This window comes from Triticum aestivum, chromosome 3A (assembly GCF_018294505.1).
Source record: "Triticum aestivum cultivar Chinese Spring chromosome 3A, IWGSC CS RefSeq v2.1, whole genome shotgun sequence".
NCBI lineage: Eukaryota > Viridiplantae > Streptophyta > Magnoliopsida > Poales > Poaceae > Triticum > Triticum aestivum.
In genome coordinates this window covers 693,313,819-693,385,907 of record NC_057800.1, presented here as the reverse complement: position 1 = coordinate 693,385,907, position 72,089 = coordinate 693,313,819, and the positions used below count along the sequence as shown (strand labels likewise).

The window sequence follows — 72,089 nt, the reverse complement described above, 5'->3', positions numbered from 1 at the left end:
TATTGGGTGTCGAGTAGTTTTCCAAAACCCTAACGTTTAATATGGTATCAGTTTAGGATTGATCGATCGCTTCCGCCTGTCTCGATCGCTGTCCCGATCGCCCTCCGCCGTCCCCGATGGCATCTGCCCCGGCTGCCTCAACTTCCGTCGCTCCGGCCGCAAGCCCCTGCGTCGCTGCTCCAATCGCGCCGGCCTCCCCATTCTCTGCGTCTCGGCCGCTGATCCCCCTGGTCGCCGTCTCCATGGCTGCTGCCGCCCCGGCCGGTGCCGTCCTGCGGTCCCCGTGTCTCAGCGACGTCACCGCCCAGCCGGCGTCTGGCTCCTACAACGCCGCCGCGCCGCCACTGCCCTATGGCGCCGTCGCACCTCCTGGCCTTCTCCATCTCCCGCATGCATACGGCGGACCAGCTACGTATTGTACGGCACCCACGGCAGCTACAGCCGCTCTTGTCCCATGAGGGCACATGCATCAGCCAACAACGCATCATCATATGCACCAGATGCATCAGGCGGCCGCGTCCTATGGCACTCAACACCAGCCGCTCTTGTCCCGTGATGGCCAGCCTCAGCAGCAACAGCCGGCGCCTGGCTTCTACGCCGTCCAGCAATAGCAGCAAAACCCGCAGGCAGCTGCGTCCTACGGCGCCCAGCACCAGCTGCCCTCGTCCCATGACGTCCAACAACAGCCAGCGACCGGCTTCTACGGCGCCGCCGCTGCCATTTCATGGCCGCCTTCATCTGTGCTACAGCCATCCTATGGTCCCTCTGCTCCGTTGGCTTACGCCTACCCGACAGCGTCAGTGACCGCGTCTTCTTCATACGGGGCGTCCTACGGTGGTCCATCGACGGAGCTGGTGGCCTCCTTCGTGCTACCGAGTGGTCCTTCACCTGGCTTTTATGCGCCGTCGCCGTCTTCGGATCATGGTGTACCTAATGCACCGTTCTATTTTGTGCATCTCATCCCGGTGAAGCTGACGACGGATAACTATCTATCGTGGCGTGCTCAGGTGTTGCCACTTCTTCGCAGTCGCTACTTGGAGGGCTTTGTTGATGGCACTCTGCCGTGCCCCCCGCCATACCACCCGGGGCATCATGCGTGGGTGGCTCAGGATCAAGCCATCCTATCTGCCATCCAGTCCTCTCTTACGGAGGGGGTCTCGTCACTGGTCATCTTCGCCGCTACGTCTCGGGACGCATGGACGACCCTTCATACCAGCTTTGCTTCGCAGTCTCAGGCGCAGACTCATGCCATCCGCACTGCGCTTGGGGAGGTGAAACTTCATGATCTCACCGTCACCGACTACTTCAACAAGGTGACGGGTATGGCTGACATACTTGCCTCCATTGGGAAGGCTCTTGGTCCGGAGGAGTTCACCTCTTATGTGCTCAATGGACTGAGTGAAGATTATGATAATTTGGTGGAGAATATCAATGGTCGTGACACTCCTATCCAGCCGCGTGAGTTGTACGCGCGTCTCCTCGCTACGGAACAACGCATCCAGGCTCGCCGCTCTACGCCGATCTTTCCTTCCGCCAACGCTGCAACGCGTGGCAAGGGCAAGCCCCACAAGCCGCCAACTAGCGAAAAACCTCCGCCGCCCGCGCCCAACCCACGGAACTCCACGACATCCGTAGGTGGCCGTGTTCGTGCCTGTTGTCCCTCATGTGGTGCTCAGGTCCCTTGCCAGCTATGTGGTCTTGATGGTCACCTTGCTTCCCGTTGTCATCGCCGCTTCAAGCAGGATTTCTTGGGGATCGGGAACAATGGCAAGGGTAATGAGAAGCAGACTGCCCTGACGAGTCATGAGCAGGGCCATACTCCTTCCTATCCAGTTGACGCATCTTGGTACATGGATACGGGAGCTACCAATCACCTGACGAGTGAGATGGGCTAGCTCTCTACACAGGAACCATACCGTGGACATGATCAGGTTCGCACCGCTAATGGGGAAGGTATGCACATCTCACATATTGGTCAGGCCTCACTTCTTACACGTCGATCCACACAATTACGTCTTCTTAATGTCCTTCGTGTTCCCTCTGTTTCACGTAGTTTACTTTCAGTTCCTAAACTTACTCGTGATAACAATGTTCTTGCTGAATTTCGTCCTTTTCATTTTTTTGTTAAGGACCGGGACACGAGGGACGTACTCCTTAGAGGTCGACTGCGCCATAATGGTCTCTATGCACTTGATGTGCCACCAGCTCCTAGTGCTTTCAGCGGTGTTCATGTGTCTCCATCACATTGGCATGCGCGTCTTGGTCATCCTGCCACTCCCATCATTCGCCATGTACTTCATCGTCATGAGCTTCCAGTCGTGTTTAATAAACATGTTGATGCAGTTTGTGATGCCTGTCAGCAAGGCAAGAGTCATCAGCTTCCTTTTTCTGAGTCGAGTCGTGTAGTCAATAAACCGCTTGAACTTGTGTTTTTAGATGTATGGGGCCATGCCCAAACCTCTGTTAGTGGTCATAATTACTATGTGAGTTTCATTGATGCTTACAGTCGATTCACTTGGCTTTATCTTCTTAAACGCAAGTCTGATGTGTTTAATGTTTTCTTGCAATTCCAAGCGCATGTTGAGCGTCTGCTCAGTCATAAAATCATTCATGTGCAATCCGATTTGGGGGTGAGTATCACAACCTCAATGCATTCTTTAATAAGTTTGGAATTACACATCATGTGTCTTGTCCTCATACACATCAGCAAAATGGTGTAGCTGAGCGTAAGCATTGCCATATAGTTGAGACTGGTCTTGCTTTGCTTGCTCATACATCTGTTCCTTTCCGGTTTTGGAGTGATGCATTTTCCACCGCATGCTTTCTCATTAACAGACTCCCTACACGACTCCGTCAGATGAAAACACCACTTGAGCTCTTGCTGAATGAAGTTCCTGATTATACGTTTCTCAAGGTCTTTGGGTGTGCATGTTGGCCACATCTTTGTCCATACAACCAACGCAAGTTGGAGTTTCGATCTAAACAGTGTGTGTTTCTTGGTTATAGTTCTCTTCATAAAGGGTACAAGTGTCTTCATGTCCCTTCTAACCGCGTCTACATCTCACGTGATGTGGTGTTTAATGAGAATGTTTTTCCTTTTTACGCACTTCAGTCACCTCCACCAGTCCCACTGCACCTGAGAAATTTGTTTTACCTTTGCCTGGTCAATTTGTTGATGCTGCATATACCCCCTTGTTGCTACCTAACCATGGTGCAGGGACTGGGCGCGGAGCACGCCTCGAGCTTCTGGATGAGCAGCCGCCCGCGTCCCCTCAGACGTCCGCTAAGCCCGCTCGCGACGCCGCTCCGTCACCTGGCTTGCTGACGGGGTTGGCCGAGTCGGGCCCTGCTACCTCGGTCCAGCTTGGGGCTGGCCACATGCCGGCCGAGCCGGTCGAGTTGGCCGACCCAGTTTCGCCCGAGCCGGCGTCCCCGCCCGCGTTGGCTGAGCCGGCGTCCACGCCTTCCTCGCCATGCTGGTCGCCTGGCGCGACTGGCTCTGCGTCGTCATTGCCATCTTCATCGACCCCGTCTCCGCCGTCACCTCCGCCGCCTCCTGCTATTGTGCGTCCTAGTACGCGTAGCCAGAGCGGTATTGTTCGGCCAAAGGAGCGCACTGACGGCACAGTTGCGTGGATTGCGACATGTATGGCACAGGCAGATGCTGACCCCACTGCTGAGCCTCGGCATTTTCAGGCGGCTCTTCGGATTCCTCATTGGCGCAGTGCCATGGAGCAGGAGTTTCAGGCGCTACAGAGGAACGATACTTGGTGCTTGGTTCCCCCTGTGTCTGGCGTCAACACCATTGACTCAAAGTGGGTATTTAAGGTAAAGAAGCATGCTGATGGTTCTATTGAGCGTTACAAGGCACGGTTGGTGGACAAAGGGTTTAAACAACGGTATGGTCTTGATTATGAGGATACCTTCAGTCTAGTTGTCAAACCTACTACCATTCGTCTGCTTCTGTCCTTGGCTGTTGCCAAAGGGTGGTCTCTGCATCAGCTTGATGTTCAGAATGCTTTTCTCCATGGGGTCTTAGAGGAAGAGGTTTACATGCGGCAACCTCCAGGTTTTGTTGATCCTGCTCGTCCACATCATTTGTGTCGCCTTGTTAAGGCGCTTTATGGACTTAAGCAGGCTCCTCGTGCATGGCATGCCCGACTTGGCTCGGTTCTTCGACGTCTTGGATTTGCTCCGTCCACTGCTGACACGTCTCTATTCATGTTCCATCGTCCTAAGGTTACTAGCTACCTACTGGTTTATGTTGATGACATTATTCTTATCAGCTCCTCAGTGACTGCCGCTGATCGTCTGCTGTCTGCTTTGAGTGGTCATTTCGCTGTTAAGGATCTGGGTGCTCTCCAGTACTTCCTTGGTCTGGAGGTTTCATGGTCCCCTGCTGGCCTGGCTCTCACTCAGCATAAGTATTCATTGGACTTGCTGCGACGTGCTGGTATGTTGCAGTGCAAGCATGCTACCACTCCTATGTCTGCGACTGATCGGTTATCGGCCTTGGATGGTGCTTTGCTTCCTTCAGATGATGCTACTGAGTACCGCAATATTGTTCGTGGCCTGCAGTACTTGACTATCACATGGCCGGACATCTCCTATGCGGTAAATCGCATGTGCCAGTATCTTCATGCTCCTCGGACTTCACACTGGTCAGCTGTGAAGCGTATCCTGCGCTATATCTCTCATACTGTCTCGTATGACTTGCATCTTCGCTCTACCTCTTCGAGTGCTCTCTCGGCATTCTCTGATGCAGATTGGGCTGGGAGTCCGGATGACCGGCGATTCACGGGAGGCTATGCTGTCTTCTTTGGTCGCAACTTGATCGCCTGGATTGCGCGCAAGCAGGCCACAGTATCTCGGAGTAGAGTATAAGGCGGTTGCCAATGCCACAGTGAACTCATTTGGGTACAGTCTCTATTGAGAGAGTTGGGAGTCTCTCAAGAGTAGCCACCGGTTCTTTGGTATGATAATATTGGTGCGACGTATGTTTCGTCTAATCCAGTTTTCCATGCTCGTACCAAGCACATCGAAGTTGACTATCACTTTGTGAGGGAACGTGTTGCACAGAAGCTTCTTCATATCAAGTTTATCTCCTCCAAAGATCAACTTGCTGACATCTTCACGAAGCCACTTCCACAACCTCAGTTTGAAGGTTGTAGGCGCAATCTTAACTTGTTTTGTACTTCAGGCCACAGTTAAGATTGAAGGAGGGTGTTAGACAATATTACGTAGCTTCTGTATATAGTATGTAATCTTGTATTTGTACGCTTGAATATGTCTATATATATGAGATAGCCACACCCGTATTGGGTGTCGAACAGTTTTCCAAACCCTAAAGTTTAATACCAAGAGGATGAAGCTAAGGCTGAACCATCTCAAGGACATTGCCATCCGCAGCGAGCCCAGGCGGGTCGACCTCCTGCCGGAGCCGTTCTGCCGCCTCAAGCACCTCGAGCTGCAAGGAGTGCATAAGCCGAAAGGCCAGATGGCCACGGTGGCGATCGCCAACCTGCTCCGTTGCTGCCCCGTGCTCCATGACCTCCGGATCAACCTCACCACACAGGAACACAATGCCTACAAAAGACATGCGCACAATCGAGATGAGAGCACTCGCCAATTCTTGGAAAGGAAATTTTGGTACGACCGCGATAAGTCCATGGCTCATCTCAAGTTCTCAACCACTTGGGCGATTCCAAGACGGCCACAGTTTTACCAGAATTAGGCGTTGCATATGATGAAATTTCTGAAATTCCTGGTTTGAGTCGACACTCGTTCAAGTGCTTGCGAAGCTCACTCAAGAGAGTCGGCCTGCAATTCCGGCGGGAGAAGTCCAACTGTTTTGGTCTCAAGTTGATCAATTCTTCACCGAAAATGCGATGGTTCTTGAAGAAATGCAAATTGATGGCGGAAACGGAAAGTTGTTCGACCACATGAATCGCAAGGTTGAAATATGGATCGCCAATTCATCATCTAAAAAGCCAAAGCTAGAAGTGCCTACCTTTGTGGTCTTGCCCCTTAAGAGACATACCTATAGAGAATGAGATTTTTCATATGTATATGCTTTATTTACGAGAGGGTTGTGCTTTCTAAAGAGGAAATCGTTATTTTCTAGTCTTTGTATGTGAGCCAAGCTCTCCTTTTCAATAAATATCTTATCACCTAAGGGCATGTAGTTCTTACGATCGACATTCTTTTCTTATGCACTGCTCTAAGAAGTAAAAAATGTTCTCTGGAAAAGACAAATACATTTAGAATGGTTGTTTAGACAGTACTACTTATTTCCTTATACAATGCATGTTTACCTAAAGAGAGAAAAAAAGTCTGTCTTCAGCTTTTTTAGAAGGGAAAAGCTGGTGTTCAACCGACCGATCTTTTCTTTTGTGTCCGCCGCGTCCTATGCTTGCCATGCGTCTTGATTAGGCCCGCACACTGCATCTCTCCTTTGTCCTTATCTACGTGGAACTGCTACTCTCATTCCTGCAACTGCTCACTTGTTTCAGAAAGTAAACCGCAACAAATGCTATGTTGTAGACCATCTGTCGGTCCCTTTGCTTGACATGTGGCCACCCACGTCTTATCTCTTTGTCTCTCTCCATCATCTTATTTCTTTTTCAATCTCTCTCCCCCGTATACAAGTGCATATCAATGGCGTACATCTAGCCGGTGAGAAGGATGGTGACGAAGCAAGCAGTCGAAGGTCTGTCGCTCGTCGAGGGGGCGCGATGGGGGGACGAGCGGCGCCTCTCCTCCCTCACCACCGTCCGGTGGGTGCACGTCAGTGGCGACGAGATGGCAGGGATGGGCGGCGCCACTCCCCCTCACCACCGTCCGGCGGGAGCTCATGGCGAACAACAATGGTGTTTTTTGCAACATTCAATTTGTTGCAAGGAAGATTTCTGCAACATTAGTCATGTTGCAAAACTTTCTTTCGTACCACCATATAAAGGTGAAGACAAATAAAAAAATCAACAACATCACCTCAGTTCCAAAGTTTTTCTGTAACAATACCTTTGTTGGAAAAAATGGAGACAAAAAATAAATTACGCAACACGAGCTATGTTGCAAAAAAATTCCCACAACATAACCTATGTTGCAAAAAAAATCCACAAGCCAATCTGTGTTACAAGTGTTTCTGGAATAAGGTCTCTGTTGTGAAGTAGAGAAAAATGTGCCTCCATTGATTTATCATATCAGACGGCTCACAAGGCGGCGGATCTTTTTAAAAGATCCGCCGGCCGACGCGTAGGAGTCCCTTTTTTAGAAACACCTATAACTTTATTCATAATTACAAATATTACAGTTCTTATAAAATGCATAGTCTCTACAGAAAAAAAGAAGAAAGGAGGATCAAAGTAGGATCTATCTTCAACTCATCTTCCAACCAGTGCAAGAGGGGATTATGCCTCTGTACCAAAGGAGGCGGGTTATTCATTAGCATACCTATAAGTGCAGTAAGAGCATCAACAATCGGATTACCCATAACTGCCCCAAACACCCGGGCGGGCTGCCCGGTCAGTGTCTGGACGAGCTTTGACCACCCAAACCAGGCTTCCCCATATCTAGGGTGGGGGAGGCCGGGACGCGCCCGGGCATGCCCGCCACGTAGGACTGATGGATATGGCCCACATGGGGACGCCGAGAGATCCATGGTCTGGCGGGCGCCTTCTCTGCTCCATGCCGCGTGGCACTGCTCCGGCATGCCGCCCAAGGGAGGAGGTCGCCTACTTAAGCCGGACAGCGGCAGCCGAAACCCTATCTGCTCAATTTTCCCCTTTCTCCTATTCGCAGCCTCGACTTCCAATGCACCCGCCGCACCATGCCGAGGTGCCGGATCACCACCTATGCCATACTCACTTCGGAGCAGAGGCTGCAACTGCTGGAAGCCTGGAACAAATTCACACGAGGTGGGCTATGATAACCCACAAGTATAGGGGATCAATTGCAGCCTCTTTCGATAAGTAAGTGTCGAACCCAACGAGGAGCTAAAGGTAGAACAAATATTCCCTCAAGTTCTATCGACCACCGATACAACTCTACGCACGCTTGACGTTCGCTTTACCGGAAACAAGTATGAAACTAGAAGTACTTTGTAGGTGTATTTGGATAAGCTTGTAAGAAAGTAAAGAACACGAAAATAAAATCTAGGGGTTGTTTAGATAAAGACACAATTAAATTAGTTTTAGTAGAGAGCTTTTGTCAACAAGAAGGTTATTTGTCCCTAGGCAATCGATAACTAGACCGGTAATCATTATTGCAATTTTATTTGAGGGAGAGGCATAAGCTAACATACTTTCTCTACTTGGATCATATGCACTTATGATTGGAACTCTAGCAAGCATCCGCAACTACTAAAGATTCATTAAGGTAAAACCCAACCATAGCATTAAAGTATCAAGTCCCCTTTATCCCATACGCAAACAACCTACTTACTCGGGTCTGTGCTTCTGTCACTCACGCCACCCACCATAAGCAAATCATAAGCATATTGCATACCCTACAACGGGAATACCTCACGCTTGCGCGACATGGAGAGCACCATAGGACATCATCAATAATAAAACATACAACTCAAACCAATCACGATCATCAAATAGCCATTAGGACAAAACAGATCTACTCAAACATCATAGGATAGCCATACATCATTGGGAAATAATATATAGCTTTGAGCACCATGTTTAAATAGAGATTACATCGGGTAAGAGAGAGGTTACACCGCTGCATAGAGGGGGGAAGAGTTGGTGATGATGGCGGTGAAGTTGTTGGTGAAGATGGCAGTGATGATGATGGCCACGGCGGCACTCCGGCGCCACCGGAAGCAAGGGGGGGGAGGGCCCCCCTTCTTCTTCTTCCTTGACCTCCTTCCTAGATGGGAGAAGGGTTTCCCCTCTGGTCCTTGGCTCCCATGGCGTGGGAGGGGGGAGAGCCCCTCCGAGATTGGATCTATCTCTCTGTTTCTCTCTGGTTCTGCTTTTCTTTCCTGGCTCTGTTTCACCGTTTCGTATATATATGGAGATCTGTAATTCCGATTGGCCTGAAACCTTCGTCGTGATTTTTGTCTGAATATTAGCTTTCTTGCAGCAAAAGAAGAGCGTCAACCGCCTTACGGTGGGCTCACGAGGGTAGGGGCGCGCCCTAAGGGGGGGGGGCCTGCCTCGTGACCACCTCGGGCACTGGTTCGCATTGATTTTCCTTCCGAATTTTCCATATTTTCCAAAAATAAGCTCCATCCGTTTTTATCCCGTTTGGACTCCGTTTGATATGGATATTCTACGAAACCAAAAACATGCAACAGACAGGAACTGACACCGGGCACTGGATCAACTAGATGATGCCCCGCGCGTTGCTGCGGGAATTGGTTGCAATATATTTCAATAAGATTAGATTGTGTGAAATATAAATTTTTAGATTAACAACACATGAACCAAAATTAAACATGCATATGACTTATTATATGTGATAAAATATTTATTGAATTTAAGTTGAACAATAGAATGATAATTATTTTCCCATGCATGGTTGCATGTGGTGGTGGGTCTTTATCATGCATAGTTGTATGTTATGGTGGGCCTTATCCCATCTATAATTGTATGGTGATGTGGCATGCTTGCATGTTAAGATAAATAGGTTAGTGGGGATCAATCTCTTAGGTATATAAGATATGTTAGTCCCAAAAATAATATAAAAAATTGCCAAAAAGTATATGAAAGTTGAATAATATTGGCATGGAACAATCAAAAATTATAGATAGGACGGAGACGTATCAGGCTACTCGTTTCGCTGCAGGCCTTCCTCCATATTCGCCGGAGCTGTCGGGTTATGAGGAGGAAGAGGAGGAAATCTTTCTAGTCTTTGTATGTGAGCCAAGCTCCAATTTTCATTAAAGATCGTATCACGAAAGGGCACGTAGTTCATACGATTGACATTTTTTCTTACGCACTGCATTAAGAAGAAGAAAATGTTCTCTAGAGAAGACAAAAGACATTTAGCATGTTGTTTAGACAGTCTTTTCATGTACAATGCATGTTCTCAGGAGAGAGAGAGAGAGAGAACAAAAGAGATTAAAGTTGGATCTGTCCTGAGCTTTTTTCAGAAACACATGCTGTAACCTTATTCATAATTGTAAGCATTGCAGTTTTTCTTATGCAATGCATGTTCTGTACAAAGAAAAAAAAACAAGAAGATTAAAATTCGATCTATCTCCAGCTCATCTTCCAACAAGTGCATCATGGGGTTAGGCCTCTGTACGAAAGGAGGCGGGCTATTCATTAGCATGCCTATAAGTGCAGCAAGAGCCTCTGGGTCAAATCAATATGGGGTCCATACAAAGATTTCAGGCCCTGTTTGGTTCATAAGTCCTAGGACTTTTTCTAGTCCCAACTAAAAAATCCCTAGTCCCTAAAAAGTCCCTCCCTATTTGTTTTCGGGACTAAAAGGTCCCTAGTCCCTCCCTGGAGGTTATTAAATGATATGTAAAAGACCATGTTACCCCTAGTCAACTCCATGAGGCGGCGGGGCAATGGGTGCAGGGAGGGGCATTGTTGAAAAAGTCCCAAAAAGTCCCAAAAAGGACTCTCCTTGAGAGTCTTCTTCATTTAGTCCCAAAAAGCAACTTTTAGTCCCTAGTAGTCCCTCCTGTTTGGTTAAAAAGTATTTAAGAGAGATTTTTTCTAGTCTCTACACCAAAAAGTCCATGAAAACAAACACCCCCTCAAAGTCTCGTGAAAAAGGCAATACTACACCTACGTAAGGGATTTTACGTGATCTATGTAATGGGTTAAGGGACAACTTTTCATTGGATGAACCAGAAAAGGGGGGATTGATTAGGGCTGGAAAGTCACGTAACCTTACGTACGCCTTTACATAGGTTTAGCATTTTCGCATGAACAGAAGGTTGGCAAATTAAAGTTGATACTCCAAAAGGTTGGCAAATTGGTTAGAGGATTTTTTTTCCAATCTACTCCTCTCACCGGAAACTAGCCGAAGTCCTAAACTTTTAGTGAAGTAAACAATTTACTCCTCTAGCCGAAAAGTTGGCCCAAGTCTCCTAAATATACTCGACCTCGGCGCGGCCGAGTAAAAGATTTTTACACCCCCTTAGCCCCCGCGCACGGCCACCCCTTCCCGCCACCCCCATGGAACTCATCACCGTCGCCACCGATGACCACAGATGCGGTTGGAATGGATCGGCACAACCCTTCCGGCACCCTGCCGGCCACCGCCGCTAGCACGTCGCTGCCGCAAGGGACCCCCGCACCCAAAAAAAAGATTGGGGACAAAAATCTTATCCAGTGTCTACCGTTGGTACCAAGCTTGGCGGGGTGGCCAACACGTCTCCGGTGACGATAGGCCACCCTCCCACTACTCTTGCTGCTGGCAAAAGGGAAAGGAAGCCGACACCACCTCATCAGCCCTCGTCGTGGAAGCGTCGAAGAAGTAGATTACGAAAGCAGCTTCGTTGCCTCGACCTGGCACCTCGGGCACCGTCCGCGGCCATTGCTCTGGCGTGTCCGACCGCGCTGCCGGCAACAAGGGCCGTGTTTGCCAAGTGGTCGATGAAATGCCATCAAGGTAAAAAAATATTGTATTTTGCATTTTGGCCTATACATTGTGCGGTGATCGCTTGCGGCCGATGAATGTTTATTATTGTTGTTGTTGTGCCCTAGAGGCAATAATAAAGTTATTATTTATTTCCTTATATCATGATAAATGTTTATTATTCATGCTAGAATTGTATTAACCAGAAACATGATACATGTGTGAATACATAGACAAACAGAGTGTCACTAGTATGCCTCTACTTGACTAGCTCGTTGATCAAAGATGGTTATGTTTCCTAGCCATAGACATGAGTTGTCATTTGATTAACGGGATCACATCATTAGGAGAATTATGTGATTGACTTGACCCATTCCGTTAGCTTAGCACTTGATCGTTTAGTATGTTGCTATTGCTTTCTTCATGACTTATACATGTTCCTATGACTATGAGATTATGCAACTCCCGTTTACCGGAGGAACACTTTGTGTGCTACCAAACGTCACAACGTAACTAGTTGATTATAAAGGTGCTCTGCATGTGTCTCCGAAGGTACTTGTTGAGTTGGCGTATTTCGAGATTAGGATTTGTCACTCCGATTGTCGGAGAGGTATCTCTGGGCCCACTCAGTAATCCACATCACTATAAAGCCTTGCAAGCATTGTAACTCATGAGTTAGTTGCGGGATGATGTATTACGGAACGAGTAAAGAGACTTGCCGGTAATGAGATTGAACTAGGTATTAATATACCGACGATCGAATCTCGGGCAAGTAACATACCGATGACAAAGGGAACAACGTATGTTGTTATGCGGTTTGACCGATAAAGATCTTGGTAGAATATGTGGGAGCCAATATGAGCATCCATGTTCCTCTATTGGTTATTGACCGGAGATGTGTCTCAGTCATGTCTACATAGTTCACAAACCCGTAGGGTCCGCACGCTTAAAGTTCGGTGACGATCGTTATTATGAGTTTTTGTGTTTTGATGTACCGAAGGTAGTTTGGAGTCCCGGATATGATCACGGACATGACGAGGAGTCTCGAAATGCTCGAGACATAAAGATCGATATATTGGACGACTATGTTCGGACACCGAAAAGGTTTCGGATATATACCGGAGTACCGGGGGGTTACTGCCCCCCCCCCCGAGGGGGGGCTTAATGGGCCTACATGGGCCTTAGTGGAAATAGAGGGCAGCAAGGAGGGTGTGGGGCGCCCCCCCAAGGCCCAAACCGAATTGGTTTAGGGCAAGCGGGGCCGGCCCCCTCTTTCCTTCTCCTCCTCTCCCTTTCCTTCCCCCTCTCCTACTCCTACTAGGAAAAGGAGGAGTCCTACTCCTAGTGGGAGTAGGACTCCCCCTCTTGGCGCGCCTATCCCTGGCCGGCCGCCTCCTCCTCTTGCTCCTTTATATACGGGGCAGGAGGGCACCCCATAGACACAACAATTGATCATTGATCTCTTAGCCGTGAGCGGTGCCCCCCTCCACCATAATCCACCTCGATCATATCGTAGCGGTGCTTAGGCGAAGCCCCGCATCAGTAGCATCATCATCACCGTCACCACGCCGTCGTGCTGACGAAACTCTCCTATGAAGCTTTGTTGGATCGGAGCTCGTGGGACGTCATCGAGTTGAACATGTGCAGAACTCGGAGGTGCCATGCGTTCGGTACTTGGATCGGTCGGATCGTGAAGACGTACGACTACATCAACCGCGTTGTGCTAACGCTTCCACATTCGGTCTGCGAGGGTACGTGAACACACTCTTCCCTCCCGTTGCTGTGCGTCACCATGATCTTGTGTGTGCGTAGGAATTTTTTTGAAATTACTACGTTCCCCAACAGTTGTGGTGGTGGTGGTGGTTGTCGTCGTCGTCGTCGCTGTCGCCGCCGCCGTCCGCGCCGTCGTCGTCGTCGCTGTTGCCGCCGCCGCCGCCTCGTTGTCGTTGTTGTTATTGTTGTTGTTGTTGTTGTTGTTGTTGCTGTTGTTGTTAAGACGAAACTCTATCACGATCTCGTGATGAATTCGAGATCACGGCAGAATCCTGTTTTGGATTGCTTAGCAAGGTAGCATACAAATACATACAACCGAAGAATAGACAGAACACGAGATCAAGGCATACACTTTCCCCAAAATAGCATAAATATGATGATCATCATACAAATCATCCATAACATATATATAGAATCCGACTACGGACAAGATAAACGAGAAAACACCACCCTGCTACAATCCCCGGATAACCCGACTAGGGCAACTACTGATCGTCCGAAAACGAGACGTAGAAACGCCCATGATCCTCGCCAAACTCCCACTGAAGCTCAGTGCCGTCCCCTATGTTTGTCTCATTGGTTCCCACTAATCTATAACTAATTTCAACATGATTAGTAAACTTGTTTTGCCATGCTTTACCAGTACTATCATTCCATGTCATTTGTTCCCTTGTTTGAGTTCCGCATCATATTTAAATGTTGCATCCAAATTTCCATGTTGCTGTTATGGACAGGTTTGCGTAGCATATTGTTTTGCTCACCGTTTGAGCTTCGTGCATCCGTTTTCGATGATCTTTATATCGATTTCAACCGAAATCTCCCAATCTTTCCAGTGGCATGCTTGGTTTATCAAGATTTTTCCCATACCCATCTTGTCTCCACCGATTCCTTCCCATTGGCGTGTCCCTCATTCCGGTAGAACCGTAGCTCCTTTCCTAACATTCTTCATATGCATTCATGATAGAATTGTATGTAGAATATGTTCATTGCCATGCCTTGTTTGTTTATTGTATGATTGCTCTTTCTTGTGGGTAGTACCGGGGGACGAGTTCGAGTCCGAGGACCCTATCGAGTACGTTCATGAGGAGCAAGGTTTCGATACCACTGAAGTCAGAATGCAAATAAAGCCGAGGACCGTTCTATCATGTTCATGAACCCAACCACAATGGATGATGCCGTAAAGAAATTTTGGGAGCTCACCCATAGGGAAATCTTAACCCAAACGGAGGTGTTTCTTCGGAATGGTCGTGGTGGCGGTGGCCGTGTGTACAGTGGTGGTGGTGATGGTGGTAGTCGTATGGATGGTGGTGGTGGTGGTGATGATGATGGCCGTGCCAGTGTGTACGGGGGTGGTGATGTTGGCGGTAATTTCTTTGGCAAGGATGGTCGTGCATGTCTTTGGTTGGGATCGATCGGCGACATAAAATATGCTATGTTGTGCTGATTTTAGATCAACCTTTTTCGATGTGGTTCCTTTTCGATGAACTATGCATGTTTAAATTTGAATATCTTAATCCGTGAAACCATATGCTTATTAACAGTTTATATGTTATGCATGTTTATTTCAAAATATTCGAATGATTTGATCATATAATCTGCAATTGTTTGAAGTTCAAGTCGGCTATGCTAAAAAAGTTGACATAAAAATTACTACTCCAAATGTAGGGGATCGGCAAGGGTCACCCACCTTTACAGGAGTAATTTCACTCCTCTAAAGATACTCAGCCATTTACTCCTCTAATGGATAAGGGGTCGTCCAGAGATGCCCCTAGTTACCTGAATTCTTTGTTGCGACTATCTTCTAGGCATGAACTTGACATTGGTGCAAAGAAGTGTATGACGGGAGAAGCCGTGGACCACACCCTATTCTTTGTTGCGACTATCTTCTAGGCATGAACTTAAGTCTAGGTGAAGGAGAATGAAGGCCATGAGTGCTCCTAATTGGCACCCTTCTCGTGGGTCGGCCCCATAAACAGGGTGAGAGATTGCTCGGCTTCCCTGGTTCACTCATTCCCTTTTTTGCTCGGTTTCTAGTTGACCGGCCAAACGTTCACTAGTGGCATGGTTAAACATTGACTTGAAAAAACACCAAAAAAAATTGTGAGTTTGTAAAAAGTTTAGGAATTTGAGAAAAAATGTACAAAAATGAAAAAGTTCATGAATTTGAAAAATCTTCATAAAATTGTAAAAAAAACCATGAAACTGAAAAATGTTCATAACTAAGAGCTTGCGGATTTGATTTCTTCATGAAATTCAAAAAATAGGTCACAAAATTTGTAAAAAGTTTGATAATTTTTAAAAAAAAACCACAAAATTGAGAAAGAGTTGATGAATTTGAAAAAGGATGTGCATTTGAGCATGAAAAGAAAAAAATGAAAAAAAATAACGGTCCAGGAAACCAAGACGACAAAAAGAAAAAGAAACCATCTAGAAGCTTCCCAAAACCAGGTTGAGCTTCTGCGCTGAACTTTCTTAGATGAGCCTTCCTATTGCGATCGGTGCCAGTTATTGAAGGAGCGCTCGCCCGCCGCCCGCTCATAGGTCGGCCCAATAGACAGGCGCGCAGCTCTCTTGGTTCACTTGTTCCCTTGTTCGCTCGGTTCCTAGTTGACCGTTCGGCTGTTCACTAATGGCACCGTTGAACATTGACTTTTTAAAAAAAGTTAAAAAAGAATAAAAAAGAGTCCATGAGTTTGAATAAGTTCATGAATTTGAAAAAATCTATGAAAATGATAAACTTTATGAATTTGAAAAGCCTTCATATAACTATAGAAAATCATGAAATTGATAACTTCATAAAAAATAGTTTATGGTTTAGAAAAAAGATCGCTAAAAATTCACAAAATTTGAGAAAAGGCTCCTGAATTCGAAAAGAAGTCTGCCTTTAAGAAAAATAAAAAAACAAAGAAATTGAAAACTAAAAACCTGTCAAGGAGACCAAAATAAAAAATCGACTAGAAGCTCCGCTGCAACTGCCTTGCATGGGCCTACCTATTGTGGTAGGCGCTACTTATTGAAGGAGCGGCCGCGCGCCACCCACTGATGGGCCAGACCAATAACCAGGGTGAGTAGCTCACTCGATTTCCTGGTTCTCTAGGTTCACTCGTTCCGGGTTCACGCGGTTCCTAGTTGACGGCCTCAAAGCATCTCCGGTCGCCACCCTCGCCGCCGGTCGCCCTTGCCGTCTTCGTCTCCTGCGTTTATTGCCGGCTCCACGCATGCAGTAGCTTTTGCCTGCGAATGCAGCTTCGGTGGCAACGCTTATCTCCGGTGGTGGCACTTGCATCCCAGCAAAAAAAAAAAAGACACTTGCAGCTCCGGTGTGCGACGGCCGCAACTCCGGTGGTGACCGCCGCCAGTCGCAGGATGTAGCAATTTGTGTCACTGGATGCAGCTCCGGCGGTCGGTCCCTGCACATAGTCTCATCGATTTGTATCACTTTTGCCGCCGGTTACAGCACACACTAGATAGCCACCGGTCCCAGCATGGGGCATTGTCGGTTCCAGCACGGCACCCTGGCTTGCAGCAAAAAGCCTTGCTTGCGCCAGAACGGCGGACCTCTGGTTCCAGCTTTCCCATGCACCGGTTCCAGCACCGTAAACACCGGTTCCAGCACCGCTCGCTGCTGGTCGCAGCACAGCTCGCTAGCGTATAGCGGTGCTCGACGCCGAAGCTGGAACCGGCCAGTGGAGGAGCTACAACCGGCAAGGAATAGAGCTGCATCCGGCAAGGGGAAAAACTGGAACCTGCGAGTGGTGGAGCTGCATCCGTTTGGGCGAAGCTGGAACCGGCTAGTGTCATGTCAGAACTGCAACCGGCTACAGTAGAGTTGCAAACGGCGAGTGGTGGAGCTCGAACAGGCTGGGTGTGCTCCCCCACAACTGCACGTCTCGCCCTCTGTCGCACCATCGCTTGCTGGCCGCAAAAGTGCGGTGCGCTGGTCCCAGCACCGCCGCCTGCTGGTTGTAGCACGGGTGCGCACAGCTCCCAGGGCACCGGTCAGCATCGCCAGCTTGGGCGGCGGTGGCCGACTACCAACAGTCGTGCGGCCCCTCTGCTTGGGCGGAGGTGGCCGGCAGCAGCAGGGCGGCCGGTTGGGCCTTCAAAACCGACGGCGGCGGCTCAAAAGAGAAAGTTTGGGGAGTCAAGATTAGACACCGTGCGGGGAGAAGAAAACGAGGTGCCAGTTGCCCTAGTCTTCGTTCGAGATAAGGAACGAGAAAGAAGGGACGGCTAGCTGGGCGTGTGGATGAGGTGGTGTAGTGTAACACGGACGCAACGATCGCTAACTATCCAACGACGCAGGCTCGGCCGCCTACAAACATTTACCAATTTTCAATAGAGTTTATATATGCGTTGCGTCACCACCAGTCGAACTCTCGTGGCTCGTCTACCAATCTTGCTGATCAAGTTGATCTGATGCAATTTAGTACCCATGGCACGAGCATCCAAAAAACAAGTCGTCACATTTTTCTTGCAGCAGAAGCTGATAGTGATAACCGATAAGCGTGCGATCAACGCCAATGTGCACTATAAATATCAGGCCGTGTACGCGGCAACAAACATCCAACACAAAACCAAACAGGTCTTACGCAAGAAATGGAGAGCACCCAGAGCAACACAAGCGTGATGAACCATTTCATCCTGGTGCACGGCCTCTGCCACGGGGCCTGGTGTTGGTACAAGGTGGTCGCGGCGCTTCAGGCAGCGGGGCGCCGTGTCACGGTGGTCGACCTCGCCGCGTCCGGCGCTCACCCGGCGCGAATCGATGAGGTGCACTCGTTCGAGGAGTACTCCCAACCTCTGCTTGACGCAGTGGCCGCGGCGCCAGAGGGTGGCGGCGAGAGGCTGATTCTGGTTGGGCACAGCCACGGCGGGCTCAGCTTGGCGCTAGCCATGGAGAGGTTCCCCGGCAAGGTCGCCGCGGCCGTGTTCGCAGCCGCCGGGATGCCGTGCGTTGGCAAGCACATGGGCGTCACCACCGAGGAGGTATGTCAATTGTTTATGGTTTTCTTTTTCTTATTCTCTGTTGAGTGCTTTTTTCTTCTTCTTTTCTACTCCCTCCGTCCCAAAATTCTTGTCTTAGATTTGTCTAAATACGGATGTATCTAGTTACGTTTAGATACATCCGTATCTAGACAAATCTAAGACAAGAATTTTGAGACGGAGGGAGTATTTGTGACAGAATCTCTGTTGAGTGTTTTTTTTGCGGGTGAATCTTTGTTGAGTGTTGACCAAGATATCCACTATATGTACGAGTCACGTATGTTGGTGAGGCCGGCAAGCTCGTCTTAGTCGAATATATACAAAATTTGATATGTTTCCAATATAACTTTAACAACAAGTTTCTGTTGTAACATATGTATATTATATAATAGTCAATAAAATTACAACACCACGAAAATATTACCTCCATAAATTAGTTGTCTTACATAATTCTAGATATGGATGTATCTAATACTAAAACATGTCTATATACAACCATATGTAGAAAAATTTAAGAGAAATAATATCAAATGGAGGTAGTGTATTCCAAAATGAATATGTACATTTTTTAAGTATCTAATAATACCTCTATCCCCAATTAGTTATTTTAGTGTTCAAAAAAATTTAGTTATTTTAGATTTGTCTAGATAAAAATGTATCTAAATATGTTGAGATACATCTGTATCTAGACAAATCGTATCTAAATATGTTGAGATACATATGTATCTAGACAAATCTAAGACAACTAATTTAGAACGGAATGAGTACTAATAAACTTTATAGGTAATCAAATTATAAATGTTTCTAGGAGGTTATATGAACCAATTTTTTGTTGGAATATAAAAGGTTGGTCTCTGACTCTGTAACTCCAATATTAATGCTAATGTTTAACTTATCTTGTGTTGATGCAATTAGTTCATGCGAAGAACATCATCGGAAGGACTCATGGACTGCAAGATGCTGCCAATCAATAACAACCACGGTGCAGGGGTTGCAATGATAATGGGCCCAAACTTCTTAGCACGCAAGTACTACCAGCAAAGTTCACCTGAGGTGCACAACACGACTTAACATCCTATTGATCTCCCATAATGAACTAATCTCAACAACATGATTCTCCAAATATTCGTAAAAATAAATATACTAAGTCAATTAACTCTTCGCCTTATCCACTTTCTGTAGACCCATTATGTGATTCAATTCACAATGTTGATGCAGGATTTGGCCCTGGCAAAAATGTTGGTGAGACCGGGAAACCTGTTCATGGAGGATCCGGTGATGAAGGATGCAAGCCTGCTCACCGATACCAACTACGGGTCGGTGAAGAAGGTATACGTGGTAGCCAAGGCTGATGGCTCCAGCACCGAGGAGATGCAGCGTTGGATGGTGTTGTTGAGCCCCGGCACGGAGGTCGAGGAGATCGCGGGAGCTGACCACGCCATCATGAGCTCGAGGCCTAGGGAGCTCTGTGATGCTCTGGTCAAGATCGCCGACAGCTTAAATACTTGCTAAATTGTACGATATATATCCCTGGAAATCAATGTATGTGTGTACACGATTTTCATCTAAAAATAAATATGTTCAGTGATACTTTTAAATCAATGGAAACGATGTTAAGTAGTATTACCTTCATCCTAAAAGATTTGTCTATCTACGGATGTATTTAACACTAAAACATATTTAAATGCATGTGTATCTAGACAAATGCAAGACAAGTATTCGAGACAGAGAGAGCAATACTTTTTTTCTGCGAGTAAGTTTGATACAAATATGTCAAATATGCTTCTGATCATGATGCGATTACTTACTGGAAACCATTCAAATAAACGAAATTATGTGGAAGGTGTGGATGTTCCAAAAATATAGGACACCGATATTGGCCAAATGTTCGGCCCGGGGAGGGGCCAGACCGAACGAAACCTTCGGTATGATCATTACTCACTGACGATTGATTTCGTTCGATAGGGAAACCCCCACAGCCTAAACGCCTCCTCAACGTCCATACCTACAGGACTTATCCCTATAAAAACTAATTGGAAAAAAGCCAAAAGTTAAACAAAAAGAAAAGACGAGATTTTTTCTATGACAAATAAAAGCCCAATTTTTGCTGTACTGAGAAAAAATGTCATCAACTTTAAAAACAAGAAAATTGCCATGGGTAATAAGTTTTTTTTTGCAATGACCCAAAAGGAAAAAGTCGTGGCAACTTCCATCTGTACATACATGGAGCCAAAGAAAGATTAAAATTGTAAGGTAAATTTATTATGTAAGTGAAGACAAAATATTGTGGATTAAAAATTGCTATACATGCAGAACACAAAAAATGTACAAAAATGTTGTTAATTAACAATTGTTGTGTTTTGATAAGAAAATTTATCATGGTCCCATGAAGGCGGAAAATTCCCTTGAATGACTCAGATTTGCCACGGATGTATATTAAATTTGCCAATGTCGACAATTTTTTTTTTGCCATGAGCGCCTAAATTAAACTTGCCACGATGTTCAAGTAAATTTCCATTGGTAAAATGAAGGTAAATTTGATGTGGAAAAATTAAAAAGTAAACTGTGCCATGGTTGAAAAGCAATGAAACATGTCATGGTCCAAAAGAAGTGTAAAGTTGCCATGTTGTATAAGCTATATTTCACATTGTCCATAAAAGTAAAAATGCCGTGTCAAAAAATTAAAATTAAAAAAATATGGCATGAGATTTTAAAACTAAATTTGCCATGTATAATAATGTAAAATTTCCATGGCAATATAGGTAAGTTTGCCATGCCAAAAAATGTAAATTGCCATGTACAGAATGTCTTGTTGTGTATACTAAATTTTTAAAAAAATTGTTGTGCATGTCAAAACACAGAAAGAAAATTGCCATGGCAAATGCATACTAAGATTTGCCATGGTGTTTTAAGTATAATTGCCATGCTTGTGCGAGAAAAAATTGTCATGTATGTATGCGTGTAGTATATTAACATCGTGTCGATTTAGTCATGACATCATAAATGATGAGGTCGATGTTGTCGTGATGATGCATGTTGATGCATGTACAACTAGCTAGTGTGAGTGCCAAAAAAATAGTGCCAGCGAAAAAATTTATGGCGATGAAAAAAAATTAGAAATAAAAAAGAATACCCATGCAACTAAGTATTGATATGGAAGGGTTTGAGCAAAAAAATACACATGCAACTAATTATTTTATATGGAAGGGTTTGAGAAAATAATACGCATGCTAATAATACATAATATGGTAGCAAAAGAGCCCGTGCATTGCAACAAGAGAAGAAAATACCACATGTCCCTAACATAATAACCATGGCTGAAGACCCCAAATAGGTTCCGTCTGTGTTGCACATATCCTCCTTCCCATCCTCGTTGACGGTGGCCTCAGTGCTGACACGAACTCAATGCATTTGAATGTGTCAATCCTAAGGTCTCTCTCTTTCTCTCTCTTCACCTAAGGTGAGAAATCTGCTTTCTTCCCCTGGAGGTTTTGACGATACATGCATGTGTCATTATAGATGGTTTCTTTTGTCTCTAAAATGATTTTGCGGAGGTGTTGATATTCAATCCGGACCTACACAGGAAGAAAGAAAGATAGATCATGTGCGTTTATTAAGGCTGCACCCTAAATAGCATTCTAAAACGGTTAACCAGGCGGGTCGAGCTCCTGTCGGAGACGCTCTGCCGCCTCAAGCACCTCGAGCTGCAAGGACTGCACAGGCCGAAAGGCAAGACGGCCGCGGTGGCGATTGCCAACCTGCTCTGTTGCTGCCCGGTGCTCCATGACCTCCGGATCAACCTCACCACACAGGAACATGATGCCTACAAAAGACATTCCCGCAATCGAGATTAGGGCACTCACCAATTCTTGGAAAGGAAATTTTGGTACGACCGCGATAAGTCCATGGCTCATCTCGACCAATGCGGCAATTCCAAGCCAGCCACAGTATCACCAGGATTAGGCGTTGCATATGACGAAATTACTGAAATTCCTGGTTTGAGTCGACACTCGTTCGAGTGCTTGCGGAGCTCACTCATGAGAGTGGGTCTGCAATTCCGGCTGGAGAAGTCAAACTGTTTTGGTGTCAAGTTGATCAAATTCTTCACCAAAAATGCGACGGTTGTTGAAGAAATGCAAATTGATGGCGGGAACGGAAAGTTGTTTGAACACATGAATCACAAGGTTGAAACATGGATTGCTAGTTCATATGGCGTGTTCTGTGATCTCCTCCCACTCCACGCTTCACAAATTCCTGGAGCCGAGTCCAGCCGAACGAAATAGCACCAAGAAGCTGGCTTCGGGAAACTGTGGTCGCTGGTAGTGCAAAAATCTGGAGCAGGTTCGGCCCAGCTCCACCGAAACAAAAATCTGGAGTTCACCCGTATTACAACCAATATGCCACTGCCTAAGAAAACATTTCAGTTGAGCTCCTCCACGTACAAAAAAGAATCGCTCGATTGAATCATTTTCCTCTTCTCTCACCCTCGTTCGCTGAGTTGGGCTACCTCTAGCCAGCCAAAAGGGGCGCACTACAGGCCTGTTGCCTGCCAGCTGGGCTGCAATGCTACGAGGAGCTGCCGATGGAGCTGAACGTTTCTGCGATCGCTGCATGGAGTTAGAAGCGAGGAGGAGAAGCTGGTTATGAGAAGTTTTGAGAAGTTAGAGGAGATCCGAACACGTCCTAAAAAGAGAAAGCTAGAAGTGCCTACCTTTGTGGTCTTCCCCCTGAAGGGACGTCCCTACAGGGAATGAGATTTTTCATATGTATACTTTATTTATGAGAGGCTGTGCTTTTCTAAAGAGGAAATTGTTATTTTCTGGTTTTGTTAGTGAGCCATGCTCTCATTTTCAATCATGATCGTATCACCAAAGGGCACGTAGTTGATATGTCTAATTTAATGCCTTTTCTCTCATAATATACAAGGTATACACAAAGAGGGAGAATTCCGCCAGCTGGAAATCTGGACCTGGAAAAGCTACGTCAGGCCATCTATTCTGCACAACTCCAAACAAGCTAAAACTTCACGGAGATTTTTTTTAATCAAATATATGATGAATATTGGAGCAAATAACTACCAGAAGGGGCCCACCAGGTGGGCACAACCCACCTAGGCGAGCCAAGGAGCCTAGGTGCGTCCTAGTGGGTTGTGCTCACCCAGGCCCACCTCTGGTGCTCATTTTCTGGTATATAGGTCATTTTCACCTAGAAAAAAATAAGAAGACTTTCGGGACGAAGCGCCGCCGTCTTGAGGCGGAATTTTGACAGTAGCACTTTTGCCCTCCGGCGGAGCGATTTCACCAGGGGAACTTCCCTCCCAGAGGGGGAAATCATCATCGTCATCATCACCAACAACTCTCCCATCTTGGGGAGGGCCATACGCATCAACATCTTCAACAACACCATCTCATCTCAAACCCTAGTTCATCTTTTGTGTTCAATCTTGTTACCGGAACTATAGATTGGTGCTTGTGGGTGACTAGGTAGTGTTGATTACATCTTGTAGTTGATTACTATATGGTTTATTTGGTGGAATATTATATGTTCAGATCCAATATGCTCTTTAATACCCCTCTGATCTTGAGCATGATTATCATTTGTGAGTAGTTACTTTTGTTCTTGAGGTCACGGGAGAAATCATGCTGCAAGTAATCATGTGAACTTGATATGTGTTCGATATTTTGATAGTATGTGTGTTGTGATTCTCTTAGTGGTGTCATGTGAGCGTCGACTACATGACACTTCACCATATTTGGGCCTAAGGGAATGCATTGTGGAGTAGCAATTAGATGATGGGTTGCGCGAGTGACAGAAGGATAAACCCCAGTTTATGCGCTATTCCGTAAGGGACCGATTGGATCCAAAAGTTTAATGCCATGGTTAGAATTTGTTCTTAACATTTTTCTCGTAGTTGCGGATGCTTGTGGGAGGGTTAATCATAAGTAGGAGGTTTGGTCAAGTAAGAACAGCACCTAAGCACCGGTCCACCCATATATCAAGTTATCAAAGTAGTGAACATAAATCAAACCAACATGGTGAAAGTGACTAGATGAAATTCCCGTGTATCCTCAAGAACACGTTGCTTATCATTAGAGACCGTTTTGGCCCGTCCTTTGCCTCAAAAAGATTGGGCTACCTTGCAGCACTTTTATTACTACTATCGTTACTTGCTCGTTACAAATTATCTTGCTATCAAACTACTCTGCTACTTACAATTTCAGCACTTGCAGACATTACCTTGCTGAAAACCACTTGTCATTTTCTTCAGCTCCTCGTTGGGTTCGACACTCTTACTTACCGAAAAGAATTACAATTGATCCTCTATACTTGTGGGTCATCAGTAGTTGATAAGATCGACGTTCGTTTCCTATGCACTACTATAAGAAGAAGAAAATGTTCTATGGAGAAGACAAAAGACATTTAGCATGGTTGTTTAGACAGTCTTTTCATATACATTGCATGTTCTCAAGAGAGAGAGAGAGAATAAAAGAGATTAAAGTTGGATCTATCTTCAACTTTTTTTAGAAACACACGTAATATTATTCATAATTGTAAACATTATTTCTTATACAATGCATGTTCTTTACAGAGAAAAAAACAAAGCAGATTAAAATTTGGATCTAGCTTCAGCTCATCTTCCAACCTGTGCAACATGGGATTAGGCCTCTGTACCAAAGGAGACGGGATATCATTAGCATGCCTTTAGGTGCAGTAAGAGACCGAGTCTCAAACCAATATGGGGTCCATCAATTTTAATGTCTCATGAAAAATACAAAGAAGGTTGGCAGATTTAAAGGTGGTAAGTAAGGGCAACTCTAGCCGATCCCCTAAAATCGGTTAGAAGAGTAAAAAAATCAATTTACTCCTCTAACCAACCTCGGCATGGCCCAGTAAAAGTTTCACACGCACCCTTCTCCCGCCCGTGCGGTTAGAATGGATTTCCGCAACCCATCTGACACCCCGCCGACCACCATCGCTGGTATGTCGCTACCTTAAACGACCCCCGCACTGCCAACCGTACCAAAAAAAAGGTTGGGGATGAAAAATCTTCTCCGGTCCATACACCGGCATCGAAGGCAGTACTAAGGTCGGCGGGGTGGCCACTCCATCTCTGTCGATGATAGACCGCCTTCCCGCTGCTCTCGCCGCCGGCATGCGGGCAAGGAAGCTGAGGGTCGCCTCGACGGCCCTCACCACGGAGGCGAAGAAGAAGAAGACCAAGAAAGCAGCTCCGATGCCTCGGCCTCATACGAAGCCTCGGGCACTGTCTCCAGCAACCCATACGGCCACTGCTCCGGCGCGTCCGGCCGCCGCGGCCGCTCCGGCACTGCTTCGTGCCTCCCAAGTGGTCGATGAAATGCCTTCAAGATAGAAAAATGCAATTTTCATTTGTCCTATACATTGTGCAGTGATCGCTTGTGGCCGAAGGATTTTGTTGTTGTTGTTGTTGTTGTTGTTGTTGTTGTTGTTGTTGTTGTTGTTGTTGTTGTTGTTGTCGTCGTGCGGAGATGAACACATCCGAATTCTTGTCCTGTTTCAAGAAGTCACATACGTTGGGCTTTAGAATGCAAATAAAGTCAAAGACCGTGCTATCATGTTCATGAATTCAACTACAATGGATGATACTGTAATGAAATTTTGGGAGCTCACTCGTGGGGAAATCTTGACCCAAATGGAGGTGTCTTTTCGGAATGGTGGTGGTGGAGGTGGCCTTGTGGACGATGGTGGTGGTGATGGTGGTGGCCATGTGGATGATGGTGGTGGTGATGACGATGGTGGTGACGGTGTGTATAATTAAGGGTGGTGATGGTGCCGGTGATTTCTTTGGCGAGGATGGTCATGGATGTCTTTGGTTGGGCTCAGTCCGCGACATAAAATATGCTATGTTCCGGTGATTCTGGATCAAACTTGATCAATGTGATACCTTTTCGATGAACTATGCATGTTTAAATTTGAATATGTTGATCCGTGAAACCATATGCTCATTAAGGTTTATATGTTATGCATGTTTATTTCAAAATATTCGAATGATTTGATGATATAACGTGCAATTGTTTGAAGTCCATGCGGCTATGCTAAAAAAGTTGAGAAAAAAATTACTACTCTAAATGTTCGGGATCGGCAAGGGTCGTCCACCTTTAAAGGACTAAAATTTTACTCCTCTAAAGTTATTGAACCGTTTACTCCTCTAATGGACAGAGGATCAACTAAAGATGCCCTAAGTTACCGAATTCTCTGTTGTGCCTATCTTCTAGGCACGAACTTGACATTGGCGCAAAGAAGTGCCTGACGGGAGAAGCCATGGACCACATCCCATCCTAGGAGACCTAGCTGCACTAGTAGAAAAAAGGGGCTTTCGTTCGGGCCTGGCCAGCCCATTAGTCCCGGTTCTTTCACGAACCGGGACCAATGGATGCATTCGTCCCGGTTCATGAGCTCAGGGGGCCGGCCGGGGCCTCGTGGGCATTGGTCCCGGTTCGTATGGACCCATTTGTCCCGGTTCCAGGCACGAACCGGGACCAATGGGCCTCCCTCCTGGCCCACAAACATTGGTCTCGGTTCTTGGCTCGAACCGGAATAGAAGGCTGGGCTTTAGTCCCGGTTCCAGCCATGAACCGGGACAAATGAGTTGCCTATATATACCCCGTCGCTGCAGCAGAGCACTCCACAGTGCTATGTTTTTTCTAGCCGGCGAGGAGGGGGCATTTGGGTGCTCTAGCTCACCTCCTATGCACACGAGGTGTTCGATGAAATGCCCAAGCCACGCTAGTTAAGCTTTCTCCTCTCGGAGCTCGACCTCCAAGCTCCATTTTCCCCGAGATTTGTCTAGGTTTAGCGGTCCGTCACGTCCCGTCCCCGTCTTCACCGCCGTTGATCGCCCGCGCCGATCTCGTCGCCTGCACCACTATGGTGAGCCTCTTATCTTCTTCTGAAAGAAAAAAAATCTTACTTTAGATAGATACTTGTCTAATTTTCTTACTTTTATTATTGCTTGTGCTTATATAGTGTGATGGTTTTGGTATCCGCCCCCGTCGGCCCTCGTCCTGGCTATGATTCGGATGTGGTATATATTATCTTTTATAACTATTTGGTTCATTTATTGTTTATGACAATTATGCCCATCAAGTTGACATAGATTTTATTTATGTAGGAGGTAATTGAACCGGAAATTCCAACCGACCCTATTGTCGAGAGGTTAAGTTTAGTTGAACAAGAAAACAATTACTTGAAGGAAAAAATAAAAAAATTGAGGAGGAGAAGATGATATTGGAGTTGCATGTTGTGGATGTCGTCGATGATCACAAGATCAAGATGGATGCAATGCGGTTGAAGATGAGAAATATGTCACACCCTAGCTAGTCATGCATTAGAGTGTGTGCATCATGTTTAAAATTCCATTTAACTTGAAATGGGGATTTGTGAAACCCTCAGAATCATTTTGAAAATGACCCAAATAAAAATTTCTCCAAAAAGGTCCAAGAAAATGCTCATGTTGCTCTCTGAAAATATTGGACAGAGATAAAAATCAAACCAATATTTTTAGTGGCTCATGGACATTTATTTTGGGCATTTGGAATTAATGCATAAATATTTGCATTGGAAATATATTTCTATATATATGAAATATGGTCCAAATATTATGCCATTTCTAAAGGAGCTCTGGAATAATATATCTAGCCCCTGCAAAAATTGGCATAAGTTAAATAAATGATTTAATATATTATTTAAATCAAAACAAATGTCAGAAATTAGAAAACAGAAAAAAAAAAGGGAGAAACTTACCTGGGCTCCTCCCTGTGCAGCCCAGCCAGCTGGCCGGCCCAGCCAGCAGGCGGCCCAGCCCGCCTCCCTCCTCTGTCGTCTTCGTCCCGACAGAGGGAGGGGAGTGTGGCCGGCGCGCGCGCGCGCCACCGCGCCACGCCACCTCTCTCCCTGCCTGCCTGCCCTCCCCTCCTCGCTCGATGCCCCGGACGACGCCACGCCTCCCCCCTGCTCTCTCTCACTCTCCCCCGGCTCTCCCCTCCTCTCCCTCGCTCTCTCTCTCACACGGCCGAACACCACCGTCGCCGCCGTTCGCCATAGCAGCCATCTCCGGCCACCCCTCGCTCCCCCGACTAGCTCAGAAGCTCCGCCACAACCCCCTCTTCCTCCCCACCGCTCCACGGGCCTCCGGAAGCCCTGCATCGCCGCCACGTCGCCGTTCCCCTCCTCGGGCTCCGACCACCGTCGCCGTCGATTCGCCGTCTCCAGCGCGTCCCCGAGCCCGCTTCGACGCCCACTGCAACCGCGGTGAGCTACGCCACCGTTTCCCCCTCTCCTCCCCCTCGTTCCCTCACCGTAGCCTCCTCCCCACCATGGCCGAACCTCCGCCGTCGCCGAGCTCGCCGTCGACGCAGCTCCGGTGACCATTTGGTCACCCCGGCGAGTCCAACGAGTTCGTAAGACCCCGTAGAGCATCCCTAGCGCCTCGCTTCGCTCGCCTTCGAGCTCCAACCCCGTTTCCGTGCACGACCGAACCCCGGCGGCCGCAGCCGAGCTCGCCGCCGTCGATTCCGGCCACCTCCGGCACGACCACCACCACCGTTCGACGCGCGGGAGCAAGAGCTCTCCAACGAGCCCAAGCACGGCCTCGCCCGTGCCCTGTAGCGCGATTCCGCATCGCGCCGCCGTCTCGGGCCTCGCCGGCGTCACGTCGCCGGTGGGTTTGACCCACTTTGACCACGGCAGGACCCCCCTGAGTCCCTGACAGGTGGGCCCAGCCCTGTAGCTAATTAGGATTAGCGCTAACCACTGTTAGTTAACCCCCTGACACTGACCAGTGGGCCCCAGCGCCACTAATTAGTAATTAGGATTAATTAACCCTGTTTAACCCCCCCTGTCACTGACGTGTGGGCCCCACACGTCAGGTTTGACTTCAGCCAGCCGCAGTTGACCACTGACGTCATGCTGACGTCATGCTGGCGCAATAATTGTATTTCTGGATTTAATTTAAATCAGGAAATTCCAGAATATTATTTAAACTTCAAAAATTCATAACTTTTATTCTGTAACTCCAAATTGGACAAATTATATATGAAAAATGATCAGAAAAATCCAATCTATCCATCTGTACTATTTTCATGCATGATCAAACAAGTTAAATTGATGTTTTAAGCAGAACAAGGAAAAGCACTTTAAAAGGCCATATTTGAATTTGAAATTTGAATCCTTGATTCAAATTTGCTCAAACCCTTCTGGTTTTAGTTGCATTAGCCCAACACACTCATATTGCCATGTTTCATGCATGCATCATATTGTTGCACATTGTTTGGTGATGGTTGTGTATCGGTGTCCTTTGCGACAGGTTCTGCCTCCGAGGAGTACCGTGATTACCCTAACGAAGAACCGTATCAGTGCATCGAACCATCAGGCAAGCAACCAACCATTTGATCATATCGATACAATCCCATGTTCTCGCTCCTGCTCTCTTTTACTGCATTAAGACAACGCGATTCAAACTGCTGTGTGCTACGGTAGTTGAACCCATTTCCTCTGCATGACCTGTCATTGCCACAGTAACTAGATGAAACCCACTAGCATGTGTAGGAGTTGATTGAGCCATATGTATGTGTTGTTCCTACCTTGCTATGCCTGCTATGCTTAGAGTCGTGTCAGGTCTGGTTCATCTGGGTGATGGGCTAGAGTGAAATGATTATGTCGGTAATGAGAGTGGTGTGGTGAACACGATTTGGTAAAGGTATCGATGAGAGGCCATGTAGGAGTACATGGTGGGTTGTTTCATTGAAGCCGACCTTAAGCACTGAGATCTGTATGTGTGATTTAAGATACAGCTACTACCATGCATTGGGCCCTGAAATATGACCCCGCTCGACTTCTTATTCACCCTAGCTCTCTGTCCAGGAGTTGCAAGTAGTTTCTGGTGTTTGTAGCCTACTGGAGGCCGTGGACAGCGCTGACCGTAGGGGTGGGCTGTGATGCGGTAGGTACGTGGCCGGGTGTACCGAATACCCGTTAGGTATCTCGGGAACCCTGTTCACATCGTTCGGGGCCGTATGGGAAACCTCGGCCGGACTCCCTGCGGATGGAACCTGAATAGGCGATAAACCTGGACTAGAGGCTTAAGTGTTTAGGTAGGTCGTGGTCTACACCCACGTCGGCTTTCGCTTGAAGTCTGCCGAGCACATGTCGTGTGCAGACGCTAAGTGGTGGAAACATGTATGAAGAAGTACACCCCTGCAGGGTTATCATGATCTATTCGAATAGCCGCGTCCGCGGTAAAGGACTACTTGGTTGCCTATACAGTTCATAGACAAGTAAATGGAAACTGTTAAAAGCCTCAAGATAAGTGTGAGTGCCGAGGATGGCTCTTCCGTAGGAAGACGGAGGTGGATCCTCGGTAGTGTATTGAAGTGGTGAGTAGTGGACTCGTGTGCGCAAAACCATTTCAAGTTGGAGTATCGTAGGATAGTCTAGCCAAGAGTCAAAGCTGGCTTGCTGCAATAACTCCACCAACCCTTCTTGATACTATGCATGTATGTAGGATCTGATGTAAGTCTTGCTGAGTACCTTTGTACTCATGTTGCTATAATTTACATTTTTACAGAAGACGCTGCAACCCCTTCTGATGGGTTCTATGTAGACGTTGACATCAACGAGTAGGCTAAAGACCCAGGTGGTGACCCTGAGCTTGTGAAGGACCACGTAGTATAGCTAGGCTTTCCAAGCCTCTTTTATTTTACTAGTTGTCTGTACTCAGACAAGTTACTTCCGCTGCTGGTTTGTATGACTGTATGACTTGTATGTTGGGTCGTGAGACCCGTACCTTTGTGTATGTTATGTATGGCTCCCTGAGCCTTAAATAAAGTACTTGTGTCGTAGAGTCATGTTGTGATGCTTCGTTGTATTTGCACATATCGAGCATATTGTGTGTATGATTGAAATGCTTGGTATGTGTGGGATCTGACTATCTAGTTGTTTATCTTTAGTAGCCTCTCTTACCGGGAAATGTCTCCTAGTGTTACCGCTGAGCCATGGTAGCTTGCTACTGCTCTGGAACACTTAGGCTGGCCGGCATGTGTCCTTCTTCGTTCCTGTGTCTGTCCCTTCGGGGAAATGTCACGCTTTGAGTACCGGAGTCCTGTTAGCCCGCTACAGCCCGGTTTACCGGAGTCCTGCTAGCCCAGTGCTACAGCCCGGACCCACTTGCTGATGACCGACACGTTCGAAGCTGGGTCATGGATGCCTGTCCCTGTAAGTCTGTGCCACTTTGGGTTTACGACTAGTCATGTCAGCCCGGGCTCTTTATCATATGGATGCTAGCGACACTATCATATACGTGAGCCAAAAGGCGCAAACGGTCCCGGGCAAAGGTAAGGCGACACCCGTGGGGATACCGTGCGTGAGGCCGCAAAGTGATATGAGGTGTTACCGGCTAGATCGATGTGACATCGAGTCGGGGTCCTGACAGCGTTGGCATCAGAGCCGGACTGCCTGTAGGTTCTCCAAGCCAAACTGGTCGATGTTGAGTCTAGAAATTCTTTAGTTATATGTAGGGGAATTGTTTGTGGGATGGAACGTAAGGCTCTTTTTACTCCTTTATCTTATGACATTCTGATCTGAGTCAGTCCATTCTTCCACCGGGGGTTAAGGAATTAGGATCTATTCTCTCTATCAGGATCACGTGTTACTAATCAGTAGTACCTTATAAGTTTGATGGATACAAGCCTAGTTCAGTTCTACTACCACATTATGTTGTTAGAATGGATTCAGAACTTTGATATGATGATGTTGAGTGTGTACGAAATCCTTTGTCAAATGTCTCAAAATCCTTCTTGAGCATTTACAGCTGTTATGCTGCCGAAATTTTGCTAGAAATTCTAATGCCCTTGCATTATGATTGTGCTTTCAGATGGCCACTCGCGACCTCAATCAAGTGGTTCGCCTGACTCGATGCCTAGATGTACCCGGCCATACTGCCAAGTTGGTCAGGGTAATGACTGAGGCTGGATACCGCTGGTATCCCGAGTACACGGTCGAAGAGCAATTCCGAGACTTTAATCAAAGCCAGTATCTCTGCACTGTCAGGATATTTCCATCTTATCCTGGATCCACCGAGCCTCTTCACTGCTCCTATGGACTCGGGGTTACTATTGAGATGGCTGTGCAGGACGCCGCCTACTCTATGATGACCATTATGCGAGTCAGATCTGGTATATTTCGGGACTCTGATTTCCGGTATATGCCAGGATCACTTCCGGGAGCACAAGGGTATCTCCAGGCTATCTATGCTGACCCCACTCAGGAGGATTCACGGACTCGCACCACTGCTGAGATGCTCGAGGATAAGGACCGTGAAAATCGGGCCTTAAGGTTAGAGCTCTTCAATACCCGTGCTGACCACTGGGCCACTTTGACTCGGTTCGCACCGGCGGTGCAAGCTGGATATTCAGATATGCGCGATCTCTATCCTGTGAGATCTGCTCTGCCAGACGTGATGGTTTGGCGTGATGTAGGAGGCATCACCCCACCTCGCGGTCCCCGCAGGCCACCGTCTGTTGGTCCAAGGCCTCATCCTAGCCCCTATGGTCCACAAGCTCCGCGAGATCGTCTGTTTCCGGATGATCATGTTGAGCTTCCAGGCTATGGAGGTGACTTCTACGAGGACTACTACGGATCGGTCTGAGTTAGCGGTAGTATCACTAGTTCGCACTAGCTGTGTCGTCTATCGTCCCGCGTGACTCGTGGGATATGACCTAGTTTGTACTCTTTCCGGAGGTGTAGAAAAATAATGTATAGGAGCTTGGGATGCCTCCGATGAGATGTAATCCTCTTTTCACCGTAATAGTACTTTGTTTGGTCTTGTACTAAACCCTGTATGGTGTGTATGACGATGGAATAAAGAAGCAGTTTCTGTATCTACCATGTCATACGGATGATCATCTTGCATTCCGAGTTATTCCTTACATTTTGTATCCTATGTCGGAATCTTATCATCCTGACTAAATCATTGTCTTGTTTACCTAGGATGGTCAACACGCGCGCTAACCCTGCTTCTCAAGAGCAGGCCGAAGGCAGTGAAGGCAGAAATGAAAATCTGCCTCATCCTCCTTCCCTAGCCGAGGTTATGATGGAAGCTGAGAGAAACAAGCGGGAGACCAACCGTTTGTTGGAGCGTATTGAACAGAACACAGCACACCATCAGAGGACTAACGTGGTGTCACTCAGTGATTTTATCAAATTACATCCACCCACGTTCCACCACTCCGTCGAGCCGCTCGACGCTGATGACTGGCTTCGCAGTATCGCTCATAAACTGCGTTCCGCGCTGGTAGCGGAGGCTGACAAGGTCACCTTTGCTGCATATCATCTTGAAGGCCCCGCCAGTCTATGGTGGGAGAATTATGGAGCTATGCGCCCAGCGGGCCATGTCACTACTTGGGCTGAGTTCAGTGAGGCTTTCCGTGAACATCACATTCCGGAGGGTCTCATGGACCGTAAACGTGAAGAATTTTGCAGTTTCACCCAAGGCCGACTTTCTGTGGATGCCTATAGCAGGGAGTTTGGTAATCTCGCCCGATATGCAACTGAGGAAGTGTCTACTGACGCTAAGAAGCAAGCAAGGTTCTGTAAGGGCCTTAGTCCTGAGCTTCGCCGCGACCTCCGTCTGCATGAGTGCACATCTTTTCAGAAACTTGTCAACAAAGCCATCAGTGCTGAAACTGGTCAGACTGACTATGACGCAACACGCAAGCATGGCCGTGACATGGGTTCCTCATCCGGTGCTGGTCCTCAGAAGCGCCGCGTGTGGGTACCCAACACCGCCCTGCCACCCAGGTTCACACCGAGGCCATCCTTCCAGACGCCTCGCCCCGTTCAACAGTCTGCTCCAGCCAAGCCCTATGGGGGTCCAACTAACAATGCTCCTCCACGTACCAGTTCCGTGACTTGTTTCAAGTGTGGGGAATCTGGTCACTATATGCGTGAGTGTCCCCAGACCAACCCCAATCAATCTGCTAAAGCCGTTGGCCGTGGCAAGCCGACAGGAAAAATATTCCACGCCAAGCCGGTTACCGCTTCACGTGGTCATGTCAATTGTATCTCTGCCGAAGAAGCTCAAGAGGATCCCAACATCGTTCTCGGTACGCTTCTTGTTAACTGCCACCCGGCATCTGTTCTTTTCGATACAGGAGCCTCTCATTCTTTTATATCCGAAAGTTATGCTCGTTTGCATAACGTTGCATTCTGTGACATGCCATCCACTATGGAAATTTCTACCCCTGGTTCTAGATGGCAGACCTCTAGGGTAAGTTATGGAAATGAAATCCAAGTCGACAGACTTGTTTTCCTCGCGTCTTTGATAGCCCTTAAATCTTCAGATATTAATATCATTCTGGGTATGGACTGGATGTCGGCTCATCATGCCCAAATCGATTGCTTCTCTAGGACTGTTCAACTCACCCATCCTTCGGGAAAGATAGTCAATGTCTTGACCCGAATAGCCAAGCGACAATTATATTCTCTTAACGCCAGCCCTTTGCCAGACCTTGAGGACGTTCCGGTAGTCCGTGACTTCCCGGATGTCTTTCCAGAGGAATTGCCAGGTGTTCCACCTGACAGGGATGTTGAGTTTGTAATAGACCTCATTCCAGGAACCGTTCCGATTGCTAGAAGACCTTATAAGATGGCACCCCTAGAACTAGCCGAGCTTAAGAAACAACTCGATGAGTCCTTGAAAAAGGGTTTCATCCGACCTAGCTCTTCTCCGTGGGCTTGCCCCGTCCTATTCGTCAAGAAGAAGGATGGTACGGACCGGATGGTTGTAGATTACCGACCTGTCAATTTGGTCACAATCAAGAACAAATATCCGCTTCCCAGGATCAACGACCTGTACGATCAGCTCGCTGGATCCTCAGTCTTCTCCAAGATGGATTTGAGGTTGGGCTACCATCAAATCAAAATCAGAAACGGGGACATTCCTAAAACGGCCTTTGTTACTCGTTATGGCCAATACGAGTACACCGTCATGTCCTTCGGTTTAACCAACGCTCCAGCCACCTTTTCTCGGTTAATGAACTCAATCTTCATGGAGTATTTGGATAAATTCGTCGTGGTTTACCTCGATGATATACTCATCTACTCCAAGAACGGGGAAGAACATGCCGAACATCTAAGGCTAGTGTTGCAGAAACTTCGAGAGCATCGCCTTTATGCCAAATTTTCTAAATGTGAATTCTGGTTGTCAGAAGTGACCTATCTGGGTCATGTAATATCTGGTAAAGGTATTGCTGTTAACCCTGAGCGAGTTCAAGCTGTCCTTAATTGGACTCCACCTGAATCGGTCAAGCAAGTTCGGAGGTTTCTGGGCTTAGCGAGCTATTGTCGTCGCTTTGTCGAGAACTTTTCCAAGGTTGCCAAACCTCTAACCGAACTCCTCAAGAAAGATAAAAAGTTCGAATGGACTCCACAATGTGAGCACATCTTTCAGGAACTGAAAAGACGCCTGACTTCTGCTCCCGTACTGGTACCGCCAGACTTCTCCAAGGACTTTGTTATCTACTGCGACGCCTCGCGACAAGGACTAGGTTGCATTCTCATGCAAGATCGACACGTAATTGCCTACGCTTCACGGCAATTGCACCCACATGAGGAGAATTATCCTACTCATGATCTAGAGCTTGCAGCCGTAGTCTATGCACTTAAGACCTGGCGACATTACCTCCTTGGTAATCGTTGCGAAATATTCACTGATCACCAAAGTCTGAAGTAAATCTTCACCCAACCGGATTTGAATCTCAGGCAAAGACGTTGGGTCGAGTTGATCACAGATTTCGACTTAGGAATAACCTACACCCCAGGGAAAGCCAACGTCATGGCTGATGCGCTAAGTCGTAAATCTTATTGTAACAATCTGATGTTACAACAAAGTCAACCGCTTCTCCATGAGGAATTTCGGAAGCTTAATCTTCACATTGTTCCTCAAGGATTTCTTTCCACCTTGGTGGCGAAACCTACTCTTACGGATCAAATCATTGCTGCCCAGAAGCGAGATAAGGGAATAGCTAAAATCAAAGAGAACATTCCTAGCGGAGGTGCTAGTTGTTTCTCCACAAATGATCATGGTGTTGTGTACTTTGAGAACCGTCTAGTGGTTCCCAAGAACCAGCATCTACGGTAGTTGCTCCTTAAGGAGGCTCATGAATCTCCTCTCACCATTCATCCCGGTAGTACTAAGATGTATCAGGATCTACGCTAGAGGTTCTGGTGGACTAGGATGAAGAGAGAAATTGCTCAGTATATTGCTAATTGCGACGTCTGTCGTCGTGTAAAAGCAGAGCACCAACGGCCTGCTGGCACCCTTCAACCCTTAGCTATTCCTGAATGGAAATGGGATAAAATTGGTATGGATTTCATTACCAGTTTTCCCAGGACCAAGAGAGGGAATAATGCTATCTTCGTCGTTGTCGATCGTCTTTCCAAAGTAGCCCATTTCCTACCTGTTCGTGAGAGTATAACCGCTAGTCAGCTGGCAGACTTATACATCTCCCGAATAGTGTCTCTCCATGGTGTTCCTTTGGAAATTAACTCGGATCGAGGAAGTCTTTTCACCTCTCGATTTTGGGAAAGTTTCCAAAATACTATGGGAACTCGTCTCTCCTTTAGCACCGCTTTCCACCCTCAGTCGAGTGGTCAAGTGGAACGCGTCAACCAGATTCTAGAAGACATGCTTCGAGCCTCTGTTATCTCATTCGGAATGTATTGGGAGAAGTGTCTTCCATTTGCCGAATTCGCTTATAACAACAGCTATCAATCTAGCTTGGGTAAAGCCCCTTTTGAAGTTCTCTATGGACGACGGTGTCAAACACCCCTTAACTGGTCAGAGACCGGGGAAAGACAATTCTTTGGCCCGGATATGATTCAGGAAGCAGAAGAACAAGTTCGCATCGTTCGTGAAAAGTTGAAAACAGCCCAATCTCGTCAAAAGAGTCAATATGACCGAAAACATAAGGCTATGACTTTCGAGGTTGACGAGAAGGCTTATCTTCGGGTCACCCCTCTGAAGGGAACCCATCGTTTCGGTATCAAAGGCAAATTGGCTCCTCGTTACATTGGACCTTTTCGCATTCTCGCCAAACGAGGAGAAGTTGCCTACCAGTTGGAACTACCTCCGCATCTCTCCAGAGTCCACGATGTCTTCCACGTTTCTCAACTCAGGCGTTGCTTCTCGGATCCTATCCGTGAAGTGGACCACGAAACGCTTGATCTCCAGGATAATCTTACATATCGAGAGTACCCCATTCGTATCCTCGATCAGGCCGAGCGTACCACTCGACGCCAGAACATCAAGTTCCTCAAAGTACAATGGTCGCACCATTCTGAGGATGAAGCAACTTGGGAAAGGGAGGATCGTCTTCGACTCGAGTACCCCGCCTTCTTTCCGGAGGAACCCAAATCTCGGGACGAGATTCTTTTGAGTGGGGGTGAGTTGTCACACCCTAGCTAGTCATGCATTAGAGTGTGTGCATCATGTTTAAAATTCCATTTAACTTGAAATGGGGATTTGTGAAACCCTCAGAATCATTTTGAAAATGACCCAAATAAAAATTTCTCCAAAAAGGTCCAAGAAAATGCTCATGTTGCTCTCTGAAAATATTGGACAGAGATAAAAATCAAACCAATATTTTTAGTGGCTCATGGACATTTATTTTGGGCATTTGGAATTAATGCATAAATATTTGCATTGGAAATATATTTCTATATATATGAAATATGGTCCAAATATAATGCCATTTCTAAAGGAGCTCTGGAATAATATATCTAGCCCCTGCAAAAATTGGCATAAGTTAAATAAATGATTTAATATATTATTTAAATCAAAACAAATGTCAGAAATTAGAAAACAGAAAAAAAAGGGAGAAACTTACCTGGGCTCCTCCCTGTGCAGCCCAGCCAGCTGGCCGGCCCAGCCAGCAGGCGGCCCAGCCCACCTCCCTCCTCTGTCGTCTTCGTCCCGACAGAGGGAGGGGAGTGTGGCCGGCGCGCGCGCGCGCCACCGCGCCACGCCACCTCTCTCCCTGCCTGCCTGCCCTCCCCTCCTCGCCTCGATGCCCCTGGACGACGCCACGCCTCTCCCCCTGCTCTCTCTCACTCTCCCCCGGCTCTCCCCTCCTCTCCCTCGCTCTCTCTCTCACACGGCCGAACACCACCATCGCCGCCGTTCGCCATAGCAGCCATCTCCGGCCACCCCTCGCTCCCCCGACTAGCTCAGAAGCTCCGCCACAACCCCCTCTTCCTCCCCACCGCTCCACGGGCCTCCGGAAGCCCTGCATCGCCGCCACGTCGCCGTTCCCCTCTTCGGGCTCCGACCACCGTCGCCGTCGATTCGCCGTCTCCAGCGCGTCTCCGAGCCCGCTTCGACGCCCACTGCAACCGCGGTGAGCTACGCCACCGTTTCCCCCTCTCCTCCCCCTCGTTCCCTCACCGTAGCCTCCTCCCCACCATGGCCGAACCTCCGCCGTCGCCGAGCTCGCCGTCGACGCAGCTCCGGTGACCATTTGGTCACCCCGGCGAGTCCAACGAGTTCGTAAGACCCCGTAGAGCATCCCTAGCGCCTCGCTTCGCTCGCCTTCGAGCTCCAACCCCGTTTCCGTGCACGACCGAACCCCGGCGGCCGCAGCCGAGCTCGCCGCCGTCGATTCCGGCCACCTCCGGCACGACCACCACCACCGTTCGACGCGCGGGAGCAAGAGCTCTCCAACGAGCCCAAGCACGGCCTCTCCCGTGCCCTATAGCGCGATTCCGCATCGCGCCGCCGTCTCGGGCCTCGCCGGCGTCACGTCGCCGGTGGGTTTGACCCACCTTGACCACGGCAGGACCCCCCTGAGTCCCTGACAGGTGGGCCCAGCCCTGTAGCTAATTAGGATTAGCGCTAACCACTGTTAGTTAACCCCCTGACACTGACCAGTGGGCCCCAGCGCCACTAATTAGTAATTAGGATTAACTTAACCCTGTTTAACCCCCCCTGTCACTGACGTGTGGGCCCCACACGTCAGGTTTGACTTCAGCCAGCCGCAGTTGACCACTGACGTCATGCTGACGTCATGCTGGCGCAATAATTGTATTTCTGGATTTAATTTAAATCAGGAAATTCCAGAATATAATTTAAACTTCAAAAATTCATAACTTTTATTCTGTAACTCCAAATTGGACAAATTATATATGAAAAATGATCAGAAAAATCCAATCTATCCATCTGTACCATTTTCATGCATGATTAAACAAGTTAAATTGATGTTTTAAGCAGAACAAGGAAAAGCACTTTAAAAGGCCATATTTGAATTTGAAATTTGAATCCTTGATTCAAATTTGCTCAAACCCTTCTGGTTTTAGTTGCATTAGCCCAACACACTCATATTGCCATGTTTCATGCATGCATCATATTGTTGCACATTGTTTGGTGATGGTTGTGTATCGGTGTCCTTTGCGACAGGTTCTGCCTCCGAGGAGTACCGTGATTACCCTAACGAAGAACCATATCAGTGCATCGAACCATCAGGCAAGCAACCAACCATTTGATCATATCGATACAATCCCATGTTCTCGCTCCTGCTCTCTTTTACTGCATTAAGACAACGCGATTCAAACTGCTGTGTGCTACGGTAGTTGAACCCATTTCCTCTGCATGACCTGTCATTGCCACAGTAACTAGATGAAACCCACTAGCATGTGTAGGAGTTGATTGAGCCATATGTATGTGTTGTTCCTACCTTGCTATGCCTGCTATGCTTAGAGTCGTGTCAGGTCTGGTTCATCTGGGTGATGGGCTAGAGTGAAATGATTATGTCGGTAATGAGAGTGGTGTGGTGAACACGATTTGGTAAAGGTATCGATGAGAGGCCATGTAGGAGTACATGGTGGGTTGTTTCATTGAAGCCGACCTTAAGCACTGAGATCTGTATGCGTGATTTAAGATACAGCTACTACCATGCATTGGGCCCTGAAATATGACCCCGCTCGACTTCTTATTCACCCTAGCTCTCTGTCCAGGAGTTGCAAGTAGTTTCTGGTGTTTGTAGCCTACTGGAGGCCGTGGACAGCGCTGACCGTAGGGGTGGGCTGTGATGCGGTAGGTACGTGGCCGGGTGTACCGAATACCCGTTAGGTATCTCGGGAACCCTGTTCACATCGTTCGGGGCCGTATGGGAAACCTCGGCCGGACTCCCTGCGGATGGAACCTGAATAGGCGATAAACCTGGACTAGAGGCTTAAGTGTTTAGGTAGGTCGTGGTCTACACCCACGTCGGCTTTCGCTTGAAGTCTGCCGAGCACATGTCGTGTGCAGACGCTAAGTGGTGGAAACATGTATGAAGAAGTACACCCCTGCAGGGTTATCATGATCTATTCGAATAGCCGCGTCCGCGGTGAAGGACTACTTGGTTGCCTATACAGTTCATAGACAAGTAAATGGAAACTGTTAAAAGCCTCAAGATAAGTGTGAGTGCCGAGGATGGCTCTTCCGTAGGAAGACGGAGGTGGATCCTCGGTAGTGTATTGAAGTGGTGAGTAGTGGACTCGTGTGCGCAAAACCATTTCAAGTTGGAGTATCGTAGGATAGTCTAGCCAAGAGTCAAAGCTGGCTTGCTGCAATAACTCCACCAACCCTTCTTGATACTATGCATGTATGTAGGATCTGACGTAAGTCTTGCTGAGTACCTTTGTACTCATGTTGCTATAATTTACATTTTTACAGAAGACGCTGCAACCCCTTCTGATGGGTTCTATGTAGACGTTGACATCAACGAGTAGGCTAAAGACCCAGGTGGTGACCCTGAGCTTGTGAAGGACCACGTAGTATAGCTAGGCTTTCCAAGCCTCTTTTTATTTACTAGTTGTCTGTACTCAGACAAGTTACTTCCGCTGCTGGTTTGTATGACTGTATGACTTGTATGTTGGGTCGTGAGACCCGTACCTTTGTGTATGTTATGTATGGCTCCCTGAGCCTTAAATAAAGTACTTGTGTCGTAGAGTCATGTTGTGATGCTTCGTTGTATTTGCACATATCGAGCATATTGTGTGTATGATTGAAATGCTTGGTATGTGTGGGATCTGACCATCTAGTTGTTTATCTTTAGTAGCCTCTCTTACCGGGAAATGTCTCCTAGTGTTACCGTTGAGCCATGGTAGCTTGCTACTGCTCTGGAACACTTAGGCTGGCCGGCATGTGCCCTTCTTCGTTCCTGTGTCTGTCCCTTCGGGGAAATGTCACGCTTTGAGTACCGGAGTCCTGTTAGCCCGCTACAGCCCGGTTTACCGGAGTCCTGCTAGCCCAGTGCTACAGCCCGGACCCACTTGCTGATGACCGACACGTTCGAAGCTGGGTCATGGATGCCTGTCCCTGTAAGTCTGTGCCACTTTGGGTTTACGACTAGTCATGTCAGCCCGGGCTCTTTATCATATGGATGCTAGCGACACTATCATATATGTGAGCCAAAAGGCGCAAACGGTCCCGGGCAAAGGTAAGGCGACACCCGTGGGGATACCGTGCGTGAGGCCGCAAAGTGATATGAGGTGTTACCGGCTAGATCGATGTGACATCGAGTCGGGGTCCTGACAAAATATTAGAAAATATGCCATTCATACTGAGGCTTGGTATCATTATGCCGTTGGATCAATTTTTACCTTGGTTGTGATTATGATCACATTTATTGTTGCATTGAAAGGTTTCACATAGTTTCAATGTATGGTTTAACTAGATGCTCTGGAGAGCTATATGTTGTTCAATGAGAACTATGCATGTACTTTGTTTTTAATGTGAGGATGAACTTCTATTAATTTGGTCACTTATCTATCCATGAGAGCTATATGTACTAAATTGATGATGTAGCTTAGAGATTGTCCGTTTTGTACACGAAGTGCATCCAGTTTTTGCCGTAAGCTTCTTTACTTTCTTGCACATGCTTTGTGGGTGAAATGATGATACCATGGCAACTTTCAACCTTTTCAGAGTTCATTTGTAGTTCTTTTCAATTTCAGGGTCTTATAGCTCAAAATAATCAGTAAATGCATGAAAAATAACAAATGAAGTCAGAAAGGGTTGAAAATTGATGACGTGGCTTTGAATGGTGCATTTTGAACATAGAAAAAGTATGGAGTTTAAATAAGTTCAAAAAAATGAAATCCCTTTGTAACAGACGAGTTTCCGTATAAAACCCTGATACTTCGAAAGAGATTGTGCATTTTGTACATGAATTGCATCTAGTTTTTGCCGTAAGCCTCTCTAATTTTTTGCACATGCTATGTGGGTGAAATGATGATACCATGCCAACTTTCAACCTTTTCAGAGTTCATTTGTAGTGCTTTTCAATTTCAGGGTCTTATAGCTCAAAACAATCAGTAAATGCATGAAAAATAACAAACGAAGTCAGAAAGGGTTGAAAATTGATGATGTGGCTTTGAATGGAGCATTTTGAACACAGAAAAAGTATGGAGTTCAAATAAGTTCAAAAAATGAAATCCCTTTGTAACAGACTAGTTTCCGTATGAAACTCTGATACTTCGAAAGAGATTGTCCGTTTTGTACACGAAGTGCATCCAGTTTTTGCCGTAAGCCTCTCTACTTTCTTGCACATGCTATCTGGGTGAAATGATGATACCATGGCAACTCTCAACCTTTTCAGAGTTCATTTGTAGTGCTTTTCAATTTCAGGGTCTTATAGCTCAAAATAATCAGTAAATGCATGAAAAATAACAAATGAAGTCAGAAAGGGTTGAAAATTGATGATGTGGCTTTGAATGGTGCATTTTGAACACAGAAAAAGTATGGAGTTTAAATAAGTTCAAAAAAATGAAATCCCTTTGTAACAGACGAGTTTCCGTATAAAACCCTGATACTTCGAAAGAGATTGTGCATTTTGTACATGAATTGCATCCAGTTTTTGCCGTAAGCCTCTCTACTTTCTTGCACATGCCATGTGGGTGAAATGATGATACCATGCCAACTTTCAACCTTTTCAGAGTTCATTTGTAGTGCTTTTCAATTTCAGGGTCTTATAGCTCAAAATAATCAGTAAATGCATGAAAAATAACAAATAAAGTCAGAAAGGGTTGAAAATTGATGATGTGTCTTTGAATGGTGCATTTTGAACACAGAAAAAGTATGGAGTTCAAATAAGTTCAAAAAAATGAAATCCCTTTGTAAGAGACGAGTTTCCATATAAAACCCTGATACTTCGAAAGAGATTGTGCATTTTGTACATGAAGTGCATCCAGTTTTTGCCGTAAGCCTCTCTACTTTCTTGCACATGCTATGTGGGTGAAATGATGATACCATGTCAACTTTCAACCTTTTCAGAGTTCATTTATAGTGCTTTTCAATTTCAGGGTTTTATAGCTCAAAATAATCAGTAAATACATGAAAAATAATGAATTTCAGGGTCCTTCAGTAAAAAGAATTATCATAAAATAAAATAAATAAATAATTTGAAACAAAATAATATAAACTTTAATAAAATATATAAGTAGAAGCAAAATAAAATAAAATTTAATAACATAAATAAAATTTATGAAACTAAAAATATCAAAGTATTTTCTGTTCGAAACATTATAAGCAACCTCTAAAATTTATGAAACTAAAATTATATAAAATTGATGCAACTAAAATTATCAAAGTATTTTCTGTTCAAAATCATTAAAGCAAAAAAGAATTTTCATAAAGAACTTTTTTTGTTAGAAACTTTAATAGCAAAAATAATTATCGTAAAATAAAATAAATAAGTAATTAGAAACAAAATAAAATAAAATAAATAAGTATTTTGTTGCAAGTAGAAACAAAAAAAATAAAGCAAAAAATAAAAAATAAAAAATTTGCCACCTACTAGGCCACCACAGCCTAAATACGACTAGAAACCCATCAATGGGCCAGGATTCAGGCCCGCAGAAGGCCCAGTAGGCCCATCAGACACAACAGTCACAATTAGGCCTGTAAGCCTGCAATGGAGAGGAGCTCGAGAGGGGTGCAGCAGTGGGGCTTATAAACCACTGCGCGCCCCTCTTGACTAGCGAGGTGGGACTAAACTCCCACCACCACCCGGCTGTGCAAGGCCTTTGGTCCCGGTTCGTGGCACAAACCGGGACTAAAGGGGTGCATTGGTTCCGGTTTGTGGCACCAATCGGAACCAATGCAAAGGGTGCATTGGTCCCGGTTTGTGCTACGAACCGGAACCAATGCTCTGAGTATATAAGCAGGACTTGTGAAAATTTTCACTTCTCGTCTCGCAGTTCCGCCCCGACGACGCCGACGACATCGACGCCGCCAGGCTGCCGCGCGCCCCCGTCCGTCGTCTCCATCGCCCTTGCCCCGGCCTCGCCGCACCCTGCCCCGACGTCGACGTGCCCTACCCCGACCTCGCCGTCGCCGAGCCCTGCCTCGACCTCGCCGTCGCGCACGCCGCGCCCTGCCCCGACCTCGCCGCCGCTCGCGTGCACTGTGAGCGCCTCACCGCACCGTTCCCCCTCCTCTCCCCCTTCTCCCCCGCGCCCAACGCCGCCGCCCGCCCCGACGCCGACGACGAAGCAGGCCCCCTGTTCACATATATATTTATTTTTTTGTTCATATTGTAGTAGTAGTAGATGATGATGATGATGTATGTATGTTCATATATATGCAAAAGTTAGGATTTTTTTTCTGTTCATAGATTTTTTGGGGTGATATTATTATAGAATATGCAAATGTTTGTATGTTCATATGCAAATAATATGTCATTTTTTTATAAAAATTTTATGATTTTTTCTGTTATAATTTTGTTCAAGGAATTTTTATTTTGTTCATAGAATTTTTAGTTTATATATATGTTCGTATGCAAAAGTTAGGATTATTTTAGTTTATATATGTTTAGTTTAGGAAGAAGGAAAAGAAAAAGGAGAAGAAGAGGAAAAAAAGGAGAAAAAAGAAGAGAAGAATAAAGGAATAGAGGAGAAGAAGAAAATATCTATTCCTTTCCTCTTCTCCTCTTTTTTTCTTTTTATTTTTCCTCTTCTTACTTTTCTTGTTTTTTCCATGTACATATAATTTATGTCCCGATAATTTCAACACGAGGGGGCGCGGGGGGGGGGTCGATATACCCCCTGTTGGGGAACGTAGTAATTTCAAAAAATTTCCTACGCACACATAAGATCATGGTGATGCATAGCAACGAGAGGGGAGAGTGTTGTCTACGTACCTTATTAGACCGGAAGCGGAAGCATTGACGCAACATAGAGGAAGTAGTCGTACGTCTTCCCGGTCCAACCGATCCAAGCACCGTTACTCCGGCACCTCCGAGTTCTTGGCACACGTTCAGCTCGATGACGCTCCCCGGGCTCCGATCCAGCAAAGCTTCGAGGAGGAGTTCCGTCAGCATGACAGCGTGGTGACGATCTTGATGTTCAACCGTCGCAGGGCTTCGCCTAAGCACCGTTACAATATGACCGAGGTGTAATATTGTGGAGGGGGGCACCGCACACGGCTAAGGAACGATCACGAAGATCAACTTGTGTGTCTATGGGGTGCCCCCTGCCCCCGTATATAAAGGAGTGGAGGAGGGGAGGGCCGGCCCTCTCTATGGCGCGCCCTAGGGGAGTCCTACTCCCACCAGGAGTAGGATTCCCCCTTTCCTAGTCCAACTAGGAGTCCTTCCATGTAGTAGGAATAGGAGACAAGGAAGGGGAAGGGAGAAGGGAAGGAAGGAGGGGGCGCAGCACCTCCCCCTAGTCCAATTCGGACTAGGCCTTGGGGGGCGCGCGGCCTGCCCTGGGCAGCCCCTCTCTCTTTCCCGTATGGCCCAATAAGGCCCAATACTTCTCCCCCGTATTCCCGTAACTCCCCGGTACTCTAAAAAATACCCGAACCACTCGGAACCTTTTCGATGTCCGAATATAGTCGTACAATATATCGATCTTTACGTCTCGACCATTTCGAGACTCCTCGTCATGTCCCCGATCTCATCCGGGACTCCGAACTCCTTCGGTACATCAAAACTCATAAACTCATAATATAACTGTCATCGAAACCTTAAGCGTGCGGACCCTACGGTTCGAGAACAATGTAGACATGACCGAGACACGTCTCCGGTCAATAACCAATAGCGGGACCTGGATGCCCATATTGGCTCCTACATATTCTACGAAGATCTTTATCGGTCAGACCGCATAACAACATACGTTGTTCCCTTTGTCATCGGTATGTTACTTGCCTGAGATTCGATCGTCGGTATCCAATACCTAGTTCAATCTCGTTACCGGCAAGTCTCTTTACTCGTTCCGTAATACATCATCCCGCAACTAACTCATTAGTTGCAATGCTTGCAAGGCTTAAGTGATGTGCATTACCGAGAGGGCCCAGAGATACCTCTCCGACATTCGGAGTGACAAATCCTAATCTTGAAATACGCCAACCCAACATGTACCTTTGGAGACACCTGTAGAGCTCCTTTATAATCACCCAGTTACGTTGTGACGTTTGGTAGCACACAAAGTGTTCCTCCGGCAAACGGGAGTGGCATAATCTCATAGTCATAGGAACATGTATAAGTCATGAAGAAAGCAATAGCAACATACTAAACGATCGGGTGCTAAGCTAATGGAATGGGTCATGTCAATCAGATCATTCAACTAATGATGTGATCCCGTTAATCAAATAACAACTCTTTGTCCATGGTTAGGAAACATAACCATCTTTGATTAACGAGCTAGTCAAGTAGAGGCATATTAGTGACACTCTGTTTGTCTATGTATTCACACATGTATTATGTTTCCAGTTAATACAATTCTAGCATGAATAATAAACATTTATCATGATATAAGGAAATAAATAATAACTTTATTATTGCCTCTATGGCATATTTCCTTCACCCCCTCCCCGATAACATTATTTTCCCATGTATGTATGTCGTCGTTGTCGATATAACCCCCTCCCGGATAACTTCGACATGAGGGGCGGTCGATATATATACCTGATAACCCACAAGTATAGGGGATCGCAACAGTTTTCGAGGGTAGAGTATTCAACCCAAATTTATTGATTCGACACAAGGGGAGCCAAAGAATATTCTCAAGTATTAGCAGCTGAGTTGTCAATTCAACCACACCTAGAAACTTAATATCTACAGCAAAGTGTTTAGTAGTAAAGTAATATAATAGTAGTGCTAACGGTAGCAAAAGGTAATGGTAGCAAAAGATAATGTTTTTGGTATTTTGTAGTGATGATAGCAATAGCAACGGAAAAGTAAATAAGCGAAGAACAATATATGGAAAGCTCGTAGGCAATGGATCAGTAATGGAGAATTATGCCGGATGCGGTTCATCATGTAACAGTCATAACCTAGGGTGACACAGAACTAGCTCCAGTTCATTGATATAATGTAGGAATGTATTCCGAATATAGTCATACGTGCTTATGGAAAAGAACTTGCATGACATCTTTTGTCCTACCCTCCCGTGGCAGCGGGGTCCTTACGGAAACTAAGGGATATTAAGGCCTCCTTTTAATAGAGTACCGAAACAAAGCATTAACACATAGTGAATACATGAACTCCTCAAACTACGGTCATCACCGGTAAGTATCCCGATTATTGTCACTTCGGGGTTAACGGATCATAACACATAATAGGTGAATATAGACTTGCAAGATAGGATCAAGAAGTCTCATATATTGATGAAAACATAATAGGTTCAGATCTGAAATCATGGCACTCGGGCCCTAGTGACAAGCATTAAGCATAGCAAAGTCATAGCAACATCAATCTCAGAACATAGTGGATACTAGGGATCAAACCCTAACAGAACTAACTCGATTACATGATAGATCCCATCCAACCCATCACCGTCCAGCAAGCCTATGATGGAATTACTCACGCACAGCGGTGAGCATCATGAAATTGGTGATGGAGGATGGTTGATGATGACGATGGCGACGGATTCCCCTCTCTGAAGCCCTGAACGGACTCCAGATCAACCCTCCCGAGAGGTTTTAGGGCTTGGCGGCGGCTCTGTATCGTAAAACACGATGATTTCTTCTCCCTCGATTTTTTCTCCCTGAACCCAAATATATAGAGTTGGAGTCGGAGGAGCTCTAGGGGGCCCACGAGGTAGGGGGCGCGCCCTAGGGGGCAGGCGCACCCCCCACCCTCCTGGACAGGTGGTGGGCCCCCTGGCCTTCATCTTTTGCAGGTATTTTTTATATTTTCCAAATAGATGTTTCGTGAAGTTTCAGGTCATTCCGAGAACTTTTGTTTCTGCACATAAATAACACCATGGTAATTCTGCTGAAAACAGCGTCAGTCCGGGTTAGTTCCATTCAAATCATGCAAGTTAGAGTCCAAAACAAGGGATGCGATGGATATGTATCAACTCCCCCAAGGTTAAACCTTTTCTTGTCCTCAAGAAATTCAGTTGACAAACTGAAAGTGATAAAGAAAAAACTTTTACAAACTCTGATTGCTCTTGTTGTTGTAAATATGTAAAGCCAGCATTCAAGTTTTCAGCAAAGATTATAACTAACCACATTCAAAATAACGCTTAGGTATCAAGTTTACTCATATCAATGGCATAATCAACTAGCGAGAAATAATAATAAATCTCGGATGACAACACTTTCTCAAAACAATCATAATATGATATAACAAGATGGTATCTCGCTAGCCCTTTCTAAGACCGCAAAACACAAATGCAGAGCACCTTTAAAGATCAAGGAATGACTAGACATTGTAATTCATGGTAAAAGAGATCCATTCAAGTCATACTCAATGTAAACTAACAGTAATGAATGCAAATGACAGCGGTGCTCTCCAACTGGTGCTTTTTAATAAGAAGATGATGACTCAGCATAAAAGTAAATAGATAGGCCCTTCGCAGAGGGAAGCAGGGATTTGTAGAGGTGCCAGAGCTCGGTTTTGAAATAGAGATGAATAATATTTTGAGTGGTATACTTTCATTGTCAACATAACAACCAAGAGATGGCGATACCTTCCATGCTACACACATTATAGGCAGTTCCCAAATAGAATGGTAAAGTTTATACTCCCCCTTCCGGCCACCAACAAGCATCAATCCATGGCTTGCTCAAAACAACGAGTGCCTCCAACTAACAAGAGTCCTAGGGGGAGTTTTGTTTGCAATTATTTTGATTTAGTTTGCATAAAGCATGGGACTGGGCATCACGGTGACCAGCCACTTTCTCGTGAGTGAGGAGCAGAGTCCACTCCTCTTGAGAATAACCCGCCTAACATGGAAGATACAGACAACCCTAGTTGATACATGAGCTATTCGAGCATACAAAATAGGATATTTATTTGAAGGTTTAGAGTTTGGCACATACAAATTTACTTGGGACGGCAGGTAGATACCGTATATAGGTAGGTATGGTGGACTCATATGGAATAACTTTGGGGTTTATGGAGTTGGATGCACAAGCAGTATTCCCTCTTAGTACATGTGAAGGCTAGCAAAAGACTGGGAAGCGACCAGCTAGAGAGCGACAATAGTCATGAACATGCATTAAAATTAATCAACACCGAATGCAAGCATGAATAGGATATAATCCACCATGAACATAAATATCGTGAAGGCTATGTTGATTTTGTTTCAACTACATGCGTGAACATGCGCCAAGTCAAGTCACTTAAATCATTCAGAGGAGGATACCACCCTATCATACCACATCATAACCATTTTAATAGCATGTTGGTACGCAAGGTAAACCATTATAACTCATAGCTAATCAAGCATGGCACAAGAACTATGATCTCTAGCTGTCATTGCAAACATGTTTATTCATAATAGGCCGAATCAGGAACGATGAACTAATCATATTTACAAAAACAAAAGAGGTCGAGTTCATACCAGCTTTTCTCATCTCAATCAGTCCATCATATATCGTCATAATTGGCTTCCACTTGCACGACCGAATGATGTGAATAATAATAATAATAATAATAGTGCACGTGCATTGGACTAAGCTAGAATCTGAAAGCATTCAATAAACAGGAGAAGACAAGGCAATATGGGCTCTTTTGTCAGATCAACAATTATGCATATAAGAGCCACTTCATCAATTTAATTATGGTCTTCTCCTATCGACCCCCAAAGGAAAGAAAAGAAATAAAACTATTTACACGGGAAAGCTCCCACCAAGCAAAAGAAGAACATAAAGTATTTTTGGGTTTTCTTTTTAATTGCTACTACCAGCATGGAAAGTAAACTAACTAAAAGCTACAACTAATTTTTTTGGTTTTTCTTAAGGTTTATTAAACACACAAGAAGAAAGCATAAAAAGGAAATAAACTAGCATGGATGATACAACGAAGAAGTATGAGCACCGACATCTAGCAATGAGTGTGTGAACATAAATGTAATGTCGGTGGGAAATACGTACTCCCCCAAGCTTAGGCTTTTGGCCTAAGTTGGTCTATGGCCACGGCTAGCCTGGCGGATATCCATAATAATAGTTGGGGTCGTACTGCGATGCAGTGGCTATTGCCTCCTGAGCTGCAGCGTGGCGACGAGCGGCCTCAGCCCTCCTCTCGTACTCATATGCCTCCTCTCTGGTAATAATATATCTTCCTTTTGCCTGATAATCAAAGAAGGCAGGAGCAGGGAGAGTAATACGGACAGCACGCCATCTGTCAAAGATTAGTCGATACTGGAGAGGTGATTCATTCCTCTCAAAAAATTGGTGCTGAACCATAGCATTAAAGTCTAGGTAAGCAGGAGATAATTCAATATCATCTTCACATATGGCTATACCAAGAAAATTAGCTATGTGGGTTGCATAAATTCCACCAAAGAAATCTCCATTAAATCTATTAAGATGCAACCTACGTGCAACAATGGCTCCCAAATTATAAGATTTTTCTCCTAACACAGCACTCCTAAGAATACTGAGGTCAGGCACACACATATGACATGCTTCATCTTTACCATTAATGTATCTACCTATGAAGAGAGCACAATAATGTATAGCGGGAAAGTGAATGCTCCCTATGGTAGCTTGTGTTATATCTGTAGATTCCCCGACAGTTATACTAGCAAGAAAATCTCTAAATTCAGATTTGCGAGGATCCATGATACTACCCCATTGTGGAAGTTTTCCAGCAGTGGTAAAATCCTCTAAGTCCATAGTGTAAGAATTTTCATAAAGACCAAACAGGACAGTTGGAGAATTACGTGAAGATGAAAATTCAAACCTCCTCACAAAGGAACTAGTGAGATTGTGATACTGGCTGCACTTCTCTTCCTCGAAGCTCACAACACTACAGGAAACAATTAATTTGCCATCTGTTGATTACAGACGGCAAAGACATAAATCCAGATGGCAAAGAATTTGCCATCAGGAAGTAGACGGCAAAGTCAGACGGCAAAGATTAATCGGCAAAGAATACTTTGCCGTCTGCCAATTTTTGGGGATGACGACAAAGACTTTGCCATCAGTCTATAATGTTTACCGTCAGCAGGTAAACCAGACAGCAAAATTATGGCAACATACATAACGGGCGGCGTCAAGTGCTTTGCCGTCAGCCTGACTCCTGCTTTGCCGTAAGCCAAAAACATCCTAGATGGCAAAGTATTCTTTTATTAAAAAAAACAGACTAACAGTCCAATTGCAGTGGCCAGAGATGTTCGAAAGCTTTGGCAAAATCATCACTTGCGTTTTTTATGGTCTGATAATAGTTCACTTGTGCCATGTTCTAGTAGTCTGACAATCTTCTGTGAATAAAAGAGAAAATCCTTTGCTGTTCGGAGCACAAAATCCTTGCCGTTCCGAGCACGAATGGAACAACAGAATCGCATACTCAAATCACCACGTACTTCTCTCAAAAAAAATCACCACGTACTAGATCATACATACAGGAAATATGACAATCATCTATGAGGAATTTGCCTTAAAAAACAATGGAGCACTACTAAAACTGGAAGTGACCCCATGGCTGGCACGGCTACCGGTGGCCGGTGCAGCACAGCGCGCAAGGCGGTGGGGGGGTGGTGTCGGGGCCGGCGGGGGCGGGGGCGATGCTGTCGAGGCCAGCGGGGGCGAGGGCGATGCGGTCGGGGCCGGGGCCGGCGGCAGCGATGGGGTCGGGGCTGGCGAGGCGCGCGAGGAGACGGGGCTGGCGAGGCGCGCGAGGAGACGGGGCCGGCGAGGTGCGGCTGGCCTAGTCGCCGAGGCGACGGGGACGGGACCAGGGCCGGCGACATGCGGCCGGCCTGGCCGCCGGCTTCCTTCAGCGAGCTCCGGCCGAGCAGCAAGCCAGCCAGCCAGGGCACGGGCCTGGAGGAGAGGAGCTCGGGAACGGGGCGCCATGGGAGGATCCCATGACGTGGTGGCCGGCGAGGTCAGGGCAAGGGCACCGGTGAGCTCTGGATCGGATCGGGAGCAGAGAGAGATAAGAGAGAGAGAGGGGGGATCGTGAGCAGAGAGGGGATCGTGGGGGTGTTGGGTGGATAAGGGAGGGATGGGCAGCGGGTGGTCGGGGTGGGCCCAGCAATGGTCAGAGAGAGATAATGGGGTGGGATGTGCATCGCGGTGGATCTGCTGCCACGTCATCGATCCGTGGGATCGATCCGTGGGCTGTGTTTTCTCTTTGCCATCTGCGTTTTTTATGGTAGACGGCAAAGATCATACTTTCCCGCCTGTAATATAAAATGTAGACGGCAAAGATTTTTGTCGTCTGTTTTTCTTGTTGCAGACGGCAAAGTAAGTTTTTTGCCGCTACGTTTTCTTTTTGTTGACGGCAAAGTATATTTTGCCGTTAGGTTTTCTTTGCCGTCTGTTGATGACGGCAAATCGTTTCTTTGCCGTCTGCCCGACGAAAAGCTGACGGCAAAGACGCCCCTTGACGGCAAATTACATGTTTCCCGTAGTGCAAGACCAGCATTACGCAAATATGTGTTAAATTCTTCCTTAATTCCCGCTTGATCCATAAAGTTCTCAGAAGGCCATTCACAAGGACGCACTGGAGCGTTTCTTGGTGGCTCTTCATCAGCATCACTCATTGCAAGCCTGGGTCCTTGCTTTCTTGAAGAACCACCTTGGAACATTTTCCTAAGCATATTTCTTCCTCTGAAAAATTCTGAAATTTTTTAGTAACTTCAAAATAAAAGTAAACCAAACTCAATAATATTGATAGCAACTACTCCTACAAGTGCCTAGAGCCTATATCATGCATCAAAACTACTTGGAACCATATAAATTTCACATGCAAGCTCAAGAACATGGTCCCCTAGGCAGCACAAATTTGCAATGAATAAAGCACTAGAACAAAAACTAATTGGACCAATGGAGGAGTCACATACCAAGGAACAATCTCCCCAAGCAGTTTTGTGAGAGGTGCTTTGAGCAAGGAGATCAAAAATGGCAGCAAAACGAGCTTGGATTTGGGTTTGAGCTGGTTATTCATGTTTGTGGGAGGAAGAAGGAGTGTGTGGGTGAAAGGATAAGTAGAGGAGGGTCACCGTGGACCCATGAGGCAGGGGGCGCGCCAGGGGGTAGGGCGCGCCCTCCACCCTCATGGCCAGGTGGATGACCCCCCTACTGTGTTCTCAATGCCAAATAATCTCAAATATTCTAGAAAAAATCATATTTAAATTTCAGGGCATTTGGAGAACTTCTATTTTCGGGGTATTTTTATTCAGGTAACAGATAGAAAAATACTTATTTTTATTTTATTTAATATAAATAACAGAAAGTAAAAGTGGGTACAGAGGGTTGTGCCTTCTAGTTTCATCCATCTCATGCCCATCAAAAGGAATCCACTAACAAGGTTGATCAAGTCTTGTTAATGAACTCATTTCGAATAACATGGAACCGAAGAAATTTCGAATAACACTATGTTACCTCAACGGGGATATGCACATCCCCAATAATAAGAATATGATATTTCTTCTTGATAGTAGGAAGAGGAAATTCAAAACCTCCAAATATAATCGATGGAATTTTTCCAATAGAGTTGATACTATGAACTTGAGGTTGTTTCCTCGGAAAGTGTACCGTATGCTCATTACCATTAACATGAAAAGTGGCATTGCCTTTAGTGCAATCAATAACAGCCCCTGCAGTATTCAAAAAGGGTCTTCCAAGAATAATAGACATACTATCGTCCTCGGGAATATCAAGAATAACAAAGTTCATTAAAATAGTAATGTTTGCAACCACAACAGGCACATCCTCACAAATACCGACAGGTATAGCAGTTGATTTCTCAGCCATTTGCAAAGATATTTCAATAGGTGTCAACTTATTCAAATCAAGTCTACGATATAAAGAGAGAGGCATAACACTAACACTGGCTCCAAGATCACATAAAGCAGTTTTAACATAGTTTCTTTTAATGGAGCATGGTATAGTTGGTACACAGGGATCTCCTAGTTTCTTAGGTATTCCATCCTCAAAAGTATAATTAGCAAGCATGATGGCGATTTCAGCTTCCGGTATCTTTCTTTTATTAATAACAATATCTTTCATATACTTAGCATAAGGATTCATTTGAGCATATCAGTTAATCACATACGCAAAAAGATAGGTATAATCATTTCAGCAAAGCGCTCAAAATCCTCATCATCCTTTTTCTTGGATGGGTTGGGAGGAAAAGGCATGGGTTTCTAAACCCATGGTTCTTTTTCTTTACCATGTTTCCTAGCAACAAAGTCTTCCTTATCATAACGTTGATTCTTTGATTGTGGGTTATCAAGATCAACAGCAGGTTCAATTTCTATATCATTATCATTACTAGGTTGAGCATCATCATGAACATTATCATTAACATTATCACTAGTTTCAGGTTCATTACCAGATGGTGTTTCAACATCAGAAATAGAAATATCATTTGGATTCTCACGTGTTTCAGTGATAGATTTACTAGAAGCATGCAAAGTCTTATCATTTTTCTTTTTATTCCTTTTAGAAGGACTAGGTGCATCTACATTATTTCTATAAGAATCTTGCTCAATTCTCTTAGGGTGGCCTTCAGGATACAAAGGTTCCTGAGTCATTCTACCAGTTCTAGTAGCCACTCTAACAACATAATCATTATTCTTACTATTCAATTCATTGAAGAAGTTATTTTGAGATTTAAGTACTTGTTCTACTTGAGTGGTAACCATAGAAGCATGTTTACTAATAAGTTTAAGTTCACCCTTAACATTAGCCATACTAGTCATTAACCCGTGCGACTGCACGGGCTAGGTAATTACATGTTCAATATTAACATAAATTTAAAACTTTATTTCACTTTGCTCTAATCAACTTTTATATGAGTCCATGTTCTCTCCATCTACATTTAATGCATACAGTATATATAATAATAAATAATTGAAAAAACTGGAATAAAAAATATAGTGTCAGGATATTTGAAAAAAATGGAATAAAAATATATTATCAATTTTACAACCAAAGAAGCACTAATTGTTGAGAGACACTAAGGAAGCACCAATAAATCTGTGGCACATAAATCTGAGTTAATTATGTTCCTTTGACCTGCAGACTATTTCCCTCTTTTCTCAAGTAGAGTTTGCAAGAAAATCTCACGACACTGTTGACATGCAGGTTCCTATCCAACGTCAAGGTCGGCTACGCCATCGACTAAGCCAGTGTATGATCCCCGAATACAGCTCTGACTATACAGAGAGGACTTCGATGGAGCCTACAACACATCTAGCTTCGTAGCTCCTTCTAGGCAAAACTCTTTCTCGACCATGAGGCATGAGGTCCCTCTTTTTTTTACGTGCATGTAGTTTTTTTTGTATGTGGACTCTTTGTTAACGTGAGGCATGAGAACTCTTTTTTTAGGCATGAGAACTCTTTGTTAATGTGAGTCATGAGGATTTTTTTTATATTGCCTGAGGACTTCTTTTCTGTACACGTATTTATTTAACTATTCAAGGAAGAAGGCATGTTCTTTTTGTTTGTACAAAAGACGTGAACATTGGGGACTCTTTTTTCTACGTGTGGAGAAAAAGGCATGTTTTTTTAGAACCAAGACATGTTGTTTTTGTTCTTAAAGAATTAGACCTTGGTGTTTTTTTTGAGAAAACTTGGATCTGGGCGTTACAGAAATTAGACCTAGGCATTAATTATTTTTGAGAAAAGTTAGACTTGAGCATTGTGGGTTCTGTCTTGTACATGCGGGCTCAATCCTTGTTTTTGTGCGTGGTATTTTCTTAATCAGGTAACATCTTCTCATAAGATATAAGATATCAATGGGAACGATGCTTAGATATTTTTATTTAAGGGATATGTAATGTACGTGAGATGTTCTGATTATGTGCACAAAGATGTTTTTTTTCCTAAAAGAGATGCACGTGGGTACACCTCACGCACGTCAAATCTATCAGGAAATCACATCCTACATGTAATCAACGTGAGATGAGATGTTTTTTTATTAAAAGAGATGCAGTGGGACAATAGCTCAGGACTCCTAAAGAACTTCATCCAACGACTGATGTTTTTTTATTAAAAGAGATGCACGTGGGACAAAAGCTCGGGACTCCTAAAGAACTTCATCCAACGGTTGTAGATAATTAATTTGGAGATCTAGCGAACAATTTTCTTAGTTTGTGAGGATTAACGTGGAGCCTTGTATGGTGCCTCCAATTAGTAAATATAAGATAATCACCCAAGTGCTCAAGCATATTTGAATTGTATTTCAATTGTCTACCAAAATAAGCATTAAAATCTTCTTGCTTAGCCATAAATTTATCAAACTCATCTAAGCATGGGCTAGCAAATTTAGTAAATGGGATTTCAGCTTTATCATATCTATAGAGAGAATTTACCTTTACTACCTATGTCGGGTTATCAAGACCATGAGTTTCTTCAATAGGTGAAGGATTAAGATCATATGTTTCTTCAACAGGCGATAAATTAAGATCATGTATTTCTTCAATAGGAGGAAATTTTTTAACATCTTCAGCTTTAATACCTTTTTCTTTCATCGATTTCTTTGCCTCTTGCATATCTTCAGGACTAAGAAATAGAATACCTCTCTTCTTCGGAGTTGGTTTAGGAATAGGCTCAGGAGTGGGCTCAGGAGGTGTCCAATTATTTTCATTTGTCAGCATATTATTCAATAAAATTTCAGCTTCATTCGGTGTTCTTTCCCTGAAAACAGAACCAGCACAACTATCGAGGTAATCTCTGAAAGCATTGGTTAGTCCATTATAAAAGATATCAAGTATTTCATTTTTCTTAGGAGGATGATCAGGCAAAGCATAAAGTAACTTGAGAAGCCTGCCCCAAGCTTGTGGGAGACTCTCTTCTTCAATTTGCACAAAATTATATATATATATATATATATTATATATATATATATATCCCTTAAAGCAGCTTGTTTCTTATGAGCAGGGAAATATTTAGCAGAGAAATAATAAATCATATCCTGGGGACTACGCACACAACCAGGATCAAGAGAATTAAACCATATCTTAGCATCACCCTTTAATGAGAACGGAAATATTTTAAGGATGTAAAAGTAACGAGTTCTCTCATCATTAGTGAACAGGGTAGCGATATCATTTAATTTAGTAAGATGTGCCACAACAGTTCCAGATTCATAGCCATGAAAAGGATCAGATTCAACCAAAGTAATTAAATTAGGATCAACAGAGAATTCATAATCCTTATTGGTAACACAGATAGGTGAAGTAGCAAAAGAAGGGTCAGGTTTCATTCTAGCATTTAGAGACTACTGATTCCATTTAGCTAATAACCTCTTGAGTTCGTATCTATCTTTGCAAGCTAAAATAGCTAAAGAAGCTTCTTTATCAAAAACATAACCCTTAGGAATAACAGGTAAGTCTTCATCATCAATTTCATCAGTATTATCAGATTCAATATTTTCACTCTCTCTAACCCTAGCAAGTTGTTCATCAAGAAATTCACCAAGTGGCAAAGTAGTATCAAGCATAGAAGTAGTTTCATCATAAGTATCATGCATAGCAGAAGTGGCATCGTCATGAACATGCGACATGTCAGAACGAATAGCAGAAGCAGGTTTAGGTGTCGCAAGCTTACTAAAAATAGAAGGTGAATCAAGTGCAGAGCTAGATGGCAGTTCCGTACCTCCCCTCATAGTTGAGGGATAAATCTGTGTTTTTGGATCTCTCAAGTTCTTCATAATGATAAGCAGATATAAATCCCAAGTGACTCAAAGAATAGAGCTATGCTCCTCGGCAACGGCGCCAGAAAATAGTCTTGATAACCCACAAGTATAGGGGATCACAACAGTTTTCGAGGGTAGAGTATTCAACCCAAATTTATTGATTCGACACAAGGGGAGCCAAAGAATATTCTCAAGTATTAGCAGCTGAGTTGTCAATTCAAGCACACCTGGAAACTTAATATCTACAGCAAAGTGTTTAGTAGCAAAGTAATATGATAGTAGTGGTAAGGGTAGCAAAAGGTAATGATAGCAAAAGTAATGTTTTTGGTATTTTGTAGTGATGATAGCAATAGCAACGGAAAAGTAAATAAGCGAAGAACAATATATGGAATGCTCGTAGGCAATGGATCAATGATGGAGAATTATGCCGGATGCGGTTCATCAAGTAACAGTCATAACCTAGGGTGACACAGAACTAGCTCCAGTTCATTGATATAATGTAGGCATGTATTCTGAATATAGTCATACGTGCTTATGGAAAAGAACTTGCATGACATCTTTTGTCCTACACTCCCGTGGCAGCGGGGTCCTTACGGAAACTAAGGGATATTAAGGCCTCCTTTTAATAGAGTACCGGAACAAAGCATTAACACATAGTGAATACATGAACTCCTCAAACTACGGTCATCACCGGTAAGTATCCCGATTATTGTCACTTCGGGGTTAACGGATCATAACACATAATAGGTGACTATAGACTTGCAAGATAGGATCAAGAACTCTCATATATTGATGAAAACATAATAGGTTCAGATCTGAAATCATGGCACTCGGGCCCTGGTGACAAGCATTAAGCATAGCAAAGTCATAGCAACATCAATCTCAGAACATAGTGGATACTAGGGATCAAACCCTAACAAAACTAACTCGATTACATGATAGATCCCATCCAACCCATCACCGTCCAGCAAGCCTATGATGGAATTACTCACGCACGGTGGTGATCATCATGAAATTGGTGATGGAGGATGGTTGATGATGACGATGGCGACGGATTCCACTCTCTGGAGCCCCGAACGGACTCCAGATCAGCCCTCCTGAGAGGTTTTAGGGCTTGGCGGCGGCTCCGTATCGTAAAATGCGATGATTTCTTCTCCCTCGATTTTTTTCTCCCTGAAACCAAATATATAGAGTTGGAGTTGGAGTCGGAGGAGCTCCAGGGGGCCCATGAGGTAGGGGGGCGCGCCCCCACCCTCGTGGACAGGTGGTGGGCGCCCTGGCCTTCATCTTTTGCAGGTATTTTTTATATTTTCCGAAAGATGTTCCGTGAAGTTTCAGGTCATTGCGAGAACTTTTGTTTCTGCACATAAATAACACCATGGTAATTCTACTAAAAACATCGCCAGTCGGGGTTAGTTCCATTCAAATCATGCAAGTTAGAGTCCAAAACAAGGGCAAAAGTGTTTGTAAAAGTAGATACGACAAAGACGTATCAATACCCCCTCTCGACCGTGATAACTTATACCACGGGAGCACCCCCCGGCCCTCTCGCTTGACCAAAACTCTCGAGGACACCCAAACCCTAGAAAAAACGATGTCGGTCTCCTACCCCCTCGCGCCGTGCCCCTACCCGATTGACAAACTCTCTTGAAGGCACCCAAATTTACCAAGTTAAAAGAGTGTTGTCGTCGAGGCCACCCCAAACCCTAGAGAAGCATCGAGGCCAGGCCACTAATATGATTCCTTATTGTTCTTAGCTAGCTAGTTCAACGTTTGCCACTAATATATCCATCTGTCATGTTTGAATAATAATTGCCATGTTGTAAATATTTGCAGAAACTATGGATCCGCACCCCGAGACGAAGCACAAGAAGCGGTGTTGGGGGAGATAATCGCACACGAAAGTGATGTCGTCTTGTCGTTTCTTAACGACACATGCACCGATGGTATGGAAAGACAGGATGAAGAAGCAGGCTACGATGATGACCAAACAATGGAGGAGGAAGGACACCGTGATGACGGCTCCGATGACCGAATGGAGGGGGAAGGACGCCGTGATGACGGCTCCGGTGACCGAATGGAGGGGGAAGGACACTGTGATGACGGCTCCGGTGACCGAACGGAGTCCGGCCAGGTATATATATTAATTAATTAAGCATGTGCTGACCATATCTAATTGATGCATTAATTGTTTTTGGTATGCACACATATTAACTCTCTTCTTTTTCTTATTTTCTAGCCCTCCGGATAGAGCAACACTTCGGTAACGAGACGAGGCCTGAAGAGAAAGTTGCGCTCGGATGAAAGGTACACGATCATCGAAATTGATCGCGCTGGCCAACCGATTGAACCGCTCCAGACCAAGCAAAAATTTAATGCTCAGTGCGGGGTTCTAGTTAGGGACATGAACCCGATCAGTATCGAGCAATGGTTGAAGCCTAAGGACAAAGACTCTCAGGTGCCTTATGTCAGCGATAGGCAGAAAGCTGATCTTTGGACCGCGCTGCAGGAAAATTTTACCTTCCCGCCAGAGGAGGATCCGGAGAATCCAATTAAAAAGCCAATGATCAAGGCTTATGCTCTTAAGAAGATGGCTGAGCTATTCAGGAGGTGGAAGAATGAGCTGAAATCATCGTTTGTCGACCAAGACAAGACTCCAGAATTCATCGGCCGATTTGAGAAGATCAAAGATTAGTGGCCCGCATTTGTCACCAAAAAGAAATCTGAGAGAGCAGTGAAGATGTCAGCGACAATGTCGGAGTAATGGGCCACGGGTAGGCTAACCCAGGCCCAGAACCTTTCAAGACATCGGGGTAGGCTGCACCCCTCAAGACCCCAGGATGAAGAGCCGTCTTCTGAGAGTCGGCTGCAAGGCAGCCGACTGCCCACTTGCGGCCGAGTCTTGAGGACGACTTCAGGATGAGCCGACTCCTGACTGGCAACTTCCAGAGAAGCCGGCCATGGGGAGTCGGCCCGCGACGCCAACAACCCCCATGCCCTCATAAAGAGGGATGAGACGGGGAGTGTCCATAGTAAGGTCCACTCCCACCCTTTTCCAACGGCAGGCGTGGCCATAGTACGTCGTACCCGCGGAGATCTTTGCCCGGCGCGACACTGTTGCCATGCCGGCCCTGACGTCAGCCCCAGAGGGGGAGTCCTGTGCCCATGATGGCCTGCCGGTACGACCCAGGGATGATGGGTCCCACCAGTCGGCGGGCGTACGGAAGACGGCGAGAGCGCCACCAGTCGGCCCAGTTGGGAGTCGGCCCCCAGGAGTCGGCCGACCCCTCCCACGGGCCCCGCACGCCATTAACCAGACGCGATAGGGAGTGGCCACAGTGATCGCCCGCCAGACGGCGGAGCTGTTGCCACGACCCCATGACCGAGCCCGCGTCATTAGAGGCATGGCTACAGTAATCTACAGCCGGCAAGACCCGCCCACGGCGGACGCGGCCTGTCGGCTTCGTACCGAGCCAGTCGGCGGATAAGACGGCGGCCAGAGAGACTTACGGCTGGGCCCGCGTCCAGCCGGATTACCATTGTACCCCTGGGGGGGTAGGCCTATATAAACCCCCTAGGGCACCCATGCAAAGGGTTGGAATCCATTAGCACTAGACCAGATCATATAGGAAGGAGAGAGCTAGCCTTGCCTTCCCCTACCTCCAGGAAACAGCTCAAGGAGCAACCGTGTACACACTTTGCCATAGTGATCATGCGGAGACCCCGCAGAGCAGCAGTAGGGGTATTATCTCCACGGAGAGCCCCGAAGCTGGGTAAGATTCGCCGGCGTGCATGCCTTCGCCTTATCCCGTTTCTAGGCACCGGCGACGTTCTACTCGCCCCCACCATGATAAGCAATCCTTTGGCATATGTCGCACCCAACCCCCGACATTTGGCGCCCACCGTGGCGCCTGGTGCACCGTCGTCCGGAGACCTGCTCTGGACGGGAACCCTTTTCCTCCCTGGCGAGCGCAGCCAGCCCGGCACGCCAGACGGAGTTTGTGCCGACGTGCTCCACGGCGCTGAGATCGCCTGCGCAGCCAGCTGCCTCGCCGATCTTGTCGGCGAGGTTCGCCTCTCCGACGAGCCTGCATCCGATGCAGGCACGGGCGGCCCCGAGAGCCTTCTCACGGGCCTCCTTGACCAACGCCACGTCGCCGGCGAGCCTGCCGTGGACTTGGAGTCTGTAGGATCCACCGACCCGATGCTGGTCGACTCCGACACCGCGTCGCTCGACGCGTTCCCCACCAACGTCATGGTCTACGATGAGCCGGTCCCTCGCGCAGAGAGCGACGGAAGCACCGTCACAGAGGTGCTCATCATCGGTCATGACGAGCCTCCCGGCGGAGAAGCGCATGACCCACTTGGCGCGGCATTGCAAGACCTGACCGCGCCCATTCCGGAAGACGCTAATGTAGAGACGCTGGAGGCGCGCCACCTCCAGCTCATCGAAGGGCAACGCGCTGAACAGCTTGAAGCCCGCAGCATCAACAGCTGGTTCGACTTCACCGATGCATTCATCCGCAACTTCACAAGCACGTACAAGCGTCCTCCCAAACCTCGCCAACTTTCCTTGTGCATGCAAGGCCCCAACGAGTCGACTCGCGACTACCTCACGTGTTGGGCCGAGCTTCGGAACTCTTGTGAGGGCGTGCACGAGGTGCCGACTATCGAGTACTTCACCGCCGGGTGTAGAGAAGGCACCCTCCTCAAGCACAAGCTCCTCTGCGACGAGCCAGAAACCCTCAACGAGCTGCTGATCATAGCAGACAAGTATGCCACAGCCGACTCCTCCATGAAGGCGGAGATTCAAGTTAGTGCGACTGGCAAAGTGGCCCCTCAGGCTCCTAGAACTCCGACTGGAGATGCCAGTCGACGACAGCAGCCAAGCGACCACGAGCGCAAGGCCCCGCAGCTGGCTTCCAGCAACCGGCAGGTGGCAACAGTCGAAGACCAGCAGCCGGATGGGCAACCTCCACTCAAGCGACAGAAAGGCGGCAGCCCAACTGGTTGTCGGCTTTCTCATACGAGCAGACTCTGGATGGTCCTTGCAAGTTCCACAGTGGCGCGAAGCCGTCGAATCACACCACCCGGAAGTGCCACTGGCTCACTAGGATCGCCAAAGGAGATGGCCTCCTGCCTTCCCCGCCTGCTGGGCAGCCGCCTCCGCCTCCGCCCCAGCAGCTGGCTGTCAGGCCAGTCGGCGCAGTACAAGACGATTACCCTGAAGAGCACGGAGCCTACGTGGTATTTACCAGCATGGCTAATGATCGACGCAGCAGGCGGCTACAGCAGCAAGAGGTGAACGCAGTAGCATCCGAGACACCAGAATTCATGCACTGGTTCGAGAAGCCTATTAGCTAGAGCAGAGCTGATCACCCATAGGTGATGCCGAGTCCGGGCTCTTATGCCTTGGTCTTGGATGCCACCTTTGCCACGGATAGACGAGCTGCTCGTTTCTCGTGAGTTCTGATAGACGGGGGCAGCAGCATCAACATCCTGTACAAGGACACCATGGAGAAGTTGGGAATCAAGCAAAGACAGCTTCAGAACAGCCGGACTGTGTTCCACGACATTGTTCCTGGCCTTTCCTGCTCACCAATCAGCAAGATCCTAATTGACGTCCTCTTTGGAGACAAAGATCACTTCCGCCGAGAGTCAGTTTGGTTTGAGGTGGTGGATCTCGAGAGCCCATACCATGCATTACTTGGCCGACCCGCCCTGGCCAAGTTCATGGCGGTCCCCCACTACGCCTACCTCAAGATGAAGATGCCTAGTTCCAAGGGGATTCTGACCATAGCCAGCGACTACCGGAAGTCGTCTGCCTGTGCGACTGAAAGTAGTCGGTTGGCCGAGTCCGTGGTGATCGCGGCCGAGAAGCGGCTCCTTGACCGAGTTGTGGCGATGGCCGGCAAGCGGCCAGAGGTGTCGCCTAACCCCAAGGAGTCGGAGGCTGAGGGTTCGTTCAAACCGGCCAAAGAGACAAAGAAGATACCCTTGGACTCGAAGCACCCAGAGAGGTACGCTGTCATAGGCGCAAACCTCGACAGCAAATAGGAAGGCGAGCTCATGATTTCCTCCGTGAGAATCGGGACATCTTCGCATGGTCCCCCAAAGACATGCCAGGTGTACCGACGGAATTCGCCGAGCACAAGTTACATGTCCGATCTGATGCAAAGCCAGTCAGGCAGCCCTTGCGCCGCCTATCAGAAGAAAAGAGAAGAGTTGTCGGAGAAGAGATAGCCCGACTCCTAGCAGCCGGCTTCATTATGGAAGTATTCTTTCCAGAGTGGCTAGCCAACCCGGTCCTATTACTGAAGAAGAACAAGCAGTGGTGAATGTGTGTTGACTACACAAGCCTCAACAAGGCTTGCCCCAAGGACCCATTTGCTTTGCCGAGAATTGTTCAGGTGATAGACTCCACAGCCGGATGCGAGCTGTTGAGCTTCTTAGATGCATATTCAGGATATCACCAGATCAAGTTGAACCCAGCTAACAGACTGAAGACCGCCTTCATCACACCGTTTGGAGCCTTCTGCTACCTGACCATGACGTTTGGCTTAAGGAATGCCGGCGCCACCTTTCAGCGTTGCATGCAAAAATGCCTCCTCAAGCAACTCAGCAGAAATGCCCACGTTTACGTGGACGATGTAGTGGTGAATACGGAGAAGCATGGAACACTGCTGGAAGACCTCAAGGAGACCTTTGAGAACCTGCGCCGCTTCCAGATCAAGCTCAACCCTGAGAAGTGCATCTTCGGAGTACCAGCCGGCCAACTCCTTGGCTTCCTGGTCTCTGAACGCGGCATAGAGTGCAACCCTATAAGGATCAAGGCCATTGAGAGGATGGAGGTACCCAGCTGACTGCTGGACGTGCAAAAATTCACTGGCTGCTTGGCGTCCATCAGCCGATTCATCACTCGGCTGGGCGAGAAACCTCTCCCCTTATATCAGCTCATGAAGAAGACCACTTTTTCGAGTGGAACCACAAGGCGGACGAAGCTTTTCTCCAGTTGAAGAAGATGTTGACTACTCCACCGTTCTGGCGGCTCCGACTCCTAAGGAGCAAATGCTCCTATACATCGCCGCCACCAGCCGGGTAGTCAGCACAGTCATTGTAGTGGAACACAAGGAGGAAGGCAAGGCACTACCTGTCCAGAGACCGGTATATTACCTGAGCGAAGTGTTGTCGACCTCCAAGCAGAACTACCCCCACTGCCAGAAGATGTGCTATGGCATGCACTTTGCCGCCAAGAAATTGAAGCCTTACTTTCAAGAGCATCCAATCACTGTGGTCTCCACGGCCCCACTTGCCGAGATCATCGGAAGCCGAGATGCTTCTAGCCGAGTGGCCAAATGGGCCATAGAGTTGGCTCTCTACACCATCTACTACCAGCCCCGCACCGCCATCAAGTCACAAGCACTGGCCGACTTCCTCGTCGATTGGGCCGAGACCCAGTACCTACCACCAGCGCCCGACTCCACCCATTGGCGAATGCATTTCGACGGCTCCAAGATGCGCACCGGCTTGGGAGCCGGCGTTGTCCTCACTTCTCCTAAAGGCGACAAGCTCAAATACGCACTGCAAATCCACTTTGCCGCCTCCAACAACGTCGCCGAATACGAGGCGCTCATTCACGGGCTCCGGCTTGCCAAAGAACTTGGCATTCGCCGGATCCTGTGTTATGGCGACTCCGACTTAGTGGTCCAGCAGTCGTCTGGCGACTGGGACGCCAAAGATGCAAACATGGCGAGTTACCGTTTCCTCGTGCAGCAACTCAGTGGATATTTCGAGGGGTGCGAGTTCCTCCATGTGCCAAGAAACGACAACGACCAAGCAGACACCCTGGCACGAATCGGCTCCACCCGCCAAGCAATACCATCCGGCGTCGCCCTTCAGCGCCTCCTCAAGCCGTCTGTCAAGCCTTCACCAGAATCAGACTCCATCTTTGTGCCGGCTCCTCCCGAAGAAGTCGGATCCGACTCCAGAGCTCCGGCAGACGGTACGAGGATTTTGGCAGATGGCTCCAAAGCCGCCACAGTCGAAGCCGGCCCAGGGACTGCAGAACCCGGCCCGGGGACTGCGGCGGCCAGCCCGAAGACTCCAGAACTCGGCCCGAGGGCTGCACCAGTCGGCCCGGGGACTTCATTAATCCAGCAAGCGGTTGCTGACTCCAGCCCGCCGCCTCCCAGCCCAGCCGCCCTCGTCCAAGTCGCAGTTCTGGCAGTCGAAGAAATAGCAGCACCCTCATGGGCCCAGCCCATCCTCAAATTCCTGATGAGCAAAGAGCTGCCGACTGATGAGACCTTAGCTCGGCAAGTACAACGCCGAGCGGCAGCCTACACCATAGTCAACAGAGAGCTGGTCAGGCGCAGCGTCACTGGTGTCTACCAGCGCTGCGTAGAGCCAGAGCAAGGCCAGGCAATTCTGAAAGACATCCATCAAGGCGAGTGCGGCCACCATGCGGCTTCAAGAGCACTCGTCACCAAAGCCTTCCGACACGGTTTCTTTTGGCCAACGGCCTTAGAAGAGGCCAAGGAATTGGTCCAAAAATGCAAAGGGTGCCAGAAGTTCCGCTCCAAGCCGCATCAGCCGGCTTCTGCACTCAAGACCATCCCCATTGCCTGGCCCTTCGCAGTTTGGGGCCTAGACATGGTGGGACCATTCAAGACGGCACGAGGTGGCCTAACTCACTTACTTGTCGCGGTGGACAAGTTCACCAAGTGGATAGAAGCGAAGCCAATCAAGAAGTTGAATGGTCCGACTGCCGTGACTTTCATCTCCGACATCACAATTTGGTACGGCGTACCACACAGCATCATCACCGACAACGGCACGAATTTTGCCAAAGGCGCCTTGGCCCGTTTCTGCGCGACACAGGGCATCCGACTGGACCTAGCGTCCGTCGCCCATCCACAGTCAAACGGCCAGGTGGAGCGAGCAAACGGCCTCATCCTGTCCGGCATCAAGCCCCGACTGGTCGAGCCTCTGGAGCGCTCGGCTGGCTGCTGGCTCGATGAGTTGCCAGCCGTCCTCTGGAGCCTGCACACGACTCCAAACAAGTCAACCGGCTTCACACCTTTCTTCCTCGTCTATGGTGCTGAAGCCGTCATCCCAACAGACATATAGTTCGATTCCCCGCGAGTCACCATGTACACCGAGGAAGAAGCAGAAGAAGCACGTCAAGACGGCGTCGATCTGCTGGAAGAGGGCCGGCTGTTGGCACTCAGCCGGTCCAGCATCTACCAGCAGAGCCTGCGCAGATACTACAACAGGAAGGTCAGGCCGAGATCTTTCCAAGAGGGCGACCTTGTGCTCCGACTGATCCAGCGAACAGCCGGCCAGCACAAGCTATCGACACCTTGGGAAGGCCCCTTCATCGTCAGCAAAGTGCTGGGCAACGACTCCTACTACCTGATCGACGCTCAGAAGCCCCGAGCACGCAAGAGGGACGACTCCGGCAAAGAGACAGAGCGGCCATGGAATGCAAATCTCCTCCGAAAATTTTACAGTTAAACGCAGTATGTACCACGCTACCTTTTGTATTAAAAGTACCAAGACTTCGGGCCCCCCGAGAAGAGCTCGGGGACTGCCCTCTTTTATCTATATGATAAGAATTATGCCTTCGAGTATATTACTCTTTGTTATGCCGCTTGGCATCGGGTTCGACTAGTCGGCCCGGGGACTTGCCGCCCTGCGCTATGAAATGCTTCCTGCAGCCGGACAAGTAGTGTGTGGCGCCCAAGCCGTCTCCTGTCAGAAGCCGCAGCTCACAGAGCAACTGTCTGGTGGGCAGGAGAAAGGAAGAATGGGCGTCCACGTGAAAAATGGCTAAGGACTCAAAGCATAAACATAGCTTAAAGCCGGCTTCCAGCCTTTTTTCACAAACCGACTCTTGAGCAGTCGGCTTGCCGCCTTCTATCCAACTTGCTAAACAACTCTAAAACGGCTAAGTACCTGCCTTCCCAAAGTGACCAAGAATTTGATCCAGCAGCAGTCCGCAGAGCGGCTGTCCGACTGACAAAGACGGCAACTAAGGGAAGGCGGCAAAGGAAAAAGCCAAAGAATCAATGAGCAAGAAAAGATAGAAGTCGGATGAATATTTACATAACAAAGGCGCTTGGCCGAATGTTCGAGAAGAATTTCAAAATACACCCCGCGGGTGCGAATTAACGAGTTCTTCAAAGATTATTAAAGCAGATAAAACAAAGATAAGGTGGCAGCCTAGGAGGCAGCAGACGGGTTCGGAGGATCGGAGGTGATGGCAGTGTAGGATGTTGGGGCGGCCGGCTGGGCGGTCTCGGCTCGATCACCTCCGGCGGCAGTTGGCTCGGGCAGGCACGGCTCGTTGCTGGAGGCGCGGTTGAGCTGAGGCTGGCCGTCCGCTCCGTCTGCCGGTGCCTCCGTCTCGCTTCCATCGTCCGCCTCGTCTTCCTCCTCGACGTTGGAGCCGATCACCTCCACCGAGTCCTCACCGTAGTCTGGGTTCATCCCAAACCACTCCGGTGGTACCTCCCCGCCATCTTCAGCCCGCTCGGGGACAAAGATGCTAGTATCAGTGTACTCGGCAATCGCTGACGCGCGCTTGACTAGGGCGTCTTCCACGGCTGCCAGCTCCGGCTGGGCCTCTGACTGGAGTGTGGCCAGCCGGTCTAGGTCCAGCCCCGGATACCACGCCTTGACAAATTCCACGGCTCGGCGCGCTCCAGCCCGGGCCGAGGAACCCTTCCAGGCCTCAAGACGGCCAGCCGCGACCTCCAGCCAGTCGGCAGTCCGACTGGGGGTGCGCGGAGCCTGCACGTCTGGCCACAGGGCGGCGATCGCTTGGGCGCCGACACATTGAAGCCGGCGCAGCATCCGGTGGGCCGGCCGCAGACGAGCCCCAATGCTCAGAATATGCTCGTCAAGGGTCCAGGGGGCGTGGGCGGTGATCTTCGCGCCATCTGCCCTCCGCTCCTCGCAGTCAACCTCGATAGCTTGAATGGCGGCCTGCGAGTGGCCGGGGAAGAAGTCTGCCAAGACGGAAAGAATGAAGAACAAGTCAAAAAACCAGGAGTCGGCTCGACCTATAGTCGGCGGCTCGAAGAAGAAAGCAAAGAAGCTCACCATCGACGAGGTCCTCGATCTCGTGGAAGCCGGAGGCCAGTATTGCCTCCTTGTCAGTCCAGGAGGAGTGCTCGCTCGTGAACTCTGCCAGGAGGGCGGCCTCCCCCTCTTTCGCCTCCTTTTGTGTCTTCTTAAGCAGCTCCTTCTGCTCTGCCAATTGTGCGGCCAGCAGATCGCGCTCTGCGGTGAGCTTGCTGCACTCCTCCCCCTTGGCGTGCAACACGGTGTTGGCTTCGCTCAGCTGCTGTTGAAGAGTGGCGTTGGCCTCTGAAGAGAAAGAAGAAAGAAGGTGTTAAGTCATCAACAAAGAAGGTCGCCGGGGAGATCCGGCCCGACTGCTCAGCAGTCGGCCCGAATCTCGGGGACTACAGCCGCGGGTGCGCCAGCGCGCCCCCGCAAAGAAGAAAAAGGACTCACTCCGGCTCTCTGAAAAATCGGCGGTCCGCTTGCCCAGCTCTTCAATGTTGCGGTTGAAGGCGGTGACAAGGAGGTTGTGATAGTCCTGCGACAAGTATTTCAGACAAAAGTTAGTACCCGGAACTCACCAATTGGAGTTCCGGGCCGCCTGCTCAGCAGCCGGCCCGAAACTCGGGGACTACACCCAGTGGGTGCGCTGGCGCGCCCCCACAGAGAGGAACAAGAAAACAAAGACAAAGGAGAAAGCATACCCGGATGGCTGCCCGCGACGCCAGGTGCGCCTTAGTGCAGTTTTGGATAGCGTCGCTCTCAGCTTGCAGCTTTGTCTGGACATCCAGAAGCGTCTGGTTCAGCGGGCCCGTGCCGCCTCCTCGCACCCACCCAATGGGTGCGGCGCTCGTCGCTTCGGCGTCTGGGATCGTCGAGCTAGCGGTGCCGGTCTCCAAGGGGCGCGGCGCCGAAGTCGCCTTCTCAAGACGGCGGCGCGTTGGCGAGCCGACTTGAAGGAGTAGCCTTGCCACGGCCTCGTCTTCAGTCGGTGGCAAGGGCGGGTCCGTCGGCTGTTTGTCTTACGTGATCCTAGACGGTGGCGGGGGCGGGGGTGGCGGCACGACCGCGTCCGGCATGGAGGCGTCATCGCCGCCCCTCTCCACGATCGGAACTCGCCACCGGCTTCCCCTGACTGCCCCGTGAACTCCGGGGGCGGCGACGCAGAGTTCAGAGGGGTGACGAACATCGCCGACCGCCGATGCGCGACTTCCTTAGCCTGCCTCCTTGCCGCGACGGCGGCCTCGGCCTCCTCCAGCTTTTTCAGGGCTGAGGCCTCCGCCTTCTCGGCCTCCGCTTTCTCCAGGCGGGCGGCCTCTTCCTCCTCACGCTTCTCCTGCGCGTTCCGCTCCGTCGCCTCCCGGAGGTCGGCGGCGGGGTCAATCCGCTGAGTAGTGGTAGACGTCTCTGCCGACCCCATAACGGAGGCGGCGGCAACCCTCTCAAGAGTGAGGGGAGCCCTAAAGTGAGGGAAGCATATGAAAGACTCAGACAAGATCAACAAAGAGAAAATAAAGATAAGTGACGGAGGCGCTTACGCAGAGACCAGCGGCGGCTTCTTCACTTCCTTGCGGAAGCAGTTGGCTTTCGCGGCCGCCTCTTCCCGCTTGGTCGCGGCGGCCGCTCCCTTAAACTTCTTTGACCGGCCACCAAGTGTACTTGGCCCGGCCCGGCGCTTCTTCGCGCCGCCTTGAGCGTCCAAGACGGCGGAGGAACTCGTGCTTGGCTGGCCAGCCTTTGGCTGGTGACGCGGGGCGACTTCCCCCTCAGCATCGTCATCAGGCCAATTGGCGAAAGTGGTCGTAGGCCTGGAGCCGCTTGCTTCTCCTCCTCCTCCCTCGGCGTCAGCCTCCATGGCCGCCGCCCCCAAGTCAGGATCGTCGGCATCGCTCTCCGCCCGATCAGGGACAAACTGACGAGCCGGCCCCATGGTGCCGGCCGAAGGAGGGATGAGAGGGTTCTGATTCAAAACAAAAACGGTCAGACTGGACAAGTCGGACTCGGCAACAAAAGAAACAGAAGAAGAAGGAAGGCGACTTACAATAGGCAGGGGGGTTGGCGCGTGAGTACGGCTCCTTGTCGAACCGCCAATCCACCGAGAGACCACGGTTCGCGATGTAGTTCACCGTGTCCGCCACCTCCGCGTGAGGCATGTCCTTGGAGCACATCCGACTCGGGTCCCGATGACCGCTCATCTGGCAGATCAGGTGAGGTCGGCCTTGGAGTGGGAGGACTCGGCGCGCCATGAAGGCGGCCAGCAAGTCGGCCCCGGTCAAGCCCTCCGACTGCATCAGCACTCGGAGTCGCGTGACGGCGGCGGCACCAGCAGGAGACAACAGCCTGGCTCGGTGTGACCAGCTGGGGAGCCTTCCAGCCTGCGCGCCGGCTTCGTAAGCTGGCAGGTTGACCCAGTCGCCTTCTGGGGCGATGTTCTTCACATAAAAATAGGACCGCTGCCACATCTTCACCGACTTAATCAGTGCGGTGGTGGGAAACGGATTGTTGGCCGCTGATCTCCGCATCGCGATAAACGCACCGCACTGGGCCGGCACGCCGGCGACGTGTGTGCCGAGCTTGGACTGGTAG

The 72,089-nt window shown here is 47.5% G+C and overlaps 1 protein-coding gene across 1 annotated transcript; it reads left to right on the top strand.

The window, feature by feature from the left end:
* The first annotated feature begins 17,902 nt into the window (after positions 1-17,902).
* LOC123059180 (esterase PIR7B) lies at positions 17,903-19,881 on the top strand. Its single transcript, XM_044481807.1, has 3 exons — positions 17,903-18,312; positions 19,225-19,362; positions 19,528-19,881. The coding sequence occupies exons 1-3, from the start codon at positions 17,923-17,925 to the stop codon at positions 19,819-19,821; spliced, it is 822 nt and encodes a 273-aa protein (XP_044337742.1). The 5' UTR covers positions 17,903-17,922; the 3' UTR covers positions 19,822-19,881.
* Positions 19,882-72,089: the final 52,208 nt, after the last annotated feature.

What these genes read in the sequence shown, in the direction of transcription:
- LOC123059180 (XM_044481807.1), top strand. Translation starts at nt 17,923, where the DNA reads ATGGAGAGCACCCAGAGCAACACAAGCGTGATGAACCATTTCATCCTG. An exon ending in TGGGCGTCACCACCGAGGAG is followed by an intron (nt 18,313 to 19,224) that starts GTATGTCAATTG and finishes TGATGCAATTAG; the next exon opens with TTCATGCGAAGAACATCATC. An exon ending in ACCAGCAAAGTTCACCTGAG is followed by an intron (nt 19,363 to 19,527) that starts GTGCACAACACG and finishes ATGTTGATGCAG; the next exon opens with GATTTGGCCCTGGCAAAAAT.